This window comes from Phoenix dactylifera, chromosome 14 (genome assembly GCF_009389715.1).
Source record: "Phoenix dactylifera cultivar Barhee BC4 chromosome 14, palm_55x_up_171113_PBpolish2nd_filt_p, whole genome shotgun sequence".
Lineage (NCBI taxonomy): Eukaryota > Viridiplantae > Streptophyta > Magnoliopsida > Arecales > Arecaceae > Phoenix > Phoenix dactylifera.
In genome coordinates this window covers 194,484-253,377 of record NC_052405.1, presented here as the reverse complement: position 1 = coordinate 253,377, position 58,894 = coordinate 194,484, and the positions used below count along the sequence as shown (strand labels likewise).

Genomic DNA, 58,894 nt, shown 5'->3' with positions numbered 1-58,894 from the left:
TTTGCTCCAGTCCACCGCGTCTGACCCGGTCCGACCAAAGCCGGTTCATTTGGTCCAGTCGACTTGAACTGCTTCCTTCATTACTTCGGCCCTGTTTGGAGGAGTTATTAGTAGTAGAGCTTTTGGAAGTAGAGCTGTCTGAAGCAGAGCGTTTATAAAAAACTGTTACATTTCTAAAGTGCTATGATACTTTAACATGTATTTGGTAACAAACTGAGAAAGTACTTTTGTGTGACAAAATTACCATAAAGGACATTACTAGTATTATACAACAGAGCATAATAAAATATAATATGTATTAATACATAAATATATAATATAATATAATATTAATGTAATGTAATATAATATTATTATAATATAGTACTATAACATTATGTATTATAGAATAATAATTTAATATAATATTAAATTATTTAACATAACATATAATATAATATTTATAGTATAATATAATAATAAATATATAAAATATTATAATTATTAGTGTAAATTAATTTTTCATCCTTCTAATGATCATTTATCTCTCTAACAAATTTTCTAGCTAGGTGATAAAATTGGTTAAATAATTACTAATATTTTTATTTATTTATTTATTTAGATCAACTTATTTGCTACTCATTCATTATTATTATTTATTTATTTATTTATTTATTATTTTATTTCATTGGACTATAGAAGGATCGGCCATGGGCGGTGGCCGGCATGGTGGCTGCCACCGTGCCTCTTCATGTTCTTTCAATTGAAAAAGACGGTTTAAAGATTGGACCTCTCCTCTTCCTCTTCGCCCAAGCCCAGAGCCTGAACCCGCTCGCTCGCCGGCGATCTTCCGGTTGCCGTACGATGGACGCTCTCGCATCGCAGGCGAAGCAGGCGGGCCGCCTCTGGCTCGCCGGATTCACAGAAGCGTGCTCTCTCCATCGTGTCGTCATCTTCTGCTTGAGGTTCCTGATTTCCTGTTGTTTTTCTCGGATCATTCTTCCTATACCTGCGATTTCTACCTTTATAATAATTATACTGACTCAATTCCGGTTTCTTCGATCTTCTTGGTTCAGTTCGAAGATGCTGTCAATCAGAACCGGCCAGTGCTTCCTCTTGAACGGATTCATTTTCTTGGGAAGGTGAAGATTAGGGTTTTGAATATTGTTCCCAGTTTCTTTTTTTTTTTTGGTAAATCGGCGGCTCACACATGACGAGCGTGAAGCTGGCCCACAAAATCAGAAAACAAAATGCTACGCAAGGACGAAGGCACAGCCTCGTGGCCTATCCAAAAAAAACCTCCCGAATGATGAGCCGCGAAGGAAGCAACCCAGTGAGCCGCGAAGGAAGCAACCCAGTCAGCCGCACCGTTTGCCTCCCGATATACGTGCGAGGCTTGGTAGGAGACAGTCTCCCCCAAAGCTCTACGGATATCGTGAAGCAGCGGCCGGTCCTCGGTTCCCAGTTTCTTTGAAAATTCGCTTAATTCTTAACTTAGTTGATGACGCGGCGGGAAAAAGGGTGAAGGGACGGTTTGATCATCGGGATTACATTTTGACGATTTACACACAAACGGAAGCAAACTGGATTGAAGAATCCATCATTTGGTGAAGAAATTCTCAAGCAAAAAATTTATTAACTTGTCAAATAGGCTGCCCCATACAATATATTCGACGTACATAAATAGAACATGATCCCTAACTCTAGTATGGATATTCGTACTCAAAACAGGACTAAGTAATAAGAAAATGTGCTAGAATCATTCTACTACGAATATAAAAATTTACTTATTGAAGTTTTTGCCCACAAATCTGCTAGCTACTGCGAATCTTAACATGGTCCAACTAGACATGGTACATGCTGGATGCACCCTGTGCCACATCAGTTGATATATGATCCTAAAATGATTGAATTCAAAGTTTAGGTGGAAGTGTGAGTGGGAATTTCGGTAGATTTGGAATGAAATAAAATAAAAAATCTGTTTTGGTTGTTGGGTTTGTCTTGTTTTGGTTATGAATCTGTGACAGATGAGGGAGAGCTATAGAAAATTAAGAAAGCGAGAGGTGAAGAGGAAGAGCTATAGAAATTAGATTGACTACAAACAGCAAATTTTTCATAACCAAAACATAAAACTTAACATCCCTACTTGATAGCTGCATAGATCGTTCTGATTTATCCAAGTTTATCAACCTTTTCATGTCTATCTTTCAACTAGCCTCAGTGCCATGATGTGGCTGTGCATTCACAGGCATGTTGTGTTTATATGTGTACATACCCATCATGCATTTTTGGTCAGAGAAATCATCATACATCGTTTGCTCTAATATTAAAAGTCTGATCCATTCAATCTATGTCGTCTGAGGCTTTATTTTATATATGCTCATTTACTTATTGGGTCATTCACAGATTACCTCTGTTGCTGTATTGGCCTAAATGTTTGATATTATGCCTCCACTGCTCCAGCCTGCTTGGGGCTAGTACTTTTGTCATTTGTGTTTAGAGTTTTTTTTCCTTATCAAAATAATTTTCTGTAATCTTTATCTAAAACTTTGACTATTTCTTTATTTCTTTCAACTTTATTATGGCACACAAGTTACATAATTTTTTAAGCATCTTAAAAGTGGTTATCTCTTTAGATTATTGAAGAAAACCTAACAGAAATGAAAACATTGGTTATCAAAGATGGTTTTCTTAGCACTGGTCAAATTCTTTCTTTCATTAAACTTCTTTTTTGGTTGTGAAACAATGGGCATTTGTCCCAACTCCCAAGCATTAATTTTCGTGATATCTATGTGCTATTTTATTTGCACTTGACAGCAATCTGATCTCGTGTTTCTTGTAGTTAATGGTTAACGAGTTATAGTCATACAGGGGGTTGAGCCGATACCTGTACAGCTACTTTGTTAATTTTTATGTGTTTGCGATTTATTTACTGTTAGCTTCTTTTTTCTGTGCAGTTTATTTACACTAAAGTCTGCAGTCATCCCAACCCTGATGTGGATATTACCTGATCAATGTGAAAAATTAAGTTCACAGAGTCTTTGCGACCATAAAGCAGCTTTAGCACTTTATTCCTTCTTACGTTTCATCCTTGTTCAGATTTTCTATGTAAGTGCTCTGCGGTATTTATCATTACTTCTAGTCAATAAATTAATTTTTATAGTGTGTAGTCCATTTGAAACACTTCCAGTAGGGGGAAGAGTGAAGGTGGTAGGGTGCTTTAATAGCAAGTGCAGTAACAAATTCAACTACCAGGGAAAGTATGGTTTGGGGTCTTCAAATTCTTCTCACTCTGTTCTTGAGTGGAATATTATGATGTATGTAGTCGAGGATATGCTCCTAGTTTTCCTATGCTTCTCAAAGGGACTCCCATGCCACACCATGCACTTTCTTATATTCTCTTCAACAACTATATCTATCTATTCCCTCAGAAGGTAGCTGTAGTAAGTGGGTGTCCTAAGAATTGCAAAGCTTTTAAGAAAACAATATGCACACCTCTTGGCCTGCTCAAGGCTGTAAAGTTGGTCAAAACATCATAAGTTGGTTAGAGGAAGTTCACCATTTTTTATATTCTAGTTATCTAAAATAATCATTCACCATTGCAGATACCATTAATTATTTTTGTGGAAAATTTTGGATTACCTTATACTAGAAAAGTTTACCTTTTAAATTTGAAGCTATTCTTGCCCTCATTAAGTCTGTAGAACATCTCCAACAAACTATATATATCCCTATGCATAATGAATATAAACTATTATTTTTAATTTTAATTTTTTAAAGATGGAATCCTAGACTCTCACTTTGGAATAAGAAATAAATAGCAAACTGAAGTTTGCACTGTCAGATCAGGTGTATAATCATCATTGAACTTCAACCTCCCCAAGAGTATTCATTCTTATTGTTGATAGTTTGCCTATGACCATATTGCTTTTAGTGTACGTGATTTTGAAAAATTTCTTGGTGATAGTTTAACATATCATCTCTCTATATCAATGCTATCCTTAGTTGTTTTTCTTTTCTTATGCTTTCTCTCTTTTCATATACATGTAATACATAAATGGCTTTAAAGTTTGCTTGTTGTTATCTTATATATTGACTTTGTCATCTACTTACCATTATTTTGCAGATTTTCTGGTTTTATCCTCTTTATGTTTTCAGCTTCATACTGTGCACCCTCTGGTAGGTACCTCACTGGTTTTATCCTCTTTATGTTTTCATATATCCTTAGTACTGCTTTTTTTTTGTACAGATCAGGTAATTATTATCATAGTAGGTGTTTTTTTGGTTGGAATGCATCTGGCAAGTTACTGGTAGAGACTCCTCTATAAAACTAGGAGGAGGATAGGAAAGAATGTGTGATAGAGCTATGAAGGGGAAAAAAAAATCAAAATCCGATATAATTTAAGGCAATCTATAAACCTAATTACATCATGATGAACACAAACATGGTGACCAAGCTGGGGTAGTAGGGGATAAAGTTTTGGAAGTGAAACTAGAAGGTTTGGATGGGCCAGCAGTACCCCTGGAGGTAGAAAGGTGTAGTGCCATTGACTCATGGTTTAGGAAGGAGAACACTTAAGAAGATAACAATTGAAGTAATAATGGGAAAACATGCTTGCTGTGATGTAGCATGACCTTGCACAGAAATGAGTGATGGAATAAATATATTACAATCAGACTAGAAGTGAATGACATAAGGCCTTTTGGTTGTCGCATTATCATTTCTCACTAAGTCTGTTTCCTTATGCATCGCTCATGATTGTCAATACTTTATACAAATTTATTGTTATTAATTTGTCCATTATTCAGCCTTTATTTTGTTTTTTTCCCAGCCAGGGGGGGTGGGGGTGGAACAGCCCTTGCCAATACTTGTAAATTCCCCAACCCTGATGAAGGTGAGGATGACCACTGATTTCTAGTACAATCACCAAGAAATAAGCTGGCACATTTTCATGACCACTGCTTCATTGTCCAATCGATTTGAAATTAATTACTGTGAAACTTTGTTTCCAATGATGCTTTGAGCGTGCCCAACTATCAAGATTATATGCTATTTTTCTCCAAAATATCAACTTGCATCACCATACATGCATTGAGTTGACTGGTCACTATTCCTTCATCTCCTTTGTTTAAATGTGCGCTTCATTACTGTTGGTCCTATACCAGGTACAATGACATCGCTAAGAATGCTTTTGATGTTCTGGGAAAACAAGGACCTTCCAATGCACAAATACCTAACAGAAATGATTTACCGGACTCTCAGAGTGTCAGACACATGGGCAGGCCAGGTGGATTTGAGCGGTAAGATTGCTAGCAAAGCTTTCTAGCTTCTACTATTCCATTAGTTTCTGCAAATTTCATCAAAATATGCATGATGTTTGTCATAGTATATTCAAAGGCCTCTTTCATGTTTTAATGATCAAATAGGGTCTTACTTGGAATTGGTGAACAGGTTTATTCGATCCTTCTGCTAAACATCTTCTTCATAGAGGTGCAGTGGTGCACTAGTTTCTATTTAATGCCTTATGTATTTCTTTATCTGATTATATGCTGCTTTTCCACATATTATTCATCTTGAAAGAAAAATTTTAGGCATTAACACGGCCAAGTTTTATCCCAACTTTTGCATATTGTGGATGTTATATCGATTATATTTACAACAAAAATCTTTATGTTCTATGATACAGATCTTTGCTATGGGGTTTATACCCTATATTGGCAAGGCAATCAATTTTCTGCTTCTTTCCTTGATGTATGCCTACTACTGTTTTGAGTACGTATCCAGTTTCCAGAAAACTCATGTACAAGTATTGTTGTTTTGAGTATGCGTCAGTCTTATGTGGTCTTGTGCAAGTCTGTAAAAATTGTGAGAAGACATAAATTCGTTTGCAATAAACATGTTCAGGTACAAATGGAATTTTTCTGAAAAGAGTTTAAATGAAAGGCTTGAGTTCTTCGAATCCAACTGGTCATTTTTTGCGGGATTTGGTATGATTTCTCTCACATAAGTTGGTTACTTCATGCATGATCTGTTGTATACTACATCATGCCTTTTATATTAATCAACATTAGGAAACAAAGAAATGCAAATGTGTATACTTAATAATGCTACTGTAAAAATATTTGTTCTTGCTGCTTTTATTATGAGATGCTTGGTTGTTATTCGGTAACTATGAGTTCCCTAGAAAACCAATTTCTTTATCTTACAATAAAGACTTGTTTGTGCACTTGAATGACATTCATTTTATATATCTTACAAACCGATGCGCAAAAAAGATTTTTCTAGTATTTATATACTTCTTTTTTTGATAAAACTTATGCTGTCTCTCCATATCATTAAACTTGTAATACTTGGTTTACTTTCACAGATTATATAGTAATGATCAATCTTCGTTAATTTTATTTCATCATGCTGGCTTTCTTGTTTATATGCTATTTGTGGATTTTGACATTAAAAGTTTCATTTTGACTTTTCAGGAAGCCCATGTGTTCTTCCAATTCTCTTTTTCTCTACACTTGTAAGCTATGGTATTATGGCCATGCTTTATCCGCTGGTATATCCTAAACTTTTTTGTTTTCTTGCCTTAGAGTTCAGTGAGAGATATTTCAAAGTGTTTCCTGTTCATGCATCTTTCTATGTTCACCATGTAGCTTTCGTTTTCATGCACCAATGAATACTAATTTGCATTATGTTTTCTGCCTAAATATAGACAAGACTTGCCAGTAAACTCTAATCTGACCTGACCCAGTCCTGAATCAGGTTTTATCTCATTAGGAGCTTTGGTAGGTAGTTCTTACAAGGTAGTTGTTACTTGCGATGTTGTAAAACCATTGGAAACATCGTTCAATTTGCTAGTTGTACCATTCTGGACATCAGGGGAACCGGCCTGTTCATTGACTAGCATTAGTGGCTTGGCACAAAGATTAAACAATCTAAAAAAAGAGTCATTTATAGTCAATAAAAGTTGACAAATTAGCTCGTGATCATTATTTTTGCATCTGTCTCATGTTTATATTTGATGCATGTCTGGTGCAATTCCTTGTTCTTGGTATGATTTTTTGAGTACTGCCATGTACCACTAGTTATCATTACTCGACTATTATGCGCCATGCTGTGTCACCACCTAGTTATTTTCCATTACAGTCTTTGGCTCATAAAGACATGATTCAATCATGTCGGGCAATTCAATGCTTCCTTTTTTGTTGTCTTTGTGATAACTTTTTCTTAACTGCCAACTTAGTTGAGCATGTACTGGTACAGCACAGCTCTTCTTGCATGTAATGATTGCAGGATTATCCAAAGTTCATTGAACTTGGATGAAAGGTCCATAAAGCACAGCCCCTGGTCCCAATTTTATCTAAAGTCAACTGCACCTCAGATTCATCTATTTAGTAGCAATTTCACTGGAATTATTTTTCAAAATCCTTCTGTGTAGTAGAGCCAATGATGCCAAAATTACTGTTAGGTGCTTTCATCTATCAATGTTTGATCAAAGCCTCATCAAATGACACTTTTGGATACTAAAGTAATTGCTCTTTTTCCTCATGTCTGTTCTTGACTATTTGTAATTATCCAACCCATGGGTTGCTAATTGCGCATCAGTGTTTTTAAAATGGCTAAGATGAACAATTTTGAAAATTAGTATAGACTATAGAGGGTGCATTTTTCTAAAATACTGATTGACATTCTCATTAGTTCATGCTTCAATGGCAGCATGGAAATTTAAATTTTATATGGCAACTCATCATGTGATGCTTATCTTTTTTGAATGAATTTGTGTGGTCTGATGGTTTTTAACCTATGTTAAGAGGTGATTCAAGTCTTGATCTTCCAGTTAATTCGCTTTAAGTTGTTTCTACATTTAAGAAGTCACTTAAATTGATATTCTTGTTTGAACTCCCCATTCTCTCCTGGTACGTTCTCTAATGAAAGGGTTTGAGCACTTTATTATTGTGCATTTAATTAGTTCTAGAAGTTTTCTTTATTCTGTCCTTTGTAAATAAGCCCAATTAGGTGTCTAGATCCACAACTTTTGCTCAATTGTTTTTTTATTATCATATCTCATACTGTCAATTGAGCAAAGCAGTTCTCTAGTTTGTTTTGACAGCAGCAGGCACTCAATCTGAGGAAGTTATTGATTTTATAAAAGGTTCATGGGGGGGAGGTGGACCAAGAAAGCTTCGATTATTTTATGCTGCAGACAAAGTATCGTAAGTGATCATAAATCAAACTACCTCTTGCTTATTTAACTTATCACGTTGTTTGCATGGTTTGTGGGTAGAATAAGTTAATCTCAAGATTCCTAGGCATCATACCATATGTTATGGTTTTCATGCTTCACCACCTAAACATCATGCACTGTTATTTCTTGCTTATCGAAGAATGGCATTGAGATCAGCAGTTTAATTTCTTGCATTTGTTTTTTTATCTTTGTTTAATTATAGTTGAATCTTACAAGTCACCCAAATATCAGTTTTCTCAGCACAAGAATGCTTGCTCTAGGAAATGTTAAACAGTGGATACAACTAAATGACTAACAGTACTTGTGAACTTCTTAAAATCCAGTCTATGCTGACATACATTTGAGAAATGCCGTTGTCCTGTGAGGTTCCTTGACAATTCCAATGTCCATTTATGTTTTCTTTGCCAAAGATAACTCTGGATTGTTGTTGGATCTTAATCATGTTTCTTCATCTTTCTACTTTAACACTCTCCTCCCAACCCGCCCAACTCAAACCTCTCTCTCCAGCCATTTCTGTTGCAAATGGGCTTGTTGAGTGTTGTTAGAAGTTTGGCATTCAGTAAATCATTGGTTTTTTCGGCTCGTTGGCTGGGAGATTACTGAGATTGCAGGAATAATGAGGGCATTAGTGCTATAGGAACCTGTTAAAAAAATGAGAGGAACGTCGAAGAACTTCCTAATCATCTTAACTATATTTATATATTTTTTTTCTCTATTAAATTTTAACCACTAAGGTGTTCTCTATTTAATCAATTATTTGCTCTTGGGATTCTCAGTGTTGTATTTGACTCGGTATGTCTTGCCATTGCTACCATTATCTGGTGAGGAACCATCCAAGATTTTTATGACTTAAAAGTAAATTTCTTCAAGTTTAGCTCTTACAAATGCATGAATAAACTTAACAACACAGCATATTTGATTAAGTTCTCACTCATTAACAACGAATTTTTTCACACCAAATAGCTAGTGTGAGAACTAGCCCTAAACTGTGTGGAATGGAGGAAAAGGATTCATGTAGCCGATCCCTACTTGTTTGGGATAAAGGCTTAGTTAAGTTGAAATATTAGTGTGAGAACGATGTTGTATCATATGGTGGCACCGAAAATAATGATATAATTTTTGTTGTCCACTTGGGATTGGGTGTTTTTGCTTGCATACTTCTCATGAATGGAAAACGTCAGTTTTTCCAACAAATTGTGTGTTCCCTTGATGAAGCTCAAGTGTTCTCAAAGAAAGGTGTTTCCTTTTTTGCCTTGCATTTTTTTGGGGGGGGTATAAAATATGATCGTAATATCTTAATAATAGGTAAAAACTGGATTAATGTTGATATTCTATACAAGACTAGTGGAAGTTGTAGAATTTTTTTTTGAGGAATGTTTGATCAGTCTTGAGTTAGAACCTCAACATCCATGTGTGTTTACATGACGATATATTTGAGAATTGACCAAATCATGATGATGTTACCAGAACATCTATGGTTCATTCTTTTTCTTTTCAAATCTGGTTAGATGCTATGTCTAGGATGAGACAAAATGCAAATTTTGGTGCTGGAACACATCAGTATTTATTTTTATTACTTAGATGACATTCTGAAACCATGAAATGATCCATGCAATAACATAAAAAACCTATCAACACATTAATACGATAAAGAGATCTAGCATAGATTGTACCAAGGTGTAGGTTATCATCATTATGCATAAGATATTGTGTAAGTTTTAAACTTATGTTTAGTAATTGAACACCGAACATATTATTAACTTCAGCAAAAAGGGTGAACTTAGTTGCTCAATAGAAGGTCGAGTTGGTGATTGTTTGCTAGAAGTACCAGCAACTTATAGGCAGTACCATGTTTAGATCTTGTCCTGTTTTTACTATACATTTCATGTAAGGTGATAGAACCAAAACTGGCATAATAACCAATATCTTCTGGTGGAACTTGAATAAGTCCAGCCAAGGTGTTAATATCTGATATTTAGTCAAGACTGATTAGGAATGCAACTAAAATATGTCAACTATCATTCATCTGCTAAATACTAGCATTTTCCTTTCCTTTTCTAATTAAACTTATTAGCATGAGCACTTTTTTTTGTCAACAAAAATCCAGAGAAAGGAATTGTGTGATCATATCCACCTTATCTTTGAACTAAAAGGTTATCTTTAGTACTAATCAATTTGGTTTGGTGCTCTGTAAGGGGCAGTCCAGAAGTCTGATGTAGAAGTTGCTACATGCTGGTGTATTGTAGTAATGTAATGTCGTGAACTTCTTTTTTTTCATTGCTAGCATCAGTCTCTTAGTTCTAAAATCTTTGGCTCTCTTCCTATTCACATGATTAGCCACGTTAATATTTCAGAAAATGGCATAATCTAATGTCTTTTCTTTGCCACAGGATGCTGGTATTGCAATTGTTCCCTAAAGTGAGCAAAGAACATTGACTAATTATGGAAGCCACAGGAAGTCGTCCTATTCTATCATACTTTTCTTTTTTCTTTGAGAAATTTGATGATCACAGTAGGAGTCAAACCCACCTATGCACACTGCTTGTAGAAGTGCTGTGGTTTCACCTCCTTGTACAGGAACTGAAGGAGAACGATGCTGGTTGATGCTGTTAAGCTCCTATTGGAAATCACTGCAATTGTAAGTAGGTAGAATTTATTGATGCTTGTTAAATTTTATTTAATCAATTGATGAAGGAAACTTCATTCGCTGCAATCCTGTACTCTTGCATATGTTGTTTTTTCATCCATTTTAAGATATGTAATCTTTTTATATTTCTTTGTTGGTTTGGTCCTCATGGTTATGGTTTAAAGATAATTTGAAGGGCTGATATAGTGCACTTTGGTAGTAACTCTGTTCCGAGCCATCCCCTGAGCTTGCTACTCTTCACCTTATACTGCTCAAATATTTTCTTCAAGATATAGTTTTAGCAAATGGAAATGTTTCGCTCAGCTGCTGCTCAATGAAAATTGTCTCTCTATACCATTTCCTCAAAAAAAATTACCTCATATCATCACTAAATTGGTTCCATTTTTCCCTTTATATTCGAAGAAAAAAAAAGATCTCAATGACTGACATCTTTCCTGTATGATAAGTATTTGTGTGAACAGTTAAGATGAAGGAACCGGTCCTTCAAAAACGTTAAAAAAAAATAGAAGAGAAGGTATCTTTAATTTTAAAGCGGAAGTCTGGACGTTAGGACTGGCAGGTCAACTACCCCACGCATGGACATGACTGGGGAAGTGAAAATCACCAATAGCAATTTCCGTCAGACCTGCCATAAGATGCATGAAGACTCCCTTCAGATATGGACCTACGGCAAGCCCTAGGTCTGACATACTTGGTATATAACGATTTGGGAAGATGATTCTTCTGGACTCCCTAGCCTATTTTGATGCAATCAATGAACATTTTTTTTTTGGTAAAAATCAATGTACATTTTTTCGCTTGTTAACAACAGATATAGTCAAATATGAGACCAGGGTCTCCTAGCTACTCTTTTGATTGGATTGAAATTTTTATTGGATTCATGGACTGAGCTGGTATAACCAATAAAATTATAAGATTATAGACTAGATTAGATATATATTTATAAATATCTAGAAATAGCTTTGAAGTGGGCAGGCCCGAATCTTATAGAGAGGAAAAAAAAATTCTAGCCTAAAGCTATTCTTGGATATTTATAAATAGAGGCCTAGCCCACTTTATAATTCTATAATCTTATTGGTTATGCTGGCCTAATCCATAAATTCGATAAGATTTTCAGCCCAATTATCTAAACAGGTCCTAAAGAGTCTTTTAGCTTAAGCAAAAGATATAGCTCTATCGAAAAGAATTTATTCTTTTGTTTATACTCAGTGCTTTGCTTTCAATCATCTTTAGTCATGGACTGAAAAAGGTGTTTTATATTGCATTCAATATAAAACACCTTATAGTATTGATTCTGGTTACCACGGAATGCCCGTAGCATATTAAATTCTAAATTTTTTAGTTTTGAGTAAAAAATAGAGTTTTGTGAGCGCAAAAAAAAAGCCGATCAAAAGCCTACTAGATCCTACTCATAATACTAATTTTCAAAATCTAATATATTCTTTTATTTTTTTCAATTTTTATCCAAAATAAAAAAATATACTCATCTTTTTTTTCAATACTCATGATACTCATGAAAGCTCACCTTCCACTCTCTCCACCTCCTCCTTCTCACCGCCTCTCTTTTATCTTCTCCATCTAGATTCTCTCGTCTTGAAACAAAGTGTTAAAAAACATGTTGGATTTCCTTCTCTCTCAGTTATTGAGGCCTCCAATCATTCAGAACCCAGCGGTTCCAGGCAACTTGGCCCGGTAAGGATCTATTCATACCACGAACATTCCAGTTTGTGATTGGTACGGCACTATTCTATACGATATTGCATTCCTTACTTTAGATATCCTAGACACCCCATGAGCTCATCTTTTAGCACATATTTAATATTGCCTCCTTACCTCCATCTCGACGCATAAAAGGGCGCCTTAGCCCTTTTTCGCCGATTAAGTGGTATCTTAGCTCCTTTAAACGGGCATTACCCCAAATCTTTAAAGAACTTTTAGGGTGAAAGGCTGGTCGAAAGCCCCCGTTCCTTTAATCCCATGTGAGGAGTATATTTCCCTAAAGAAAAGCATTCCGAAAAGCCTTAATTAAAGTAAAGGGGGAGGAGAAAAGAAGAGAAGAAAGCGATAGCAAAGGAATGTAACGCCCCCATGTACCACTACCAGCATATATGCTTTTGTCTCCCACCTATTCCCAAAATACACTTATTTTAAGTACATATAAATAGTCCTATACTTTGTACTAACATTTCTGGAGCCAGCATCTTGCTCAGGAGGGAAAGCTTTATAAGGTTCAATATAAAGCTGAAACGCCACATCAAAATCAATCTTATGACGTCTGTAAGCTTGGGATGCTGACATTCTCATCCTTTATCTGTCTCTTGAACACCTGAGATAACAAGTATGAAAAAGAAAGCTCAACAAACAAAATGTATTAAGTTGTAGGGGAAAACTTATATTTTCTTATTCAAAATGTATAAAAATTAGAAACAAAATGAGAAACCAGAGAAGCTTGGCTGATGGGAAGAAAAGTCCGCTTCCTCTTTTCCTTTCCCCTTCTCTCTCTTTATTTCCTTCAATTTACCCTCGAAATTCCTCCTTTCCTTCTTCTATTTCTCTCTTCAGTTTGGATATCTGCTACTGGTTGATTTCGTTGGAGAAAGATGTGAGGTTCTCAGAATTCATGAGATCACATAAAAAACTCACATCACCAAGGAGTCATTATAACAGTTTTCCTATAAACTTAGCAGCCAAACTTATCTCAAACTTTAAATCCCAGCCAAATTCCGTTGAAGGCGAAAATTATAGGGGGAGTTTTTGGGGGTGGGGGAGAACAATTGAGCTATAGAAAATCTAATTGAAACCTAAGCACTTGGGGGGAAGGTCTGCCCATGCCTTACATTCTAACCATTTCCTATTAGTTTGCTTAATTTATAGACATCTGGCCTTCACCCGTGACAGGTCCGACGGATCCGAAACAATAAATTCCTCTTATCTCAGCATCCATTCATATAAAAATACAAAAAAGAATCATATATGTAATCCTACATTATTAAATGAATGAGAGAGGAGCCATGCGAGAACACTACTAAGAGTCCGCATCTATTTATTCATTCCTCTCTATTTGTCATCTCTATCTTTCCCTTTGGATTCTACTTTTTTTAACAAAACTTTATTCATCTTTTATCCAGAGTTTCAATCAATTAGACTCTTTTAAGCCTATCTCTCCAGAAGCTCCAGTGAGAGAAAGAGACCCAAATTATTGAGAACCAGAGAAGGACAAATAGAGGCCATCATGGGGACCTGAGATAGTCTCCGCCTTTGTCGTGCGCCCGGAAATAGTGACGTTGTTTCGGACGTATATTGCGATCTCACCGACTCTGGTTTCGTTTTTAGCACGGGCTCGACGGATTGAGAGCGACTTATGGGGCCGGCTTCTCCCACAGAGAGACTCAACCGAGCTCAAGTAAGCTGGTGGAACCAAGGCCCCCCTTCTTCTCCTAGGAGGCAACAAGGTTATTTATTTCTGGATATGTACGAATATGGGATCGCTCCCTGGTGACGCATGCTTTACTTCATTTTCTACATTTAGAGCAAGGAGTCAAAGCCAGATCTTTCAAAAGAATGGATGCAAGAAAGATTAGTTTGATGGCTCTTTTTATAACCAATCACTGCAAGCTAAAAGTGCTCAATAAATATCTTCAGACTTCTCTTTCAAGACTCAGGATAACCATACAGCATAGACTCCACACAGATGTCTTGAATTAGGACTTGTTTAGAAGGATCAATTAAAAAAAAAAAAAAGAACAAATATTTTATATTTGATTCGAGCTTTTTTATATGAATAAAATTTTTATATTTTATAAAAAAATTAATTTTTACCCGTTAGAAATTAGATTTTTTCTTTTTAATACCTTTAAGCTTTTAGATGTAAGCTATTTAGAAATGTATTACTTTACAATGATAAATTAAATATATAAAAATTATATTTTTAAATACCATGTATTGAAACATAGGCTTTTATTTATTTATTTATTTATTTTTTTTCTGCCGACCAAACGATTTTTTGGTGTCAGCACAGGATCCAACCAACTCAATTAAGTCTCCGAAGAATCTAATGTCCATCGATTCTTAAAATTAACTCCAATTATGATTCTCTTATCAATAACCACATCCACACCCACGTAGATCTTTGTGCTAAATACGATGTACGGCGCGATACGACAAGATGCCAAGATCCTCCATCCGGCTCCTCCACCGCCCTCTCCAGAAAAAAAAAAAAAAAAGCATCTCAAATACTAGTTTCCCACCGGCTTCCCCCACTTAAAAGCTTGCCGGTCCTCAACTCTATGCTGGAGCGCGCCTCGAGTCCCATCTTCCGCCATTAATTCCCTCTTTAATTCCTCCCCTGTCTGTCCCCACCTCTCTCTCTGGCCTTGAAATGATCCCGAAGGAGCGACCTTTCACGAGATCTGGGGGGCTGCGGCGGTGACGATGCACGACAAGAGGTTGAACGGGAGACGGCCGCCGTCACCGGCGTCGTCGCCGAGGGCGGCGCGGCGGGGCGGAAGGAAGGAGTGGGGGGCGCCGCCGCCGGGGATGGAGCGGCTGCTGTACGCGGCGTTGGCCGCGCTGTTCCGGCGGAGGGGGATCCTGCTGGTGGCGCCGCTGCTGTACGTGTCGGCCATGCTGGTCTTCATGGGGAGCTGGAACCTTGATGCCGTGCCGGTGCGTGTCGGGGTGGCTGTGCTCCACCGCCGGCCGCCGCCGGGGGCGGTGTACAGGAGTCACCAGGTGTTCGAGAGTCTGTGGCCCTTCATGCAGGCCGACGTGAGCCACTCTAATGCGGTAGGAGGGGAAGGACTCTTCCCTTTTGTTTGCTTTCTTGCTGATCTTATTTTCTTTATAGCAATGTAGAGAACAAGATGTCGTCTTTGTTCTTGTCTTCTTGAATATTTTTTTATTCTTTTTTTCTAATATGCATCTACTAGTTAGACTCCCATAGGTTGTCATCAGGGACTAGTAAAAAGAGAAATATCAAATTGCTTTCAGAACGTATAATTTTATAGAATGTTGACAAAAAGGTGAGATTTTTACAAGCGGTTTCGTTGTTTTAGTTGTGGGAAACTTGGAGAGGTGGATCAATCCATTCTGGAGGCTTTTGCAGCATTGCTGTATGCTTGGATGTTCTTAATTTCAGATTCATAGTTTCACTTTTTTTTTTTTTGGGGGGGGGGGGGGGGGGTGGTGAGGGACAACGAGGAAGGGGATAAAAAGAAAAAATTCATAAGTTGCCAATGGCCCAAAAGGGAAAAAGGAAGCGACGTTTACTAAACTAATAAAAATATCAAAGACTTTCTTCTGATCCATGCCAAGTTCCAATGGCTCTTAAACTTCTTGGCATCCCTTATAATTGAAATGCAAACGGAGGGAGCAATATGATTGGATGTTGGGGTGAGCTGACTTTTATGAAGGTTAATCTACCACTAGAAGATAGAAAGCTTATGCTTCCAATCTGCAAATCTCCGTTAAGCCTTTCAATAACAAGCAAGCTACCCCATGTAAGTGAAAGACTGAGATACCTGATTAGCTTGTCGTTGGAGCATTCTCCCCGACTCTACCGCAACTAAGGACATTTAACTTGAATCAACATGTGGCTAGTGCTGAAACAATAATGAAGAAATCTCAAACTGCTCTATCACCACATGCTCTATGGAAGATGAAATCCCCAACAATGTATTGATTATTGAAGGTGACTGACCATGTCCAACCCTCTATTTGGTCGAAGTTCTCTAATTCGGTTTCCTTTGGCCTCTCTACCAGCATTATGCTGAACACTAGTATGAATAGAAAACAAAGGGGATCATCTTACTTATACCCTTGCTACAGTGAAATAGTGCTGCAATGGTGCATGGCACAGTACACATACTACATGAGCCTCTTAGACAATATCAATACATAAATCCTTGCCTTTGAACGTTGCTAGGTCATTCTTGAATATATTCCTTAATATGATTACCTAACTGGAAGCTCACCGTCGAGTACTGACACTGTTGAAAGATTATCCTTGGACGGGTGAAACAGTTTTAGAAATTGTTAGGTATACAGAATGTTTGAGTTATATAGAAAAATGTCCATATAAGGTTTGGGTAATTATATCTTTTTATTGGTTAATGGCAATTGGGGAGGCTTTAGCAATGATAAACAGAGACATGACATTATGATGAATGGTAGCATTTTGTGTATGAAATATGATGGAAATAACTAGCTAGGTTGGTCGCCATATGAATGGAGAAAGTTCAATTATGTCAACTTTATAAGAGAGAGGAGATTATACACTTGCATGATTTATTTTGGAACTAAACTTATGTGTCATCCTATGTAGCTAATGAAAGCAGCAATGAAACAATGATTATGGCACATGATGGAAAAGAACCCATTTTGTCAATTTTCTTATTGAAGCATATTGCGCAAAGGAAGTAGATAACCAATAAATGTTTTTTTATTAGTTGGGGAGACTTATATTATTGAGGTGTTGAGATAATTCATTTGATGTATGGACCAATGCTATTGAAAAGTTAATCTTTAATGCCTTTTTTTTTTTTTTTGCAATATACCCTACGCTAATTCCCACTCTTGAATAACTTGGCTCTTGGATGCCTCAAATTATCATGGCAAAAGGTAAAATCTTAATCGTACGATAATATCTATATAGTTCAGAGTCCATTTTTACAAGATTTATCATAAAGGGCCTCTTTAAAGGGACACAATATATGTTATGAATATGATAGATTGTAACTAAGTAGCTTATGCCCTCAGTAGTTTGGATGTAGTAATTTTGCTAAATGAGAGCCTAGCAGATGGGAAGGAACGTAATTATGTTAAAAAGCTATTATCAGGATACAACTACTCTCATTGGTGTCATATTTTTTCTCTCCAGTACTGGAAGATCTTAAAGCTCCAAATAAGCCATGTTTCTTCAGAGGACCTGCATTTCAGAACTCTCCTGTTTAATAACCTCAATGAATCGGTACTTAAGTTAATGCCACTTCATGGTTTTATAGTGTCTCGGCCCTTAAATCCAAGCTCCATGTTATGAATCACAATCGCGGGCATCAGTTTTTTGGTTTTTCACACTTACTGGACCAGAATGTGTAAATGGTCCATTGATATAATATGGAGAAAGAATCTATGTTCTTAGTTTTAGGATCAAGATGTTATTTCCATCATCCAATGTGCAGGCACCATCATTCATTTGCAGAGGCAGGGAAATGAATCAGTTGCCCCCTTCTCCGCTCCTGAATCCATAATATTTACAGTGGTTGACTCTTCACATATTTCTTTAAGCACCTTCCTCTGAGGCAAGAGTCCTCTTGTCACACCCTGAATTTGAGTGGCTCTAATCTTGTAAGAGATCTCTTGGTTTCCATTGTTTAGATATCAATCTGCTTCATCCTTCCAACTTGATGATATTATGCTAATATTGTTAATTTTATGAGTATTTGCCTTAAGGATGTAATCCTAAACTGCATGGACATTTGTTAGCAATTTGGTGCATTTTTCGCAATCTTTAGAGTGATAGGGTTAATTGACATGGTAATGCAATGTGTCCTTGGACTTAATACAGATGTATAATATGCGATGTATTATTATTTTAGTTATACTTTGTAATGAATATAATTTATTACTGTATTTAGACATGCAATTTTTAAACATGATTTCGCTATCAAGTACTCCAATTATCTCTACTGCGATCCATCTATATATGCTATTGATTTTTCAGATAGATTTTTCCTTTTTTTCCCCTCTTAATCTGTTTGTCATACTTGAGCAAGAATTTTCTAGTTTTTGCTCACTGTTGCTTTGATTAGTCAAATAACTGAAAACTTGTTGTATGAATATGTGCAGTTGATGACAGCATGGCATCAAAAGGCAAGCCAAAGATGGAAGCCATGTCTCAACAAGAGGTTATCTCATGCAGGTTTGAGTTTCAAATTTGATGTTCAGATTCTGTGTACCAAATCTTTTGCACAATATGCTGTTGTTTGGTGAAATTTTTAAGACCAATCTGTTTGTCTCGTGATGAGCATTGAACTATGAAGTTTAATTTTTCACATATTTGCACACACATCAGAATAACATTAAGAAACTGATTTTACTTAGCATTCTCAGAGTTGCCGCCTTCAAATGGCTTCCTCATAATCGAAGCAAATGGTGGGCTAAATCAGCAACGTCTATCGGTAAGTTCAAGTATGGAAAAATTAGTTGCCATTTCTTTTTAAAAATTACTATTATCTAGTTGGCATTTTTTAAGAAAGTACTAATAGGTGAAAGGATATTCTGATATTATACTTGTTTTCTTTAAGAAGCCTTAGAACCCAAAGAGTAACATCTTTTCAGAAACAAAGTACTACATCACTCGCCATGTGGATTATTTATTCTTTTGCTAGAGGTTTGGAGCACTTAGTGGTATATATAACGCTACTCAACAAAAAAATGCTCCTGAAACTTAGTCCACTAACACTTGCGGCAAAACTCTTTAGGTGCTTATTATTTAGCGGTAGCCAACATATCATAGTCCTCAGAGTCCATTTCAGTGAAATATATCTGTCTATGATGTGGCAGCTGCTGGTTGGCTGAGGTCATTCATTGTGTCCATAGCTATGTTTAAGTAGAATTGCCCTTTTGTGTAATTGATTTCATTGGCATCTTATACTGACTCACCATAGAGAACATATTTATTTGTTCGAACCAAGGTTCGTTGTCTTGATACTGGACCCCGTACCGGTGCCACACTAGCATAGTGTCGGCACGATACGATACTGATTTTTTTTGGCATACCGAGTGTCGGTACACCACCGGTACCGGTACCGGTACCGAACTAGGATGGTACAATACGTCATACTATGGTTTGAACTAGGGTATGCCGTACTGGCGCGTACAGGTCGGTACGGGCCGGTACGAACCGGTCCGGGCCAGGACCGGTACCAGATCAGCGTGGGATCCGATACCGGGAGCTTTTTATTGGAAAACTGCCTAGTAGGACTGCCGTACCGGTACGGAACCAGAATGAACCGATATGGGACCGGTACGGGCTGCCACCGGTACGCCGACCGGTATCGGTATGGCGGACTTTGGTTTGAACAAAATCATTGCATCTAACTTATGATAACATAAATTTAACATGCTGTATTCTTAGCCTTGAGGGATGTTGGAGAGATCCTATCATGCTAATTTCACTTTGAAGTTTGAAGTTTTCTGATCTCTCTCTCTCTCACACACACACAGTCACACATACATACCCCACACACATGCACACATGCATTCGCAAGCATGCATACACACACATGCTCGAACACCCATCTTATTCACATCTATATCCTAACATTCAGCATGTTAAGTTCCTTTGGATATCAATTGAACATTTTCTTCTTTGCTATGATATAAATCTTTATTTGTCATGTTTCCACTGCAAATTATCTGATGTTAGCTTGTTCTTTGAGACAGATATGCGATGCAGTTGCTGTGGCAGGTCTATTAAATGCCACGCTTGTCATCCCCATGTTTCATTTGAACAGTGTTTGGCGTGATTCCAGGTTATTATGTAATTCAGTTCACATCTTCTTTTTAGTTGATTCATCTCTTGCTACATTTGAGATTGTGGATCACTGGGACAGCCTTTTTTTTTTTCTTCTTTCTAGTATATTCTTTATCAGAAGTTGCTTCGACACCCCCTCCCCCCTTCTCTCTGATCTACACATTGCTTTTTGGTTTTGTTATATTTTGTTTTCTTTGCTATGTTTCCATATTTATTCACCTTAATTTGAGGATGCTTTACCTTTTCTTTTATAATTTCTTATAGTAGCTGGCTAGCTGCTATAGTTGTTAATTGCTATTATTTAATAGCATTGTACATACATGAGCAGCACGATTCTTTGTATTGTACAACAGTAATTGGAAGACTTGTTAATTGTCTAATTCCTTTAAATTTGTTTTGAAATTTTGAAATTTTTGGTCACTTGCTTTGTTGGATTCTTCATGTTACATATGTCTGTACATATCCTGCTTTTCCTTTCAAGGGGTAATACAATACAGGTTGTTGCAGTTGCTGCTTTGATCTGTGCAAAAGTTCCGATCAATACTTCTCTCTTTTGAAGTTTAAATCTTGCAATTTCATTGCAGCTTATATTTTGAATGCTTTGACATTTTCTTTTAATGCTAAAAATATCATTTTCTATAATTATTCAGTTGTATTTATATGCACTTCACCTCCTTTATTTTAGCTGCTATGTTTTGAAGACTAACTATGTCTTTTTTTGTTCTAATACTTTCAGCAAGTTTGGGGAAATCTTTGATGAAGATTACTTCATTGAGACACTCAAGAATCATGTAAGAGTGGTCAAAGAACTTCCACAAGACATACTGAAGCGCTTTGACTATAATATAAGCAACATTGTGAACATGAGAACTAAGGCCTTACAATCCAAAACGTATTATTTGCAGAAGGTCCTTCCCAAATTATTAGAAATGGGGTATGTGCGCTTCTATTTAGTTTTCTCAACTAGAATATCTTTATGATATTTGGCTGGTTTTGTTTACCTCAGCATTGGACATCATAATCATTTTTTTCACTGATTTTGTAGAGTCATTTTCGTTTCTAGTGTGAAAGCCACTGGATGTTGCATGACATTTTATGCGTGCAAAGGCAGTGAATCATATCATTAATTGTTTCAGAGTACCAAACTCTCGTGTTAAATCCAACTTTGGTGGCTCACTCCTTAAATTGATATGGGGTGAAGATTTACAGCTTGGCTTTATTAGTTTGGTGATTTCTGGCTAAGAACTAGAGAACAAGTAATTACAGATGGATCGAAGCATAAAAGATCAAAAACTAAGATGAATCAGAACCTAAGCAATCAAGACTTAATAATAAAACTTTTTGATGTGAGTGCTAGCAAGGAAACTAGAAAAATAATTTAACAGAAAAAGATTAGCTCTTTGTGAAGATTCATTAGAATGCGATGTGATCAAGTAAAATACTGACAAAAATCTTATTCTATCAGTGTGGGTAGGTGCAGCTAAAACCCTTTGAATCTGCAGTGTTTTTCTTTGGGGTCACTTAACAGCTTTGATGATGCAATGGAATAATATTTCCTTCATCTTGTGGCAATTTTTTAAATTCTGTGCTTGAAAAGTGTAACCTTATTTTTATTGGGGTTGAGGTAGTCCAAGGAATAGATTTGAAATGCCTGAGTCCATTGGTTATGTGAAATGGCATAATGATGCCCAGTTTTTCAGACAAGCCTTTTTTCTGAGTGGTCTTTGGCCTGTTCAGGAATCACTTGGTTTTATGAATGAGGTGCCATCCCATTCTGATAATTAATAAATCTCAAATTATGTGATTTTCATTTGATTAAATTAAAAGACTTAAGCAGATTCCTTGCAAGTGCAGGGAACCTGTTTCCTTGTTGGAAGAATATATCAACTGGGAGCTCTGTCCTTGTGGCCAGCATGCACTTTCAAGGAAACATATTTCATACATATTTGTTTAGAAGTTTCTGAAAGTCTATACTATTTATTCATACATGTTTCATACATATTTTAAGCCATGCTTCCTCAGGTTACAAAAATTATTGAATACTATATATCACTTTAGAACAGAATATATATTGTTTGAATAGCATAGACTCTCGGAAACTGCTGAAAAAATTAAAAATATATTGGGATGTCAAAAACTATAATTATTCTGAATGTTTTTTTTAAAAATTAATCTGAGATGTTCATTTCACTGAAAATAAAAAAGTTCCATCTACATCCCATTTTCATAAATAAAACAAGATGCTATTTTGATTCTTGTAATGCTATGTATATGAACATATGTAAATATGCTTTAAAAAAATGGTTACAACAATTTTCATCTATTGCCCAAATAGGAGTTATTTTCCTGTTTGGTTTTGCATTTTGAATTGTATCTTGTTCCTGTTTCCTGTTGGTATTTTTTTTTTGAATAATTTTGGTACTTTCATTTTGTTGCTTTACTTGAGTCTTTCTCATGCATCTGATATTCTGATGGCAAGTTGGCTTGAGAACTTGAATAGAGGCTGTTATGTATTTTATACGGAGTTTAGAAGGGGGAAGTTTGTAAACTAATAAAGGGAAAAAAATGAAAAAGATAGCAGCACGATCAAAAATAATTTGGCTCCATGTGAACAGGGATCCAAAGAGCCATTTTATGTTGGTCATGTATTAAAATTGATGGAGTCTGTAATCTTGCTTTCATGTGTTAATCAGTGGCATTGCCTTGGGTTATGCTCCTTCTTTAAGTCTCTCTTTTAGTATCTTCTCAACTTGTCACAATGAAAACTAAAAGGTTCCGTGCCCAGATGGCAGAGTATGGATTAATATTCATCTGCTTCTTTGATATCACTATGTTCAAGACCAAAATGCTCTAATATTGATATTCAATCACTGATAGAAAATGAAAGGAGATGCCTCCAAGCAGCTTATGGTTGACATCACTTTCATTGAACTTGTATTCGATAAAAATTTGCATCCTTTTGGACTTGTATTCATCTCAAAGTGGTTTTATGTTGCAGGTGAAAAGTTAACCACATAAGATCTAATTTTATTTCTGTCCCTATAGTTGAGCATTTTCCTGATTCTAATCTTGGTTTGGCTTAGTTCAAGAACTAACTTATTATGTATAAGAATTTGTACTGGTATACCTTCTCGGTTTTTAACAACATTTGGGTACTTATTTTATAATAACCATCATCGGATGTAAAAACATCTTTTAATGTTTCCTTCTACTAGTCCCTTTCTGAATTCAAACTGTTTGTTGTAAATGATGTCCTCACTTCCTTCTGTATTTAGATGTTACAGAGTTTTATATCTTCAGTTTTTGAATTTTTATTCAGTTCTTGTATTCATTGGTGCAGGGCTGTACGTATTGCACCTTTCTCTAATAGGTTGGCACACTCGGTTCCATCCAATATCCAGAGGCTGAGATGTTTGACCAATTATGAAGCATTACGGTTTTCTCAACCTATAAGGGTTCTTGCTGAAAATATGGTTGACCGGATGGTGAAAAATAGCTCCATGAGTGATGGGAAGTATGTTTCAGTGCATCTTCGGTTTGAAGAGGTCTTACTTCAGTCTCTGATTAATGACTTGAAATTTTTGTATACTTCTACTTCAATCTCTGATTAATGACTTGAAATTTTTGTATACTTTCTTCATAATAGACTCACACAAGTCTGTATTTCAGGATATGGTAGCCTTTTCATGCTGTACTTATGATGGTGGTGAGGAAGAGAAACATGAAATGGATATTGCTCGTGAAAGGAGTTGGAAGGGGAAGTTTAGAAGACCAGGTCGAAAGATAAACCCAGAGGCTAATCGAATGGGTGGAAAATGCCCTTTAACCCCATTAGAGGTTCATCACTGTACTCCAACTTGTTTTATTGATTATATATATATATTTTCAAATGAATTAAAGCTCTGATTGTGATATTTTAACTTCTTCAGTATGTGATAATTAACCTTGATAACATAAATATGATTTGTTGTCTTATTAGTGATATGAAATATCTGCAGTCAGATTTGGTGTAAATATTGTTGTTTTTTTTATGTGTAAATGAGGACTCCTAATGACATGATTGTGCTTGAATACAAATCCGAATTATCTCCTGTAAGGCATTTCTAATCTCTGATAAAGGTTTCTATCAGTTGATGTCCAGCAGTTTTCCTTATAATATTTACAGATGCAACATTTACTCTTTTGGTACTAAAGAGTTATCTAGTCATAAAATTCTGATACCACTGTTGGGAGAATTTGAGAATATGAAGCTTCCAAATTCCAATACATTAAATTCCTATTTCACGACAAATAGAAAATCAAGTTACAATACATAATTGAATAAGATACACCATTAAAAAATGTGGTTTGCTGCCCATAGGCAATTTAGGGTTATAGAAGTGTATTTTAGTTATCATATGCAGATCCTTATAATTCTATATGGACGCCCAGGATCTCCTGCTGACTTCTTCCTCAATTCAACCTCTGCCTGACCATATATCACAATTTCAAGTTAAGTGCAGGAGGAAGTAGCAGTTTAGGCACTAGGTCAGATCTCTTTTGAAAAAAGAGGGGTGGCAGATCCTTTATACCGATATCACTTATGTTTTATTTGGAGAGCATTTCCTTGCTCAAGTATTGTCCAAGGTTATTGTTTCAAGTATGCTGCTTGAACCATGCGTTGTGTTTCATCTATTTCTTTGTATGTTTTTTTTAAATTAAGTACTGCTCCTTTTACTATAAAATAATAAACTAAAATGCTAATAATGCATTGTGCAGTCATAAACTGCAGCATTTATGGTAGTGAACTTCTCTAATTAATTTTGATTATTCAATAGCCTCGAGATTCCAGAATTTTCTTATGAATATATCCCTCATTCCCTTCTTTAATCAAATAATTGGTTTTTTTAGGTTGGGATGATGCTTCGAGGCATGGGGTTTGACAATACTACACCAGTTTATGTTGCTTCTGGTCAAATTTACAATGCAGAAAGATATATGGCTCCACTCCGTCAGTTATTTCCGCTTTTAGAGACAAAGGATACTCTAGCGTCAGCTGATGAATTAGCACCATTTAAGGTAATAATATTAATAATGCTTAATTTTCACTGCAAAATCCTGAATAAAATGTAAACTGCAATCTTGATGCTGCTGTAATTTTAACATTTGTTTTATATAAAGTAAAGTCTAGTTATTTCTCCAGGAAAAGAATGAATTAAAATCTTCTTTTCCTTCTTCTTCATCCAGTGTACTCTTCTTGATTTGCAAGAAAATTTCTGGTTCTGCCACACAGTTTTCATAAAAAGAAATCAGTGTGGTATTTTATGGCTTGTTTTCTGATTGACGGGTTGATTTGTTATCTGATATTTAGATGTTCTTGTAGGGTCACTCATCCCGTTTGGCAGCACTTGATTACACCTTGTGTGTTCACAGTGAAGTATTTGTGACAACTCAAGGGGGTAATTTTCCACACTTTTTGATGGGGCACAGACGGTATCTTTATGAAGGACATTCAAAGACGATAAAGCCTGACAAGAGGAGATTGGTCTTATCTTTTGACAACCCAAACATAAGGTTATTTCTCAGGAACCATTTTTTGTCTGACTTTAAATATATATTCATCTATTTATTCCCATAGTTTTCTTAAACTGTAGAAATATTAGGAAGAAACTTCTTCTTGGAGAAACACTTTAAGAATGTTGATTGTTGTTCCGGGCCTTCCTTTTCACTGGGATTGTATTTTGCAGTACTGAAAGATGATACCCATTATGGGAACACTAATCATAACCATTATAATAAATAATGAGAATTCAACCTAAGAAAGTTGTTGGAATCATTATTGTATTATCTTGTAGTTGAATGATGATGCGATCAAGTTATTTTGCATGCTACAATTTGCTTGAAATTTACATCAGAGTTATTTTTCCTGATAATTTTCTTCTTTATAAAATTATGGAATTTAAATTAATAGCAGTTTGTACAAATAAATCTATCTTTTGCAAAAAGTAGTATACAGGTATCCACAATGCATGTTTAGTAAAAAAAAAAAAAAGCTAGATAAGAAATAGTAATATTAAAAAATAACATAAGTAATAAGAAAATGCAAATGGGAGTTAGAGATTGAAGGTGGATGAGGTTGTTAATAAAGGGGATAGAGATAGGAGAGAAATAAGTTTATTAAAGAGAAATTAGTTAGGATAGAGAGAGTAATTTGGGTCATTAGAAAAATCACATTGGATATTGGATCTGGATGTGGGAGAAAGTATAATTAGTTACATGTACGTTTTGTTTTCCAAACTACTCATGTTGATTGTTGTTATAGAACAAAGATTTTTTTTGCCAAGCAAAAAATATTCCATTCATGGGCAAAGTTAACAGACCTGAACACTTCTTTTATAATATAGTATAAGATTTCACTATTAATCTTAACTGCATCTTAAGTTTGCTAATTTTGCTTTCTTTCAAAGTTATGCCTACTTTAATTTGTTTAGTTCTTCTGATTTTTTTTCAATCTCTGAGTCCTTCTATGCTTCTGCAAAATCTCAATGACTTGCAACTTTTCCTTTGATGAATTGGTCATATCTTGCTTTTTATTCTTACGCTTAAAATGATTCTTTAGCCTTTAAAGGTTTTTAGTTATTCTGATGAGAGATTACAGTATGTAGTGTGAGGATCTAAAGCGAATATTGATTTTGTTTTGCGAGATCATCATATGGAAATGCATTTTGTTGGATCTGTGTGGTTGTCGTCTTATCCCAGATCTTATATTGGCAGTGTTTCCTAAAGAAGGCTATGGCTTTCAAAGTAAAATTGACCATAAGCCCATTGTCACCTCTTCAGGTCAAGTCCTTTTTTCCTTTTCTGTATATGTTGTTTTTTTTTCTTTTAACCATTTCACATGACTCCAGTTACCTTCACAAAGTTGTCTTTTGCCTACATTACACATAGCTAAGCTATACAATGCAACTCCTTTATTTGTAAATAGTGCTGTTCAGAAACATTCATCTGATGTCCTATATGTTTGACATCTTTTCCTATGCTACTCTCCTGTGCTCATGCCCCCTTCCTCGAGCAGCATTTTGACCCATATTGCATAAGTATATAATGTCATGGTTTTTCATTTTAATCAAATAATTTCTCAAGGCACTACTTTTGAGGTGGACCCATATATTGAGCCTATGGTCTGATTTTAAGTGATGGAATAAATGATAGATCTCATGATGGGGGCTGAACTTGTGTGGTAATACTGGTTCAGCTAAGAAGATTCAGCTGTTGGATTGATTAAAGACTCGGTCAGACTCAACCAATATCCAAGCAGGCTCTTAAATGTTGGCATATGAAGCAAATCAACTGCATATATCCTTTTCCTATTAAGTGGCACACTAGGATCTCCAGGAATTTTAAATGCTTGGATCCTCTGAAATTGTTTGTGATTTTTGTAGAATCTCAATTAAGGATGGTTACTTCGTGAGCACCATTTAATATTCCTTGAATTTACCTTACTGTTGAACCAAGGATAGTCTTTTTATAGTTATTAAACAGCATCACAGTTTAACATTGTCAATCTTGTTCCACAGACTTATAGAGTTCATTCATGAATGCCATATAGTGCAAAATCTTTTTTTTCCCCCTCTCTGTTCTTTGTATGATTTCTCAAGCTTTTGTGCATGTTAGTTACCAGCTTCACATTTGTGTTTTCATCTTGACTCCATTCATCCACCTGAGTAGTCAACTTTGAACTTTGTTAGCTATTTGAATCCACTACGATTTCTTCATGCTCAGAAACTGCGAGATCGAGCAATCTTACAGTCTATTCACGATCTTGATTTCAGATGGGATAGATTCAAGCGTAACATGCAGGAAGTTCTTCATCACAGTGACTTGAAGGGAGTTGGATTAAGGAAATCGGATGCATCTCTGTACACTTCTCCCATGCCTGACTGCATGTGCCTGCGATCAGAAGCATGAATCTGTAGATGACATACACTGGGAGTCAACGGTAAATTATACTCAGTCATATATGTCGATACATGTGTAAGTAATCTTGCATTAACAATCATTCAATTGCATTAGAAATTCATTCAATTCTTGTTAGGTGAGCCAGAGAGATCATAATTTGATACTGTATATTACCAATAGACGTCTTCATTGTATACGTAACAGAAACAGCATATTATAAGATTTTCTGAAATGTTAGCCCTTCTGCATAATTTCAGGGCTTTAACTTAATCAGTTTCTATATGGTTTCTTACGTATAATGTTTGTATACCATTTTCATATTGCTAAATTTATTTTTGTGGACTGATAGCAAACTTTTCTTGGGGCAGTCTATAAACTGTATGATTTGTGCTGCTTGATCGGCTAATTGTGATCCGTAAGGAAGTGATGATGATCTCTGGAACAAGTAGTTGGGATTTATTCCATAAATTATCTTATTGGAATTATGATTCATATAAAACCAGCAGGGCAATTCCATTTTTTTGGCAGTAGCTTGATGACTTCACAATTGTAGTGATGAAAATGCAATTCTTAAGCAAATGCGAAGACATGGGCGAGAAGAAGAGTTGCAATGACATAACAAACAAATAGTTAAATAGTTTTGTTTTGTTAAGCTGTGCAAGGTTGTCTTATTTATTATCCCAACTGGAATTTCTTTTATGTGACAGGATCGTGATGGTAAGTTATGCTTTATTTTCATTAGAATTTTTATCGTAGTGGCTCAAAACTAAGATCAAGCATTCTTCCAGACATATTGTTGAAACTTAAACTTAAAATATTTCAGATTTCCTGTCTGTTCCTTCATCAAGTTGTTGAATTTAGTTGTCCTTCCATGTGTTAGTAAGTAATGCTTTATTTTCATTAGAATTTTTATTGTAGTGGCTCAAAACTAGGATCAAGCATTCTTCCTGAATATTGTTGAAACTTAAACTTAAAATATTTTAGATTTCTTGTCTGTTCCTTCATCAAGTTGTTTAATTTAGTTGTCCTTCCATGTGTTAGTAAGTAATGCTTTATTCTCATTAGAATTTTTAGTGTAGTGGCTCAAAACTAAGATCAAGCATTCTTCCTGACATATTGTTGAAACTTAAACTTAAAATATTTCAGATTTCTTATCTGTACCTTCATCAAGTTGTTTAATTTAGTTGTCCTTCCTTGTGTTAGACAGTCCAAGTTGTTAGATATGAGCCAGCTCCCTTGTCTTACTTTCCCTTAGATTTTAGACATTTTGCTTATAAAAAAAAAACATTAGGCATAGTGGGAACTAGAAGATGATGGTAGTGTTACCACCTTTGCATGCCTCCACGCAAATCATTTTACAGGGCCTTGAAATCAACGTCCAAGAATGCAATTCTTTGCTTGTCAACATAAAACTGCCATAAAACACAAAGTGCAGTTGTTTTAATTTCTTTTGAAGATTCTCACATATACGGTGATAATAAAAAAAAAATAATAATACAGGACGAATCGACGCCCCGGTGCTCGAATAATTCGGGCGACTAATTCCCGTCCTATTCTCCTTCCCATTAGCATAATTCTTGTCCTTCTTCCTCCCCCTTCCTTTCCAATATATTAATTACCAGACAAGAATCCAATCCACGGAGCGAGATAGAGAGAAATTCGGACCTAAAAAAGATCAAAATTTCCGTATAAATTTGAACCGTCCAACCAAGCTGACAATTTTTTTTTATAAAAAAAATCCAATTTCTCCGCCGGCGATCTCTCTAGCAGACGTCGCCGTCGTCGTCGTAGTCCCGCATGGCGCCGACGAGCCCCAACTGGTCCTCCAGGTACCGGTGCAGCAGCCGATCCTCGATCGCCGCCTCCCCTTCCTTGCGCTGCACTGGGAACCCGCCGCAGCTATCCTCCCGGTGGCCGGACGGGCTCTTGCTCCGCCGCTGGAGCCGGAGGCAGAAGGCGGCGATGCAGAGGAGGGGAAGGGAGAGGCAAATCAGGGGGAGAAGGACCGGAGAGAAGCAGATCAGGGCCAGCGCCAGGCGCCCCCTCCGGCCTCGTCCTCGGCCACCACCGCCGCCGACGCTGGACATGGGAACGATTCCGGGGATCCACCGCCCGCCGCCGCCCATGGCAAAAGAGCCGCCTTTGATGGTCCTTCCCTCTTTTCCCATTCCATGCTCCACCCCGCCCCACCACTCCTTCCTCCAAGTCCACATGGCCACCCCCAACCACTCTCCCTTCGTTTATACTCTTCTTCTTATTTTATTCCAACAATGTTTTATTCTATACATTTATCACAACAATCACATTAACAATGTTTTAGTACTATACAAAAAAAAAAAATCTCATTACTGGAGAAGAAAGTATATATCTATAAATCTTGTGGATAAGATGGTAAGTTTTCTGTGCAAATATTCCATCAAGAGATCGATACGAACAACGAACGTGCCATGTCAACACCATGCACAATGACTTTATAATATTATTGGATGTTGTCAAATTTATTTTTAAAAACATTAGATTCAAATGATTCTAATTTGATCATATTTTTTTTAGATTTAAGTTTTGATGATCATCCAATCTAATATGCATGGGCATATGCATACAGAATAATGATCATTGCTTTGTGCTCTAATCGAGTATCTAACTATACTTTTGAATGGAATAGTAAGTATTACAAAAATTTTAATGAAATACAAACAGAAACTATATCAGTACTTGAATGTAACTTTTCAAATTAGTATGAAGATTTAAATTTATAGTTAACTTTCTAGTTGAAAAACAAGGAAAATCTAAAGGGACGGTCAACCCAGAAAGGTGGGTAGACAACAACCACTATGGGGCAGGAAATGAGGACCTCCCAGGTCCGTGGCGTTGTGAACTTTGTGATGGCCTTTAATTTAATAGAAGTGGCAGGGACAGGCCATTATTTTAGTTTCATATCTTAGGTTGACATGTGAATTGGCTATTCCTTCCTAGGCAAAGTCCACAATTAAAGCTTTGTATCCTAAAGCGTTTTAAGTGCTAGTCCTAAAGGTGGTGTGTGACAGGAACAAAAGATTTATATCACCTAAACACTATTTACAAATTGGGAGATATGAAATAGGCCATGCCCTATCAAACCATCTTTATTCTTTTTTTTTTTTCTTGGAATAAACTATTCCATACCTATCGGGGAATAGTTTTAGGACAATTCTCTGTATCAATTTCTTATGATTATCTTATATTGTACCTCATTTTGATATAGTAGAGTAATGAATATTATAATATGCACACATATAATATATTGCTAGCATAAATTTAGTTGTTCTTTCAGTATTTTGACTTATAGTGCATGTGCATAGCTATTAAAATTTTTAGATTTAGAATAATTTAATTAAAATCTAATTTTTAAAAAGAAATAAAAGTACATTGGCTCATAATCCTTCTTGGCTTAGAAGTATCTCTATCCCTCTTTCTTGAAAGTTCTTAATGTCTAGATATATTAAAAAAACTTCACATATTCCTACATATTTAAGTCTAGTTTTTTTTCTTATTCTTGAAGTCTATTAACATTAGAAACCTTCCTCTAAAGAACTGCATTATGTTTTAAGTCTTTTAAGAGAGAAATCTAATTAGTTTTATTATAAGAATATTACATCTTTTAATTAGGATATTTTTAAAATTAAGAAATTAGTTGATTTTAACTTAGTTAAAATATTATAATATTATATTTTTTTCTAAAAGGAATTGATTATGCTTCCCTTAAGAGGAGAGGATATATATTTTTCTCAAGTCTGAAATCAGTAATGTGGTATGTAAACTGAAGACCCATATAGTTGATCACAATCAATGTTACTAAAAATGTCTAGAAAAGAAATATTATCATAATATCTAGATTAACAGTTTAAACATATAATGATTTATTGTAACAATAATTTATTTAGCACAATAGAATTTTATTTTTTGTTAAACACATAATGTCATACTTCGATATTTCGAATGTATTAGTCATATTTCTAAAATATATTATATTATAATTACACAATTGTTTATCGTATTGTATATCAATTTTATATAAAATGACTGAAAATATATATAAAATTAGAAATAATATATGAGCATATGATATAATAATATATTATAGTAATAAACTAGTAATATTTTTATATATCATATGATTATCTCATAACATATGTTAACATAGCGTATAACTTTTTTACCGTATAATGATATTATATTTAATATTTCATATTTATTGTAATACTATAATACATCATATCTAATATTACTCTGCAATATCAATTTTTTATTCATAACATTATCATTATAATGTAAAATAAACTGTAACCGATCAAGAATAGTTTTGCCATTTAATAAAAATTAGACAATTTAAATTAATTTTCTAAATTATTCCAAAAATTTTGACAACCAAATCTAGCATAAATGCTAGCATAGCTATGCGACCTGGAATAGGTTTCCTTATTCGTGCTTTCCAAATGCCACCAAACAGGAAGTAACATGTGAGATCTAATTGTGTTAATGCTTGAATAAAGTCCGAAAGATCCAAAGCCAGAAAAAGAGAGAGGAAGATCAAAGGGAATACAAGATGTGGATTAATCTCCTGAGATGCTTAAAATCAGGAGCTCTTCGACTCGCCTGTGAGCAGAGCTGCCAGTCTCTTGACTTGATAGAGGTAAAAATGCAGTATAATAAGCTGTAAACACCAGCGCCAGCAAGAGCTTCAAAGTCGCCACTGTACTAAGAGGCAAGTATTGAGAGTGTTGCTACAATTTAATGGTAAAATATACATTGGCACAAAAAATCCTAACTAGTTCCTCTAATACTCTCACGTCACAGCATGATGCACCTTTCAAATATCATCCTCATCGTTTAGCGAGAAATCAGGCTCCTGTGGCTTCAATAGCTTAGGCATCTCCACATCAACAGGTCTACGCTGATGGATCTTCTCATCATTTGCTCCTCTCTTTGTGTTCTTTGCAAACTTCTTAGCTAATACTGTTGCACCAAGATGCTGATTAATGTTCCCATTATCAGTTTCCACCGACGAGCCTCCTCCACCATCCGCAATCGGAGGAGCTCCCTCGTGCTCGCCGGCCAGGCCTTGGTCATCCATCGCCTGCATGTAGTAGAGGCTTTCTTGTGTGGCCAGCTCCTTTGCCAGTTTTCTCTTCTTGTACCGTCGCCATGCTGCCTGTATGAAGCAAGCTCCCCATGTCCTCCATTGGTGAGAATAGAACCTGAATGCATGCTGAAGCTTCTTGCTGTGAAGACGCTTGAACTGGTTGGCCACAAATTTGAGATCTTCAGCTCGGAGGGCAAATGCCTCAACCTCAGTGAGGGACCGGACAGTTCGAGTGGATGATGGCAGGTTGACACTCGGGTTCGGCATCAGGGCCCATGTCAGCAACTCTTCCCCACAAAAATCCCCAGGTCTAAGGGTTATGGAGTTGAAGAATCCAGATCTACCGCCATTGGTGGTGGAGCTTTCCAGGTTGCCTCGAATGATGAAGAGCATTTCGTTAACCGGGTCGCCTTCCCGAACGATGTAGGTATCTTTGGTGCTCAGGGAGGAGACCAAGCGTTCGCATATGGCATCCAATAGTTGATCGTCCATTTGGGCAAAGAATGGGACCTGGCGATAAAAACATCCAAGATTTGAGTAGAGAAGGAGAGATGCCGCGCCACAGAATAACTTCTGAGAAACTCTTGTTTTGTATTCTTGAAGCAAACTAACAAAACTATGAGAGAGCGGAGGCCACCTGGAGACATCTCTATTGCACCGAACTAGAAAGGAGAAATAAGGAGGGTAGGAAAAATTGGCATACTCACACGGCGAACAAGGGCAAGACATAAATGACGCTGGATTTCTCGACGAAGGTCCAAAGGTAAAGAATGCAAAACGGCTTCTTCATCTACGCCTCTAGTGGCGAGCCACTTATACTGGACGAACCGCTGAACTCTTTCTTGCAAATCTGGGGGCAGTTGGCGATGCCTCATCCACTCCTCGATATCTCTTCGTTTGACCCTCCATTCTTCGAGTCTCACAGTAATTGATTGCAAGTAGGTCTGGAAAGAGAAAAGGGAAACTATCAATGCAGTATAGCAAGATAATTAAGCTGAAATTATGAGTTAATACGTGGGTCGGTCAAGGGACTTCGATAACATATATATATATATATATATATATATATATATATATATTACTTAAAAAGATAAAAAATAGTATTGTGCTTAAGTACCAGCACGTTGCATATTGGCGTCATTATGAGACACTTATTGAACGTTATGCAAGGAGATTGGGCAAATAGCAAAAGTGATCTTTGAAGATTTTAACAAAAAATTACATGAGCATAAACAAGATTACGATAAAACAATAAGGATAATAATGTGATAGATATAGCAGTGATCGATAGACGATAGGAATATAGAATTTACTTTCAGTAAATAAGCATGTGAGGAAAAAAAGAAAGATTAATTAGGCAATACTCATGGCCTTCCCCCTCTGTCGCCAACATAGGAAACCGGCATTTCTCTTTCTTATGACCGATTCTCCCACATTGGAAGCAGAATGCCGAGACGTTTTCCTACATGAAGCTTCCGGATCCCAGGGATGAGAGGATCTAGGGCATTGATCTCTATGTCACACAAGCATTACCCAGTTTCCAGAGCTGCTCGGTGAAGTCGTCAATAGCTACCGGGCGGCCTGTTGCAGCTGCGATCTCCAGAATCGAAGTCTTCTTCCAATATTCTAATGGTAGGCATGGCAACCGGACCAGACTATTTCCCTCTTAATTTTGTCAACTCCCAAGGCTCCATAGCCAGTAACTGCCCGACCACCAGCCATGGGCCATCGACAAGGGCCTCATTCTGGTCGTCCACTTGTCGGAAGCGGAAGATGTAATGCTCCTCTGCCAGCAGAAACACCTCAACATCATAATCCAGCTTCCCTCGGGTCTTAAGATCCCAAGCGACTCATTCTGCAAGCACCTCCCATGGCCGAGTTAGGGTTTCACCGACTCCCATGGTGGTGGAGACGGATCCAAAAACCGCGACGTCGATGGAGGAGGAGGGGTCGGAGCCGATGGGGAGGCTTGTGTTCGGACCATGGTTTGCAACGGCCAAGGTCCGGCAACCCAGGTCACTAAGAAGTGGGGCTTGGCCGAGGAAGACGACCGAGTTAGCTCCAAAGTCCACCTCTGGCCCGAGCTCGTCCTAATCAGGGTCGAGTTCGCCGAGGAACCAACCAAGCTCGCCAAGCTCACCATCGAATTCGGACAATTGGCAGAAGCCGTCTAAGGTGGCCCGTCAGTGGTCACTGGAGAAGGGATATTTTGTTTTGAACTCATCTCAGTCTGCAGATGGAGAGAGCCAACCTGGGTCTGAATCGGAGGCTGAGGTCAACTCACGTGTTGAGGCGGGTCGAGCCTAGAAGACCGATGTGGTGGGTCGGGCCAGGAAGCCTAGACCCGTGGACGTGGCGATACTGGAGACAGCGTCTGGTGTAGGCTATCTCAAGCGGGCCAGAAGCCCACCAGTGGATCAGCGGCCCTCCTGCTAGGGAGAGGCCGACCTCTCTTTGGCCCAGTGGGAGACGAGCCCCTCGAAGCCTGTGACGCTCCCTCCATCCTCGAAGGAGGGAGCGGACTCTCACCAAGGGTCTCCATGGCCCCCTTGCCTTTAGCTTCGCTGGCCGGAGTGGGGGCATCAGCTGTTTCACAAGGTGTCTTGGTAATGGAAGGAACCATGAAGGGCGAAGGGCCTGATGGCTTGAATCAGCCGGGTTGTGCGGTTGAATGGCCAGAGGTCCGAGGGACACCGGTAAAGCCCAATGTCGTCGCCAATGCTGTCGATTTAGGGGGGTTGGATCTCGAGTCAGCGACTTCCAACCATGGGCATGCGGTGAGGAAGCTTAAGGCGGTCTTAGCAGTGGATTAGCTTGGCTCGATTGGAGGGTGTGACCTATGGGCTGGCTGAGCGCGGTGGGAGAACCGATGCAGGCTAGATGGGGACCAGCGAATCAGATGAGAGGAGTGGTTCGGTGGAGGACTCAATTGTCCCGAAATGAAGTTATTGATTTGGACTTGTAAAGGGGCAAGTAAACTTTCTTTTCCGCCCATCTTTAAAAGACTTGTACACTTGAATGGTCCAGATGTGTGTGTCCTTCTATACATGAGGCTGTCTGGATGGAGCCTTTAGTTGGCAAGGCTCCATTTTTCTCCTTCTTGGTGTTTCTTTGCAACTGAGTCTCAAAGTTTATTCGGAGGCATTGTGGTGGTGTGGAGGTTGGGTTTTGCTACCTTCGATATTTGTCATAAATGTAACCAGCAAGCTATTATGGTAATTACTGAAGGTACTAGTAACCTTTGGTATTTATTTGTTGTGTATGCCAATACGGATTACAAGTATACCGGGAGCTGTGGAGCGAGGTGTCGTGTATGGAACAGCAAAGCATTCCCTCCTTGGTGGCCAGAGATTTCAATTGAATTGATGGGATAGATGAGAAACGAGGGGGGAAGGTGTTTTTAGGCAAGCTCGAGGCTAGGGAGTTCCAAAACTTTATTTCTACCAATGAATTTGTGGATTTGGGGTTTACTGGTCTAAAGTTCACCTGGTGCAACAATCGGTAGTGGTGAACGAGAGTATGGGAGAGGATTGAGATTACCTGCTTAACAAAACTCAAGTTAAGCAAAATTCAAGCTCATCTAATGTTGGTTTAGATTTCCTGTTGTCAAAATTCAAGTTATTTTATAATTCACAAAACGCTTAACAAAAATACTAGCAAATCTTATTTCAATACATTTCATCTGTAAATCCATATGTGAAGCAGTAAAGTTCAAGTTAGTTATAGAGGCATAAGGAAATTGTAGCTTGAGAAGAGAAAATAGATAAACTTGCAGAGGACAACAAATATTACCTGCATGTTTCCAATTAGATGTGAAAATAGAACGAGACCCACGATACATATAAGGATCGCAAATGACGTTTCTCCTACATAAGTGCTTGTCACCAAGTCCTGCCCATATGAACTGAATGGCAGCAAAACAGAGCACCAAATGAGCTTTCCAACTACAAGATTCTTAAGAGTCAGATTATCTTGTGATAGAACTTTACGCTCCATATGCATAAGCCATCATCAGTTAGTCCTATTAATCCTTATCACGATATAATGAAAAAAAAAAAAATTGCTCAGGTACATGATGAACTCATGTGACAGTCAATTGTTACTAAAAGAAAAACACTTTAAGCAAAGTGAACACTGAAAATAAGAGTACTGACTGAGGGGGCACTTTGTTGGCAGGTTTTACTAAAACAGATTTACAACAAATTTAAAATTAAGTATGACAAGAATATTTGTTTGGCTGCTTTCCATAAAAACTGGTATTGTAAGAACTGGTAGGTCATAAAACCTGAAGAAATGTTTTTTATGAAACCTGTTTTTCAGAAGAAAACAGACTTCATGATCATCTGCTTTACAAAACATCAAAGACAACCAGACAGCTGCAAAGGAGTTAGCTGTTGAAATTAAATGAGGAAAAAATGACTCATTAGTTAACCACCACTCAATTTTTAAAGATCAAGGAATGCAAAATGTCTATATAGTTATCAAGAATCTCAGAGCAGGTCATGATGCCCTATAAAAAGTTGTTGTGAGAAACCTAGAGCATGAGCTTAGGAGGCAAAGACAGAAGCAATCATACATAGCCTCCACATATGACAACAAAGTCAAGAATCAGCAGAAATAAAACAACAGCAACAAAAAGTGCCTCTCCTTATGTTCAAAAGACAATAGCAATCCAGCAATGAGTGCCTCATACGAAGTCAAATGGTTTAGCCTACACGGCCAAGTCAGAAGTAGAAAAAGTTGCTTTAAGTCATCATTAGTTGTCATTATGGAGATCTTAGTGGAATCTATAAGTCTATTTTAAATATGTATACAAAGTCACAAGGTTTTCATGCAATAAGCGGGCAAAGGAATCAGAACTAGGGAACCGCAATAGATTCATTATGATTCACAGATTATAGTTCAACTTATAGACATTTTATTTTATTTCAAAACATCCATAATTGATTCTATTTAACTGTTTCTTCTGCTTTTCTATCCCATCCTCTCTACCTTAATCTAGCTAATCTCTTCATCAAACAGCAAAATAAAAGGTTCATCACCTCTTGCAAGAATCCCCAAGAAATTTCATTTACATGAAAATGGAGAAGGAAAAAGAAAAAAGAAAAATCTGTAATAATGCAAATTACAAAATTGATATACTCAAAGAATATGTCGCAATTAGAACTGAGATCTTGCATGCAGAAGTTTTACCTTAAGTTTTTCAAGCCCCACCAAAGACAATACAGGTACTTGTCAAGGAAGGTCCCTGCAACAATGTCGTTACTCAAAGCATCTGCGAAGATGCCAAAGTTGAACTGGGTCTTACCACTAGTGGCATCACAATTAGCCCGCACAAGGGTGGTGTTAAGCCAGGTTTTTCGCTCTGGTAAATCCACAGTGCTGCAGTCCAAAAAACTAGAAATGCACTTCACTGTATTATTGGCGACATTCTCTTTTCCACACTCAGTTATCCAACAGTTGTACTGGCGCTCAATGGATAAAAGATACCATAAAGCTCCTAATACCTGTATAGAACATAAGTTAGTCAGAATTTCTTGTTCGATATGATATGATATACTATCATTCTTGATGACTAAGAATCTGCAGAAAGAAACATACATGACTAGCTAGCATATAGAGAAGGAGATTATATGCAGCTCCAGTCCACGCAGTCTTTGCAAGTACTCCAGTTGCCTTGACGATCCGCGCATTCAAAGGGAAAATGAGAAATAACCTTGGAATATACTGGAGCAGGACAATCAAGGAAAGAGTATGGTTAGTGTGATTAGCTGTTGAGCTGCTCACTGCTGGTATCACAAACCAGATTAGTATCTGCAACAAAGAAAAGAAACACAATTAAAATTCTGATAGGTGTGCAGCATATGACTGGCTAGTGCCATCAATCAAAAGAAAACATAATATCCAAGAAAGTTAAGCAATGTTGAAGCATATACTGTGCAAATATTCTCCAACATAATTAGGACATATGACAGGCAAGGAAAATATCATCCAGAGGCCTGAATGCTGGAAATACATGTTCATGTAAATGAAGACAGATGGAATTTTGCTGGAAAAAAAAGAGAGGAAAAACAAGGATATGATTTTAAATGTGGATATTTTACCATGGTCAGCTCTCCTGAATTCAATAGGCTTTTATTGCTTTATCCAGCTACAGGGCAAGTATAGCACAACTTGGGAGTGCCATTGGCACTATTAACCGCCAGCCTCTAAATAAGCCTTGATAGATCATTAAATTGCCTTGATCAAGCAGGTAAAGTTGAAAACTTTACAACTCCTACGCTGTCTTAAAATGAACTAAAACTTTCCAAAAATAGGAATAGAGCTATTAAGACTGCCCTACCAGGCTACATCACAGAACTATGGATAAAATTTGATCATCAATCCCTTACAAAATAATTCAGATACTCTCAATAAACCCAAACTGTAGGTCTATTGTTACAAACTGTTCATTGCTATGATTTGATGATCTAGACTGCATTATGTGCAACTACAGAGTGCTTGTCCTCAAGTTATTAGCTGCATTACTTCAACAGCCTCATTATTGATCTTCTCTAGTTCCTCTTGAACCTAAATTGTTTTTAATGGCATACTACCTCCTTGACGAATCCACACACGCACCTTCGAAACATCTCACCACCCTTTGGCAGCCAAGCCCCCCATGACTCCAATTCTAAAATGACATAGTAATAATCTGCAAGAGAGAAGGATCAATACATCCAATTACCAGATTCAACATCATTTTAATGCAACCAAAGGAACCTTTTATGGGGTAAATACTGAATGCCTTGTCCATATTCTATTATATGGCTGTTGCCCTGAAGAGATTAATAGGTCGGTTGAGTTTTTTAAATCTAGACAATGTCCACACCATCTAAATAACAACGAATTATCGCTATAAACCACTAGCAGAACTTGAATTGGGTTCTTTCAAGTATACGCACCTCTAATTTCAACAAGATGCAATTAACCATCTAAAATAATTGTCTCATGCATAAAAGAACGTGATATTTAATTTGTTGGAAAACCAACCCATTCATGAGTTGCTCCTCGAGATGACCCCGTAAAAGTGTTAAAGCCAGATAGAGTAAATAGCATGTAATATTTCAACTGGCATTATTTGGTTCATAAATTCAAGTCAGAGAAAGGTATCAAATTTTTTATAGGTGTAGAATTCATATATTAATTTGTAAATAGCATGTAAATAGAGTAAATAGCATGTAATATTTCAACTGGCATTATTTGAAGTGTCTGGAAATTTTTGTTTGATAAAGCTTTAAATGTGTTTATATTAATTTGTATCTGATGTCAATCAGGAAGAAGGATCTAATGTGATGGTCAATTCACATTAGGTTAAAGCCAGACACTTCATATATAGGTTAAAGTATCAAATTTGTAAACAGTGGAAAAGAGATTTCATCGCGCAAACACCCACACTTACAAAAATAAAGAAAAAAAAAAAAATTTGCTCTATCAAAGAAAGATTTTTTTTTTTATTGCAATGATGAGGTCACTAAAAGAATCTATCAAGAATGATAGAAAAGGAGAAAGGGTCATCAAATTAAGCAGACTAGGAAAAGTTTTTTTTTTTTTTTGAGCATGCCTGCGGGATTGGGAGGGTGGCGGCAAGGTCGATGATGAAATCGCCCTTGAGGTAGCGCATGGCGATCTGGTCGGGGTCGGTGACAAGCTCGCCGCGGCCGAAGACGCGGGAGCTGGGGGCGATGAAGGCGATACGGAACTTGAGGATGAGATGGGCAAGGTAGAAGAAGTCGGCGATGGTGCGAAAGATGGTGACGCTACCGCGGATGAAGGGGTCGATCTGGACGCAGATGGGGCCGCCGATGTAAAGGAGGTAGAAGTAGAGGGGGTCGATGAAGAGGGCGATGAGGCAGGAGATGAGGAAGACGCGGTTCCACCTGAGGACGACGTCGCCGCCGGGGTCGAGGATGCGCCGGGGCTGCCATGGCTTGTGGCGGTGGAAGCGGACGGGGACAGGGGGCAGCGGGGGGCGGTTGAATGGAAGAGGCGGCCGGCGAAAGGCGAGGAGGAGCCGCGAGGCTGCGGGGCCGAAGGCACTCATCGTCCACGCCGGGGAGGGGAGGATGAGGCGGCGGCAGCGGCAGCGGCGGCGGCGGCGGCCATGGGAGGAGGAGCGAGGAAGGAGATCAAGGAGTGGAGTTGGAATGGGAATCGGTGGTTGAGGTTGGTGCTCGGCATTGGATGGTTGGGGGCTCGCGGGGAGCCGCGAGAGACGCAGCGATTTCCGGCGGGAGTAGAAGAGCAGGAAGACTCCTCATTCCTCTCTCTCTGTCTCTCTCCAACAGAGAGCGTTCCACGTCCGTCGGATCGATGCCTACTTCGTTTCACTGAGGTAGTTTGTCCGACAACTAACGAACCATGAGGAAGAAATGTAACGGCTAAAGTGGGGCACGCATATAGAGGGCGCCACGTAGCGAGATACGATCTTAAATCTTCTGGTATTGGATTTGCTCCCGGCTGATGATTAGAAAATTTAGCTTTTGGAGTTACCACATTTTTAATCGATTGATTGAGGTCCAATTGAATAACTTTTCACCTTGGTTCATGCATAAATCAGCCCTTAACCCACTTAGGTAAAAAAAAATTAGGACAATAATGTTGCTTAAACTTTATTAAGCAAAAAATGTTATGGTTGTTGCAAAATACTAATGTGGACCTCGAAGAAAAGCCACTAATTCTTTGTGCATTACACCAATCCCTTGTGCTTGGATGGATGGGGAGCTAGCGAGGGCTCCATAGCATCGCTCTAAGTTGACTCCCTATGAAAGGTCTATTCTCTTCTAAATTACCTAATAATTTGCACATTTCAATGTAGGTATATGTTACATTCATTAAATAGAAATCAATATTTTAATGAGGAAATTGTCGAATTAATACTTACTCGCTTGTATTGCATGTAAAGAAGAGGCTACATTCAGCGACCATATTAGTAATCTAAAGATTATTTTTATTAGAAGTGTCAAGTATGTGGGGTCAAAATGTACTTTTATTTGTTTATTTTTAGCCTAGTTGTGTAGCTGCGCTCTTCTATAGGGATGCTTCTTTCCAACTAAAAAGTTCTTTCGTGTCTCTATTGGTTATGCTACAAAGTAGCAATACAATAGTTTCTATCCGTCTCTAATTACTTGCCACAAATTGATGCTGTTTTCCAACTAATTCTCATAAATGAGTAGCGGTGATGTATTTTTTGATGATCATCTCAGGCGAAGTTGGTGCCTTGACAAGCATTCAAGACCTAATTCTGATGTAATCCTCGTGTTATTAGTTCTGACATCACCAACTATCTTGATCAACCCTAAAATCTATTATTTTTCCTACTATCACCTTCATCCCTACTGGTCCCAATAAGGGTGAAAATTTTGTTCTCCCGGTATGCTTCATGCTGTCATCTTATTACAATTAATATTACATGTTATCTTAATTTGGACTAATTTTATCGGCAGCCTTAATTGGGCCTAACACAACAACAAGAGATTCTTTAAAGAACAATGTATTGCCGTAGAGTAGTAGTTTAATTATGCCTTATGTTGATCATTTTATCTTCCAGCAAGCTAAATTTATGAAACCCTGTATACTAGGTCATCAAGCACAGAAGTGCAAAAATATTTTGATATGATGACATGGCTGCGGGAGTTAAACTTAGGGCTAGTGCACGGATCTGTCAGCTATCAGAAATCCAATCAGCTAAAAGCCAGTACACAAAACTTACTGTGGTAAGAATAAGCCCGTCTCAAATGAACTCCTCCATCTAAGCCGTTGGGAGTCGGTGTACAAAAATTAAATATTAGTTACCAAACTATAAGTCCACCATATATCTGCCACCATGCACACTCTCACTCGTAACTCACAAGGACCCACATCAGTCCATCATTGAAGATTTTGATGAATTCAACGGGCAAATCCGAAAATACTTTGTCTTCATAATAGCTGCACTTCTTCTACGTCCCTCTAAAAGTTAACCGTGGTAGGTGAAGCAAGAAGAATTTGAGGACGCATATATCAAATTTAATTGATTCACAAGAAATTTTTATTTTGCCTTTTCGATAGGTAACGTACAAGAAATTCCTATGACCTATTTGCTAAGCACGAGAGTGAAAGCGATAGAGACCCTACTAAAGATGGACGAGGCGAAGATAGTGGTGGTTGTTCACCAAAGATTGCTAGTGGTCGATAACTTCCACCTTAAGAACTCGCCAATAGCATTGCAAAGGATCTGAATCCAACTCTAGAGTTGTCATAGGCATTGGAGTTCCTCGGCAATAAAAGTGAGAGCTTTATTGAACCTTGCTCGTAATTACTCAATATCGACCGAAGCGGTGGCCTGCATCTCCATCTCCCTTAGAACCATCTTTGCAATGTCCAACCATAAGTGCATCAAGTAACACCATCACGACTTCCGGTATGCTCGAAACCTATGGAGGTCGTGATATTGCCGGAGCCGAATTCCGATTTTGCTCAACAACACCTGTTAGTCAAATCCGAAGCCCCAAATACCCCACCCCTCCCAAGCCCTATCATGTTTTTTTTTCTCCGAGAGGTGATTATCCATGTTATTTTTTTTTTTTTACAATTATGGCACCAATTAATAGAACCTTCAAGAAACAAAAACAAATGTAGAAGTGAAAATATTGTTCAATTCGCAGATGATTTAAGTGCCATAAATTGGTCACCCTAACATTCCTCCTTTTTTTTGCATGGATAAAAATTCTCATCCTGTCGTCTTTCTACCATAAGTACAGCGGACCCAATGGGCTCGGGCTTCAGTATCCTCTCTCCAGCTTCATTAAGACAGCGCATCTTATTTCCGTGGTTCGATATTCTCACTCGCACATCCAACAGCCATAATGATCCCCCAACTGGGCAAAGCCACCGCACGAGTTCGTACTTTGCGCGAAAAAGAATGATTGATTGATCTCCTCAACCACGCCGATTCATCTGCCTGTTTAGATCTCCAAGCGACCATTCCGCGATCCAACGGTAGATTCGCCCGAAGGAAGGGGAATCTTGCTTCGATCTCAACCCCTGTCCCACGCCCCCCCTCTGTTTGAAACCCCACACCTCCCTCGAGCGAGGAAACGGAGAATATTAATATATCCTTCTCTACGTAGCAAAAGATTGTATTCTCTCCGTCTCCCCCACCAACCCGCCCCCCCGCCCCCCCGCATCCGAGATCGGGCAGGCAAGCTATGAAGGAAACGGCGGTGCCGCCCCCCAAGACTCCGGCAGTTACAGCGGCCGGATGTCCGCCGGAAAGCCGCCCAATGCGCCGCCGGACGCGATCCTCCTCAAGCTCTGCCTCTTCCTTCTCCTCCACCTCCCCCTCCCCATCTCCTTCTCCCGCTCACCGAATCTTTTCCCCCCTCCGCCCCTCCTCCACCATCCCCTTCTCCTGGGAGCACCTTCCCGGCGTCCCCAAAAGCCCCAGATCTCTCCCCCCCACTTCCCACTCAGCCGCCGAACCCCACCGCCGCCTCCTCCCCCTCCCTCCCCCACTTCGATCCAAATCCGTCCCCTCCATGCGCCGCAAGAAGCGACCCGACGACCCCTTCGCCGCCGCCCTCGCCGAGTGCGCCAAGGACGATCCCTCCGAGACAGAGCTGGACGACCTCTGCGGGGAGCCCGCAGCCAGCGCCCGGCGGCGTAGGTCAGCAGCGCCGGCGATCACGGACCGGTTCGGGCTCTTAGATCTGTACGGCTCCTGCAAGACCACGTGCTCCGTCGCCAACGCCACCATCTGCGTCCCCCGGTCCATCACACACCGCGCCGCCGCGTACGGCCTCCTCAACCGCCGGTCCACTTCCTAACCCCACTCCGGTCCGCTCTGATCCAAGATAGGTACATAAATAAAATAAATGGAAATCTAATAATCAAACAAATCTCCCGTTCATTATTTGTTTCTCCATGCTTAATGTTGCTTTTTTTGCCTTAATTTTCTCTCTTTTCTGTAACCGTGTACACTACGTTGTCTCTTGAAATATGGCAAATCCTTGCACTGCGTAAGATATGTAACACTAGATCTGGCTCTACATCCACTTGAGGTAGAGCCCGTTTTCCTGCACCGCTGGCATCCGACGTGGCACAAGGAGATTGGTTACGTAGACCAATGCCCTGCAGCCATGTGGAATGCTTATTTGTTATGCGCTTGTGCTTCATTATATTTTTCATCCCTGTTTTTTTCCTGGCATCAGTGGAATAAGGTCCACGGTAGTCATCGGAGAGTGAGTTTATCCGGGTCATTAGCTGGAAGTCTGGAATAAAGGCTTAGAATAGTGGGCATAGTTGACTACTTTTAGCTGGAATAGCTCGAGTTGAGATAGTAAACAATTGGAAGACCGTGCAGTGTTTGGTGAGCCACGACGTCTAATATAAAAGTTAAAAAAAACTCTGTCGTCGTTCGAGAATCAATCATACAATAATTATATTTTTTTTGGTCTTGGGAGTCGCATAGATACCACCGTCGGTCTTCTCCCATAAAAGTCAAGATAGAGATTCTTGCTCGTGTTTTTTTTCCCGGAGGTCACGGAATGTGATGGTACGATTTCCGCTCTTCGTCGGTGCTTGCTTTGGAGAAGGAAATTGCACTCACGTCAGTTAAGTGGACGAGACATTCTCGCCGCTGGATGTCTTCGTCGGAGTGAATGTACCTTCCCATCATCACTCGATTAGATGATTTCATGAAGTGAATGTCGAATTGGAGATCCTGTTTCCAGGTTTTAGTGGCCAACATTTTGCGACAAAGTGATGTGATGCGTTAAGTAGTCCCCCTCGCTGGGCTGAGAGCGTGGCCATCCATAAATAGGACGTGGACTTCTTTAGTAGGTGGCATAAAGCACTTTCATGTACATAATTGTGCTTGACACAAGCATTATATCATGAATAATTGTAAGCAAAACAAATATTTGACCGTCATTTCATGTTTCTTAATAAATAAATAACTCGCAAATGGTAGAAGGTGCGTTTCTTCTATTTATTTTTTCTATTAAAAACATAAAAATTATTTTTTTGAAAAAAAAGAAAAAAATAAAATAGAATAAAAATGGAACCAAGAGAGAAATGAACGACTAATGGGAGAGAAAGTATGGGGAGGAAATAATTTTAGATGGGATGCTATAGCCCAATGCAAAGTTCAAAAATATTGTTAGGGTTCAAAAGAAGTTATCATGTGACAAGTTTGGGATCCGCCTTTCACATCATAATCTATGGTCGTATACCATCTTCAACAAGGTTTGGGGGTATAGGGATGAAAAAATGATCAAGTGACAAATCTAGAATTGAATCTCACTTAAATTTCGAAGGCTAGAGGAGAAAAAATTGTCATGTGTATTAAAAAAAATATAGATAAAGCAATCTGATTTATCGTGGCACCGAACAATAGACTCTAGTTTTATAACTTTGTACCATAGAGTCCTATACCACCGTAATAGCTGTTATGCCATCCATTTCAAAAGTGACTATGTCTTAGCTATCTCGATATCTTTCAGTGCAATATATAGTATATCATTGAAATAAAAAAGAGCCATCTATCTTCGAGATAGATAATGTGATGACTATTCATGATAGAACCTGTTGAGGTCAAGGTGAGGTCGGGCTCCGACCCACACCTCCAGTGCTATGGAGGGATCTGCCGTCCTCCGACCTTGTTCCTACCGGTCTCAGACAGTGGAGGCGACTGCTTCTCCTTAGAGGTATTGTCCGTTTTGAAGAAGTGCGTACGTATCGCGCGATGCGTGTTGTGTGCAGCTCTTAATGGACAATATACCTCTCACAGCTTTGTCATTCTTAAAAGGGTTCTCTAAAGAAAAAGGGGTTGTCCCCCTCCATTTAAGGAACAGACTTCTGCGCTATCTAGTCGGAACCCCTTATTCCCACAATAGAATTATATTGTGCGGTGCAAAAGTTGCGCCATAGAAAATATGGTTCCTTAAGTCTATGATGATCGATATATCTCAACTCTTTGCATACAAAGAACGAAGGTTGTGCCAACTAAAGGATCCCAGGCAGCATCCGCAACACAATTGTTTGAGTCTTTTTTAGCCCATTTTATTTCTAGGGTAGGGTCGGGGATGCACGGCGTACGACTAATAACGCCAAAAATGACAGCCATGATGATGCTGGAGTTGTCAATCGGTTTGGCTCTTAAGCTTGACTTTTGGCGTCGGCGGCTCCCCCGATGCCCAGCCCGACGACTCGTTCCACTTTCCCCGCTGAGACCTTCACTGCGTATCTCGCACGGCGGCTTTTGTCACTTCTTCGGTTTTGCTGCAGCGCAAATCCCTTGAACTGCAAGGTATTCATCAACTCTGCCTTCTAAACTAAATCCGCTACTTCCTCGTCTCGCCACCATATTAAACAACCTGGATTGGATATCCTTAGAATGCAATGCTAGCGTAACAAAGAAGTCTCTAGTAATTAAAGAGGTTGTCAAGCTTAAATCTTGCTCCTTAAACATCACGATTTCTGCCATTATTTAATTTCCTTTGATTTCCATGTGATGAAAGCACTTCCTTGCATAATATAACATTATAAAACATTGTTATTCAAGGTAATGTAATGAAAAGTCTTAAGGAGCTTCAAAAATGCTCCCTGCCAAGACATGCTATATACCAAGATTTCTTGCATTGCTTAGAAATTTACTCTTTTAAGTGTAGAATGGATAGTTTTCTTTCCAAAATTTGATGCTTCCTCATTTTATTATTGTCAAATTGAAAAAATAATTTAATACAAAGTACGTTGTTTTGGTACCAGACTCTGTATCAGTGCTATTTAGTCAGCGCGTCGGTATGTATGGAAGTTGGTTCGGCGTACCGTTACGCTCTCCTACCGTATTAGCGATATCGAACCAATACGATACGATATGTTCTGTACTATTCGTTCGGTATAGTATAACGTACCTTAATTTAATGTTTTAATTCCGTTCTTGAAATGAAAAATAATTAGAAGCTAATCAGTTTGATTGTAGAGATTTTAGGACATGTTTGGAAGGTTATATCCACTTTGTATATAGATGGAACACACTCTTTAGGGCATAGATGAGAACAGTTTTAATAATTGAGGGAGCCTAAGAGCCCCCAACTCCCTCATGGATGAATAGATCCACCTAGTATATTACTTGCCCTATATTCAAAATATCTAGATTGAAAGACTGGTGGCTTCCCCTCACTCCACAAGATCGCTTTTTATTTTACTCCTAAATCTTTGCGCTCATGTGCATATGTGCATGGGTGTGTTTTTCTTTCTTTTTTCTTTTTCCTTGTTTTTTGAATGAACCATTGGTTGCTAAGATGAGAGATTCCAACATTAGACCTCAAAAGAATATAATTAATGGAGGGATTTGTTGTAAGCAATATTTTACCTAAAAACTGCCATATTTTTATTTTATAAAAGTATTATAAAGAAATAATCTACTAAAAAAAATCAGAAGATTAAAAAAAATCTTGTCTGGATCTAGGCGTGCAATATACACTACCTTAAGAATGTGGTTCGCCCCCTACGTGTAAGTTTGCAGCGATCTCATTCCTAAGGTACAACAAGCCAACTCAACTCGATCCTCCTTTAACGAGCACGATTGTTGGGGAGGCTCGACTCGACCGACTTCTTCAGATGTTCAAAAATAGAAAACAGAAAGTTGAAGAGTGGAAGAACTCTCTGTTTGTAAAAAAAACTCTAGGAAGATAAAGTACCAGTGAGAGAGAGAGGGATTGGATTGTTTTTGAATTAATCCCGTAAGAGCATATTTATAGACTCTATTCAGAAGACCGAAGACATGCGATGGTTCCAAAAACACGTGAGTCACAACTCTTCTAAAAGAGATGTCTCACAAAAAGACATTTTAAAGCATTTAAAATAACTAAAATTTAGAAAATTTTTATAAATTTAACTTTTTTTTTATTAAAACTCCAACATTTACAACTCCATTGGACCAGTTCAACAGGGAAGCTGATAGAACAACTAATTGCATAGATCATACTAGAGACTGGTCAATGGCCAGAGAAGCAAGGAGCTAGATAAGCACTTTAAGTACTAGCAGGACCCATGAAACCACTCTGCATGATTGTATTTAATGGAATTTATTGATACTAGTCGATGCAGGACCTGTCTCAGTGGATGAGACAAGCTTAATTAAGGATGCAACCATCCAACTTGGCATGTTGAGCATCACATAGCCCATGAAGTGGGGTTTACAGAGCTACTTCAGTCAGCAACCAAGCATTTCAATCCCTATCTTCAAATAGCTCACCTAGCATGGCCCCACAACCAACAGGCCAATTATGAGACATATATATATATATATATATATATATATATATATATATATATATATATATATATATGGTTAAACTAGATCTTATTTGAGACTATTGCTGAGTCGCATCCTCCTTCCACAACCCACAATTTCAGTACTTGCAAGGATGGCTTTAAGAATGGTCGATGGTGCCTTTGTTGTTAGGTTCAACTTAAAAGCTGATTTCTAGTAGCCCTGCCTCTTAGCTAGAGTATAAGCACAGGCAGACCAAACTAAGTTTGGCATCCTTTTTTTGATGGGAAAAAAGCTAAAGCTCTGCCTCCACCACTCGGGCTTGGAGCTTGTTTGGTACGGGAGTTGGGTCCCTTGGTGTTACTCCAAAGCAAATTGCAAGCATCCATCATCATCTTATCTTAATTTTAATTACTACTCACCAAATCTTTTGGTCAGGCAATGGTTGGATCGCAATCTTGGATCCTCTCGCTGCTTCCTGGTGTTACATCTGGGTCCCACTTGCCCTAGATCTCCCAATTGCTGTAAACGCTGGACAATGACGTAGGGACTCTGTGAGCCACATTTCTTGCACCTCGTTTGGCCCCACACGCCACAAGTTGCAGGAAGAGTCCTTCTGCCTTCCTTTTAAGAGTCCTTCTGCTTGCCCTCCTAGGTTCTGACTCGTTAAAAAAAATAACCAAAGTAAACAACAAGACCTGATATGTCTTTTTGATAATAAGTAATTGTCCGTGTCCCACCATGAGAAAGCGGTATATATGTGGACGTCTATTTCTTATGTCCTAATCCTTTGGTTCAAAAACACAAACGTTGGAGACCATGACTTCCGACTGATTGCAGCTGGAGGACGGTATCTATTTGACGAGTCTTTCTAGTGGCGGAGCTACGCGTGGCGTGGGAGGACCTTGTCCATGCTAGAGTACACTTGAGTGCTTGACGGATTTTTCTTAAGGGCGATTCGGTCAAAGTAATTGATTAGGTCCGGAGCGGACATATCAGGTCGAATTTGTACTCCTTAGTCTGAGATATTTGCCATATTGTGGAGGCGCTTAATGCTTTTCGGATCTTGCATGTGTTTCGAAAGATGAACAGTGCTGCGGACTGGGTCACTTTCTTTACAGCACATCACTCTGGAGCCATCTCATGAAGGACCTTTACATCGTTGTTGGACCACTGCATGCTGTCATCGCCGCCGCCACTTACCATCGGAAACCATAAGGTTTTTGTTTTGGCAAAACACCATAAGGTTTTTTTTCGCTCAACCACTAGCTATGAACAATAGGTATGCTCGCACAATAAGGCTCGTGAGACTACACCACATGGATTATGCTCTTAACAAAAATATAGTGATGAGTCTTAACCAGACTTTTGAGTCAATTCTAATCAACTAAATATCATTGGGTATTCAACTGAGCTTCCTTTTTCTCTCTCATTGGTATTCAACTTTGAGATACATTTGGCTAGGGCAGTTCATGGCTGACTTAGCTTACATTATAGATTACTTCGGATTAGAATTTAGCAGAGGTGGTGCTATCTTTGAACTTGAATTTGGGTCAAGCCTTGGGCAACACTGTATAAGCCACAGTACAAAATCTGATGTAGTCATCTTGTTACTTTGCATATATTAGAAATCATGCATGCTTAGCTAGGAATTGTGCATATGCATCTGCAAAGTAACTTTTAATTGTAACCTAATATAACAAGGATTGCAAAGCTTGTGATTTTAAATATGCCATCATAACTCAAAGCACAAATCTTCTTCATAATTTATGTGCCTCCATGCATGCTGAACCCCTGACCTATAATATGTCCAAATCCAACACTTTGCAAACCTTTTTTTAATCCAAGAATAGAAAAAAATACAAAATTTCAACTTGCGCACGGGGGAAACCAAGGAAACTTAGCTCAAAGTGAAAGTGTATTTAGCATATGAGATTATGATCATCAATGCTTTCTCTGATATGATCATAGAATATGCCAAGCTAGTAATAAGAAACTACAAGTCTATGGCAAAAAAAATGAAAACTTTGAGAGAACAGAAGAGTTGAATGTTATGTGATCGGTACATAAGGATGTTAATGAGTCAATCGGGTTGAAAAATAGGCGGCTTATCAAACAAGTTGTGAACTTATAACCTGAACTGACACAAACTTGCTTGTTTATAACCAAGTCAGTTTGGATCAGGTTGGCAAGAACCTATTAATAAAAAACAAGGTTTTCAATGGGTTAACAAGTTAAACAGGTTAGGTTAACTTAGACATACCAGGACTCTATAAGATTAACCTGCTTATGGAGAGGAAGCAAACCATGTAGATACGACAAAGATTCTCCTCGCTAGCCTGTGATAAAAGCAATGGGCTGAGCTTAATTTAGCCTCTTAGGTAATTGGGGCCTGGCCTGTAGCAGGATAAGTCCCAGTCCAGCCCGAGATTCATGCCTTCGGCCCAATTCCGACTCCCACTCCTACCTACCTGCACCTTGCAGCCCAACCCCCTTCGTGCGCCCGCAACCTCGCCCGCACGTGCCGACCTCGCACGGCTCCCTTCCGTTAGCCACCCCCGCCACCCCCCCCCTCCACCGTCTCCGGCCGCCCATCTCCCCTCTCCAGCGCCGCTGTCACCGCCCCTGGATCCACTCCGAGGCAAATCTCGCCGTCTACTCCCGCGCGGCCCGGGGCCTATCCCTCTCCTCTCCGCCTTCTCCGCCGTCCCCTCCGAGGGACCGGCTCTTCTCCACCCTCCTCGACGCCCTCATCCACTCCAATAGCCTTGTTATCGCTCGATCACTCCTCTCCGACATTGACTGAGGGTTTCCTCCCAATGTAACGCACTAGGCCGGCCTCGTCCGGGCATACTGGGACCACGCCGCCGTCGAGCCCGCGATCAAGGTGCTCGATCTTATGGCGGCACGGGGATCCGTCCCCAGCGTGTTCTTCTACGGAGCCCTAATCCACGGCGGCGGCAGACGACGCCTTCGCGGTGGCGAAGCAGGTGCCGGGGAGTGGCCGGGATCCGGACGAGGTCGCGTGGAACATTCTGGTCATCAGTTTCTTGGGGGCCGGGGAGATAGAAAGGGCTGAGAAGGTGGTGGCGGAGATGGTGCGGAGGGGCGCCGCCGCCGCCGGGACCTACAATACCCTGATCTCTGGGACCCCTGACTTTCGGATCACCGAGGACGGGAATCATGGTCTTCCACATGATGACAGACTGCGAAATAGCGCCAAATGTGATCGCATTCTCAATTTTGATTGGAGGATTGGGAAGGGAATGGAGAATGTTGGAATCGAATGCTCTGTTGGGAAGGTGGTGGGGATGGGGATTTCGCCGGCCGTCGCTTATTATCAGATTCTCCTTCGATTGTATTGGAGGAGCGGGATGGTCGGAGATGCGATCGGATTTCTTGGGGCAATGCTGTTTGATGGATTTTCGGTTGATGAGGATTTAGGGGAAATTGTGGATTTGGTTTAGGGAGGGAGTTTTGGGAGTGGTGACGAAGAAAGATTCCATGGGATTGTTTGCAGAGCCAGTTTGAATGTCGGAAGCAACATTGAGTTTAGTGGTTAAGATGTTTGATGAGGTTGGGAATTAATAGGCCATCTAACAATTCCTTGTGTAAGGCAAAGGGTTCAGCATCTTGCGCAAATTTATTGGTAGTTTTGGATTGATATGTAACAGAATGATGATGAAGTTAGAGTCTGATGCAAGAAGGCTCTGGTTCGCTAAATGAGTTGTCTGAGACACTGTTTTTATAGAGAGGAGATAATTGGCCTTCTTCTCTGAGGTATGCTTTTAATCTCATGAATATTCTTAACTCTGCGATCTAATTCTCCCTGCATATGTGCATATGAATTTTGATCAAGTTGTAAAATGGTTACATATTTATTCAGTGCTTTTGCCTTGCAAATTATGCATGGAAGAATGAAAAAGACGAAATTCAATGGCAGTAGACTTTTTGGCCAAACAGTGAACACCTTCTTGCAATAATGCTTGTACCATTTCCACATTAATTTAACGTAAGTAGATAATGCATTTGATATGCAATTAAGTCTACATCATTTTTTTTTTGAAAATACATTCACTAGACTAGAAGTAATATTTAGCTATTATAACATCTCATTTCAAGATAAGGACTAAGAATCCATGAATATTTTGATCTTTCACAGAGAGTATGGTGGCATCTGCTTTTTAGAAGTGAGAAAGTCCACATTTCCTTAGTGAACAATGCAGTATATGATAACCCAGCTAATTGGGGTCCATATCAGTAATTTGGAAGGTAGGCAGAAACATTCTTCAACTGTTGAACTAAAATGCTGCAAGTTATGTTATAATATTGTTAATTATAACAAAAAAAATTAATAGGACAAACATAGCTGGGTGCTGCTATGAGTTCTGAACTCCTGATCAGTAACAGGTAGATTGACAGTTAACCTCTTATTATTTTTGGGATCCATGTGAAAAATATGGTTTAAAAATTTCAGTTGTTCTGGTTTTTATAAGGTTGCTCCTGGATGGGATTTTAGTCTTTTTTTTTCATACTTGTTTTAACTGAAGGCAAACATATTCGTTAAAACTATGACAACTAGGCTCTATTGGAAACTGAAACTGGCTGATGATAAAGCCCATTTGTAATAAGCCAAAACTGACTAAAACCACTTACCTGACTAGAGTATTGATAATGTTAAAGACGTTATGTTCTTTGAAATGCCTCTGAAACCACATGGTTACATGCCGTGCCAGACAAAATCAGAGGATCAGTCAAGCATTGGCATTGTTCGGTGCGCAAAATCAAAATCTCAAGAAAACCCAAAGAAAAAGTTGTGCATGGCAGCAAAATGCCCAAACTAGAAGAAACTGAACATTTCCAGTTAAAGAAAATGGGTGTTCAGATATTAGTGAAAGCCAATTTTTTTTAGAAAGCATGAAATTTCTAAGATGACTAAGTCTATAAAGGATAAGGCTACTGTTCAGTACATTAGAGATAGCCTGAGTTCTATTAAACAGGGATTGAGTGTGAACTGACTAAAATGGTATGAACATGTGTATCAAAGATCCATGGAGGAGAGCCTGAAAAATGTGTTGCAGGGTCAGAAGGAGAATGATAAGTCTTAGAATAACTTGAATGGATGAAATGATGAAAATACTAGGAGAAGCTTGTAGTGACAGTGGATGTATTCCCGAACTGGAACTAGTAGTAGGTGAAGAATTTCACAGGATAAGACTTGATGAGCTATGATATTACTAAAAGTTTGATACAAAACCAAGTTTACCGTCTTTTTTATTTTCTGAATAAAAGGATTCAGATTGTGGTTTGTAGAAACTCTTGCAAAACAAGTAAAACAAACGTGCAAAAATGTGCTTTCGTAGGCCCAGCAAGCATCTATGAAAAGTGATGACTGTGTTGTGGTGCACTTTGACTTGGAAAATTTGACTCTCTTTCCACCTACATTTTGCGTCAGAAGGGCAAGAAAGTAAAAGACAACTAGCTATGATTGTTATATAGATTTTGCTTTTATATGTATGGTAAATTTGGATAGTAGAAGTCTTTAAGACTTGAGTACAGCCTAAGCACTTTGAGGTAATATGTCTGTTGGATTGTTAATAAGACCATCAGAATTCAAAGCTGATTCAACAGTCCTAAGCTGAGTTGCTACGTTGGCTAGTATAACTTGATTAGTTATTTTAGGATCAGAAGACAATGATATAGGTTGTTTTGGTGTCCTTAAATAGAGGCAGTGTCCCTAATTAGGATAATTGTAGTTTTAAGTTATATAGGTTTAAATGTTTTTCAGTAGTATTTACTTTTCTGTAAACTGTTTTTTCTTTTTACCTTTCTTGAAGAGCATATTCATATCATCGTATATAATTTTTTTCAGAAGTACTTACTTTTCTGTAAACTCTTTTTCTCCTTTTACCTTTCTTGAAACACATTATTTTGCATTAGATTGCTTGCCTGTGCAGTCGTTGATTGCATACTCTTAGAACCAGTCATAATCTCTCTCCCCCCCTCTCTCTATATATATATACACGTGCGAATGTATAATATATTTGTATAATGGAGCGATTTACCAGCTTAGACCTTGTGATTCCAAAGGTAAGTTAAATTTTTAGTATTATTTTAAAAATCAACCTCCATGGTTACTTGGGCAAAAACCCATTATTGTGGCTACTACATTGTGGGTTCAAAGCAGGCTGGACATGTTTTTGATTGGACCATCAAGCAACCTAACCTCCTAGAAATAGTATGTGATGATTGATTATTGAAATAATCACTCATCAATTCGTCATTTGACCTTTTCGTCTAGACTCTAGATGGGCCTATTATCTCTTGCTAATGATGTTTTGTTTAGCGAATCATGTTATATAATTGAGGACATCTTTCTTATGTAGTTGATGTTGTTTGATTGCCGGCATCTTTATTTATTGTTGATGTTATGTGGTTGTGGGTACTTTCATCTTATGAGTGATATGATTATGTTTGTTGGATGATGATATCTTTACATTATATGGATGTTGATATTATGATTCAAGTAGAATGATGTCTTCAGCTTTGCCCTTGATTTTTTTTCTTTTTTAAGAAGAAATATTGACATGTTTTGACAGCCAACTTTGTGTACATAGCACCTACTTCCACTTTCTGCCGTCCGCTATTAAACCTCCGAACCGCTGCTCTGCCCACTATCTGCTTTTTAATACGCTAATTCTTGGCACAACCTGCATATTTTCGTTGAGATTGAGCCTTATTTACTGCATTTTTAGTTAAAGGAACTTGGCCTTCTAGATGAGTCATCAAATGTATGGTTATGTCAACGTCAGCAAAACCGACCCGAATTGGTCAGTTTCGCTCGTTTCGAACCGTACCGATGGCTCACCGGTACGGTTCGGGCTCAAAAAATGGGACACGTTCCTAGAGCTGGAGAAGGAGAAAGAAAGAGAGAGCAAGCAAAGGAGGAAGGAAGAGGGAGAGGGAGAGGATGCCGGCAGAGCCCGACGAAGGCCGCAAGGGGGCCGGCGCTGGGGAAGAAGGGCCGCTTAAGCGGCCGACCCCTAGGAGAGGTAAAACGAGAGAGAAAAAGAGAGAGCGGAGGAGGGAGGGAGGAACACCGGCAAAGGGTCAGCGAAAAATTTCGTGATTCATAAGTGAAGTCGGCATATCGATTGCCGACTTCACTTATGAAAGGGCAAATTTTTTAAGCGGTTGACCCCTGTTTTGAACGAAACAGGGGGTCGGCCACTTAAGCGGCCTTCTTCCTTGGCGTCGGCCTCTCGCGGCCTCCGCCGGCCCTCCTCTAGCATCCTCTCCCTCCCACCCCCGCTCTTTCTCTTTTTCTTTCTCATTTTGCCTCTCCCCCGTCTGTCCGCTGTGTCAGTACGAGCCGTGCCTAGCACGAACCATACCGAGCCGTTTCGCCGGAAAATCGATATGGGGTCTGGTACCGGTTTCTCCGACCTTGGATTATGTAGATAGTCAGAATTGGTCTTTATTCTATCGATCACACCCAAAAACCATAACTTGAACTGCTTGTTTGAGATTTGTAACAGTCTTATAGACAACTCCGATCTTATAAATTTGTGTATGGACCTATCCCTTATTTTAAGCATTTCTTTGAATTAATTGAGCATGGTGCTTTTGCAATTGACTACTTTAAATCGTGTTGATTGTTCTCACCTGTTTGGTGCTTCAGTTATTATCTTTTGCCTAAAAGTGCAACAATATGCCACATTATCTCACTCTCTTAAGCATCAGCCTATTATCCCAGTTATTCAATATTGCAGCTCTAATCAATCTTAAGTATGAACACTGTATTGTTCTATACTGATCTCCTTTCATCCAAAAGTCTGGTTGGCAGCTGAAACCAATGCCTAGGTGCATCACAGACTAAAACATATTTAACGCAAACCATTATTGATTGTATCAGAGTGAAATTGTCTATGCCATCTTGTTCAACTGTAGTTATACTCCCATAATAATTGTTTATGTAGCTACCAATGGAAGCCTGTTTCTCAGAAGTTCTCAAAAAGAGTAAAGCATATTGCATGAGTAGTACATTCTTGCATTTGGCTTTGCTCCGTAGGATGGTGGGGGATGTGGGCTGGGAGAAAGGTCCTTTACTGAAGAAAGATCTGGAGTAGAGGAGATTCTTTTAGTTTAACAAACTGCCAATTTTCTTTGTTAAATTTCCTTTATTCAAATTATCGATCTTGAGCATATGCATCTCTCTCTCTCTCTCTCTCTCTCTCTCTCTCTCTCGATTTTGTCAACATAACATGCTTCAGTTCTTCTTGCTTTCAAGTCCTGATTTTCCATGGATTTTGTCTTCAAATATGCTACTTTTCTGTTTTATTCTTGGATACTTCTTGTCCTCCTTCACTCTTTCATTAATTAATATGCACATTAAGAAACAGCAGCATACAGTTGCTGAGTTGTGCAATAATATACAACTTAGTGGTCAAAGAGGACAAAAATAAATTCATCATCAGCTTGCACTTTCATGTCAAGTTGCAATTTCTAACCAACAGATATTCTGGAATATATGTGGTTGTTGTATCACTATCCTTTTTTAAGATATAAATTGTGATGATTCATTCAAAAGAGTTCAGTGACTTTTTGACTTCATGCGCGTTATGTCTCCACTCTTTACAAATGTAACATGTATTATTCGTGCTCTTCAGTATTGTTGTGTCACTCATATGCTTATACGATCTAGTTGACATTTGATCATTGTTCTTTTTGTTTTTCCTATCATTATCGTGAGACCTTTAGCAAGAGAAACCAACACACAGGGTTTCAGTATCAGCAAATATATAAAAAAGAAGAAGATGATGGGGAGAAAAAAAAATAAAGATAATAATTGATAATAATTAAAGACAATAATCACTGAATCTGTTTGAAGATTTATAACTGTTATAGAAAGACAATATTCTGTATTCTTGTGGTCCTGATAAACTCATCCCTAATGAATGATAGTTTAGAATTTGACACCCTAAAAAGACATTAGATACCGCTGTAGCTTTCATTTGACCTTTTGTCCGTCATCTATGCATACATGTAAAAGTTATCCAAAGTTTGTTTTTTTTTGCAAGTTCAGACTAGGGAGAACAAAGATTAGCTATATGACAAGATGATTGCTTAGGAT

The 58,894-nt window shown here is 38.4% G+C and overlaps 5 protein-coding genes across 7 annotated transcripts; 3 read left to right on the top strand and 2 right to left on the bottom strand.

Annotated features, from left to right (window-relative positions):
* Positions 1-699: 699 nt before the first annotated feature.
* Positions 700-10,935, top strand: LOC103701305 (protein EI24 homolog). Of its 2 annotated transcripts, XM_008783318.3 has the most exons (11): positions 700-944; positions 1,056-1,121; positions 2,937-3,087; positions 4,106-4,158; positions 5,146-5,280; positions 5,407-5,470; positions 5,667-5,752; positions 5,885-5,967; positions 6,457-6,533; positions 8,075-8,190; positions 10,613-10,935. In XM_008783318.3, exons 1-11 carry the CDS (start codon positions 706-708, stop codon positions 10,656-10,658), a joined length of 1,116 nt encoding a protein of 371 aa, XP_008781540.2. In that variant the 5' UTR covers positions 700-705; the 3' UTR covers positions 10,659-10,935. The 2 variants fall into 2 exon arrangements, with proteins under 2 accessions (XP_008781540.2, XP_026658113.2); XM_026802312.2 differs by lacking the exons at positions 5,407-5,470; positions 5,667-5,752.
* Positions 10,936-15,098: 4,163 nt separating this feature from the next.
* On the top strand, positions 15,099-28,612 carry LOC103701306 (O-fucosyltransferase 9-like). 2 transcript variants are annotated; one of them, XR_001879103.3, is made up of 11 exons: positions 15,099-15,654; positions 18,715-18,787; positions 18,979-19,046; positions 20,314-20,402; positions 21,141-21,338; positions 23,745-23,949; positions 24,074-24,241; positions 25,295-25,462; positions 25,767-25,957; positions 27,158-27,223; positions 28,216-28,334. XR_001879103.3 is itself a non-coding variant. In XM_039133200.1 (10 exons), the coding sequence occupies exons 1-10, from the start codon at positions 15,301-15,303 to the stop codon at positions 28,349-28,351; spliced, it is 1,650 nt and encodes a 549-aa protein (XP_038989128.1). In that variant the 5' UTR covers positions 15,104-15,300; the 3' UTR covers positions 28,352-28,612. The 2 variants fall into 2 exon arrangements, 1 of the variants encoding a protein (XP_038989128.1); XM_039133200.1 differs by lacking the exon at positions 27,158-27,223 and having other exon boundaries at positions 15,104-15,654; positions 28,216-28,612.
* Positions 28,613-29,755: 1,143 nt separating this feature from the next.
* Positions 29,756-30,646, bottom strand: LOC103701307. The gene has a single exon (XM_008783322.4). It carries the CDS (start codon positions 30,553-30,555, stop codon positions 30,106-30,108), a length of 450 nt encoding a protein of 149 aa, XP_008781544.4. The 5' UTR covers positions 30,556-30,646; the 3' UTR covers positions 29,756-30,105.
* Positions 30,647-32,950: 2,304 nt separating this feature from the next.
* Positions 32,951-41,924, bottom strand: LOC103701402 (cyclic nucleotide-gated ion channel 18-like). The gene is made up of 6 exons (XM_008783438.3): positions 41,068-41,924; positions 39,066-39,278; positions 38,658-38,971; positions 37,257-37,368; positions 34,172-34,408; positions 32,951-33,974 (listed from the first exon to the last, which is right to left on the bottom strand). Exons 1-6 carry the CDS (start codon positions 41,545-41,547, stop codon positions 33,192-33,194), a joined length of 2,139 nt encoding a protein of 712 aa, XP_008781660.2. The 5' UTR covers positions 41,548-41,924; the 3' UTR covers positions 32,951-33,191.
* A 2,740-nt stretch (positions 41,925-44,664) lies between these two features.
* LOC103701404 (proline-rich receptor-like protein kinase PERK2) lies at positions 44,665-45,510 on the top strand. Its single transcript, XM_008783440.4, has one exon. The coding sequence runs from the start codon at positions 44,693-44,695 to the stop codon at positions 45,308-45,310; it is 618 nt and encodes a 205-aa protein (XP_008781662.3). The 5' UTR covers positions 44,665-44,692; the 3' UTR covers positions 45,311-45,510.
* The last annotated feature ends 13,384 nt before the right edge of the window (positions 45,511-58,894 follow it).

What these genes read in the sequence shown, in the direction of transcription:
- LOC103701305 (XM_008783318.3), top strand. Translation starts at nt 706, where the DNA reads ATGGTGGCTGCCACCGTGCCTCTTCATGTTCTTTCAATTGAAAAAGAC. An exon ending in GTCGTCATCTTCTGCTTGAG is followed by an intron (nt 945 to 1,055) that starts GTTCCTGATTTC and finishes TTCTTGGTTCAG; the next exon opens with TTCGAAGATGCTGTCAATCA. An exon ending in TATGCCTACTACTGTTTTGA is followed by an intron (nt 5,753 to 5,884) that starts GTACGTATCCAG and finishes AAACATGTTCAG; the next exon opens with GTACAAATGGAATTTTTCTG.
- LOC103701404 (XM_008783440.4), top strand. Translation starts at nt 44,693, where the DNA reads ATGAAGGAAACGGCGGTGCCGCCCCCCAAGACTCCGGCAGTTACAGCG.
- LOC103701306 (XM_039133200.1), top strand. Translation starts at nt 15,301, where the DNA reads ATGCACGACAAGAGGTTGAACGGGAGACGGCCGCCGTCACCGGCGTCG. An exon ending in GCCCTTTAACCCCATTAGAG is followed by an intron (nt 24,242 to 25,294) that starts GTTCATCACTGT and finishes TGGTTTTTTTAG; the next exon opens with GTTGGGATGATGCTTCGAGG. An exon ending in TTTGACAACCCAAACATAAG is followed by an intron (nt 25,958 to 28,215) that starts GTTATTTCTCAG and finishes TCTTGATTTCAG; the next exon opens with ATGGGATAGATTCAAGCGTA.
- LOC103701402 (XM_008783438.3), bottom strand. Translation starts at nt 41,547, where the DNA reads ATGAGTGCCTTCGGCCCCGCAGCCTCGCGGCTCCTCCTCGCCTTTCGC. An exon ending in TGGGGCTTGAAAAACTTAAG is followed by an intron (nt 37,369 to 38,657) that starts GTAAAACTTCTG and finishes GCTGCCATTCAG; the next exon opens with TTCATATGGGCAGGACTTGG. An exon ending in ATCTAATTGGAAACATGCAG is followed by an intron (nt 34,409 to 37,256) that starts GTAATATTTGTT and finishes TTCTCTTTCCAG; the next exon opens with ACCTACTTGCAATCAATTAC.
- LOC103701307 (XM_008783322.4), bottom strand. Translation starts at nt 30,555, where the DNA reads ATGTGGACTTGGAGGAAGGAGTGGTGGGGCGGGGTGGAGCATGGAATG.